The sequence below is a fragment of the Aptenodytes patagonicus genome, chromosome 4 (assembly GCF_965638725.1).
Source record: "Aptenodytes patagonicus chromosome 4, bAptPat1.pri.cur, whole genome shotgun sequence".
Classification (NCBI taxonomy): Eukaryota; Metazoa; Chordata; class Aves; order Sphenisciformes; family Spheniscidae; genus Aptenodytes; species Aptenodytes patagonicus.
The window spans coordinates 72,354,599-72,425,439 of record NC_134952.1 but is presented as its reverse complement, the minus strand read 5'-3'; the positions used below and the strand labels follow the sequence as shown (position 1 = coordinate 72,425,439).

Sequence of the window (70,841 nt, the reverse complement as noted above, 5' to 3'; positions counted from 1 at the left end):
CAAAATGGCAACTTTCCCTTTGATTATAAATTCCAAATAAAATTAATATTGTTCCATTTCCTTTGAATGTTTTACAAAAAGCAATTGCCATTTTTCAGTTGTGTCTGCTGGCTTCCTCCCTACACATTATTTTCACTCCAGGCCTTTCCAGGCATGTTTCATAAAAGCATTAACTGATAGTCATCCGACACGGAGCTGCTCTTTCCATTGCTCTTTCAGTTTAACAGAACCCTACGGACCGCAGTGAGGACGATTTTGAGCCATCACACTGTTTCATATACCCCCAGCCTCTTTTTTCTGTGCGAGGGAACCCCGTTATGGGAAGATGAGGCATAAAACCCTTCAGTTCCCCTTTCATGCGAGGCACGTCCTTCCAGCCCGCAGCCGGTATCTGGGGCTCCGTTGTGCCCTTACCAAGATTAAAGAGGAGAGAAGAGGCGAGTTCAGAGCTCACACGGCTCATTGCACTACTGTGGAAAGTCCCCCTGCAGCTCTTTTACGCTAATGAAGGCGGAATAGGAAAATTTTGCTAAGTAGCTAATATGAGAACAGAGACAAATTGTAGTAAAACACAATACGAGCGCTTTGTGTCCCAACATGCACCTCAGAAATAGCCACAAATTTTGCATTAGATCAAGGATTTTGCTTGCATCCTAGTAAATAAAAAATATAATAGAGCCGCCGCACTTCATCGCTAGGTCTGCAAGCGTCATACTGAGGGATTCAGTACCTGTCCCCCGCTCCACCAAGGGGAGAGCAGAACTGCTGAAGAAATCAATTATATCAGACAGGCAAGGGGATGTAATTCCAGCACACAAGTCCCATCCAAGGCCTTGCTGAACGGGTAGGACCACTTGTTAGATTTGCATCCAGGTGGCAGTGTTGGCTATTTCCAAATTTCACAATATTCAGGTGTCAGGAGATCAAAGGGAGCTCGATGAGACCAGCTCACCCCCTCCCTACGTATATTAGCCAGGTCCAAAGTCACAAAAAAAAAAAAAAAAAAAAGAACAACACACTGCAAATACTCTCCGCTCTGCACCCAGGGCTGATGTACGGCACGGCGGGAGGGTGGCAGAAAACAGTCCACGGCCAGGCAAGGAGAGATGCGACACCCAGGTGAGACCTGAGAAGAGGGTCCGAGTAGCCCACTCTCTCACGAGCATCTCTCCCTGTTGCAGGTAGCCCTGCATCCCGGGAGGGCACCGCTGCGGCACCCTCACCTGCCGGGCAAGCCGAGTCGCCCTCACAGAGTGAGGACACCTGGGTTTTACCTTACCTTTGCGTGAGGATATCAGCGTAATGCACAAGGGTGCGTGCGTGTCATCACTTAGGGGGAGGAAAAAAAAAGGCCACACGGTAAAATAAAGGCAGATCTGGCACGGCAGTGTGTTTATATGCTCCATTGCCTGCCAAACCGAAAAGAAGCAATATTCCCAGTGTAGCAAAGCCCAGCTTTCAACGCTCTCTTCCAAGTTAAAATCTTTAAAGAAAGCAAATTCTGTAATTTTGAGGACATCTGTGATGCTAAACCCACACCAGAATGTAAATAAAAAGTAGCAAAAGCCAGGCTTGCCTTGTTATCAGCTCTGCCTAAAGCACTATTTATTAGTGCCATAACTAGCTGGCTGAAGTGTCCTTAGAATTGAGTAAAAACCTGGAGGAAAAGGAGGAGGAAGAATGGCGTTACGCCACACAAGAAATGTTTATTCTTTCCAGATAAGGCAACACAAACACGGAGGCTAATGCAGCCAGCAAAAACTGCCCATCACACGCACTCTTATTTCTTTGTAGTCTATGCATCCTGTCAGCTTAAGTAAAGCGTTAATTAAAACTCTCCACAGCCCAGAAAGAATTTTTTTTTTAAAAGGAAACTCCAGAAACGATGAAAATTGTTCCTTCATTGCAGTCAGTGGACGTTTTCTTATTTACTATTATTTTCAGTCTGTGCCCTGAGAGAAAGAAGATTAAAGCACACTCAATCCTACCACCTGCACTTTACAAAGGCGAGGACAGACGAGGGCGAGACGGCCACCAGCCTTCCGCACCTTGCTTGGAAAGGGCTCTCGGGGACTTCATTTTCCCAAGCAGCACTGAATGTCTCTTGCACCTGTAGGGGGATAAAGAAGAGGAAAAGCTTATTTTGGACGTAATTGAAAATATGGTTTTCAGTCACTTACACACCCTCTCCAAAGAGCTTTTTTTTTTTCCCTTCTAATTTAATCATCCGTTCCGCCAGCTTCTGAAATTCTCTGTATAGACACTGACATCTAGTGAAGGAAAACTGAACTTGTGCAGACACAGGGCTGCACCTGAGAGAGCCGAGATGGGGATTTGGAAATGCTGGAACAGAGATTGCCAAGGGTCACTTGCAAACAAGGCTGAATTACAACCCAGCAGAAACTCATTTATTCACCTAGCAACAAAAATCGAGTGCTTGCAAGGCACTGCAATTCACTTGCCTGGGGAAAAAAAAAAAAAAATTGAAAGCAAGGCTGAGTTCACAGGACATTTCTGATTGCCGAAGGCGCTGCCAAGCGCCAGCTGAGGCCCACCAACACGTGGAAGGAGGCAATGGTAGATCCCATCCTTATCATTATACCTGCGACAGCTACGTCTGCAGCTGCTGCGGTGCCAAAACGCTTGGTGTCAACCCCAGCCTTCGCACCCGGACAATGTAATGAAACCTCTGTCCCCATGACTGCAATTATTGGAGCTAATTTCATGGGGGAAGAAGCCTGGGATAACTTGATCGGCTGTTGTGGAGTGACAAGAACCTGAATGTTTCTCATTGCTGCTGTTAAAAACCCACATCCCTCTCCACCCCGCAGCCACGGGAGTCTTCCCGAGCACCCGCCTTGAACCTTGGCGTGCAAACAGTTTTTAATGAGCCCCACGTCTTTTCCCGCGTTGGAAGAAGTATTTCTCTGACAGCAGAGGTGTATACATTTGGGGCTAAGCAGAGCGGTTCAACTGTGAGCTGGGTAACAGGCAACGGTGCTCGGAGGGACTTGGAGGGGGGAGTTCAAGCACTCAGCATCGCAATTAGCCTGAACATTGAGAACGGCTCTGCCCTACCTCCTACACGAGGATTTCCCCCCGAGCCTGACAAGTTAGTGATGGAAACAAGAAACAGATCCCATCTCTGTCGTAGGTCCCCCTCACGCAGCGGTAAAGGTCCAGGAGAGGAGAGAGCAGGCTCCCAAAGCCGGAGGGAGGGCTGGGGTGCAGACGGCATGCCGACTGCCCACCTGGGAGCCCACTGCCTTCAAACCACAGCCAAGGTGGTGGACACCAAAAGAAAAAAAACAGTTGGCAAATTCACCTGCAGCAGATGCCCATTTGTCACCAGCGCGAGGAGGTGCTCGTACACATCCTATAATCGCTTAGCATTTGGGGGAATGAAAGGGGATAATTTTGCAGCCACGGAAGAAAGACACCAGGAACAGGGGGTTTAGTGCAAGGAGAGAAACTCTAAAAAGAAGAGGGAGATGAGTCAAAAGAGAAAGAAATGAGCTAAGGGACAGGAACAGCAGCATTTCTGAGCACAGGCATGGCTGCTTTTGTGGCAGGGCAAAATAAAGCAGAAGATACTACAGCGATCATGAGGGGAATCAATAAAATGTACCTCGCTATCTCTGATGTCTGTGCAAACAGCCCGGTGAGCACTGCTGGGGGTCACAGGTGCTGGGAGGTGCTGCTGGCACATCTGCCTCCAACTCAAGGAGAAGCCCATCCACTTTCTATGGTAAGCCTGGGATCCCTGCACTAGATGAAGGCAGCCCCAAGCATGCTCAGGAGGAGCTGACCTGTGGGCAGCACTGCGCTTGTCTCAAAGCAACCTGACAGCTGGACAGTAGTTGGAAAATGCATAAAATAGAAACTGCAGCAAACGCTATTTGAAAAACAAATAGCCCCGGGGTCCCAGCACCCCCATCTCGTCACCCAGACCCCCGGGGTCCCAGCACCCCCCCACCCGCAGCTAAGGCAACGTCACCTCTCCCTGCAAGCAGCCTCAGCAGGGCATTGCCACATCATCAGAGCAAAGACATGCAGCACACAGCGCTGATGCTGCAGACACTGAATAAGTGATATTGCAAATAAAAAGCGCCATCACCCTGTCGTGGTTTAGCCTCAGCCGGCAACTGAGCACCACCCAGCCGCTCGCTCACTGCCCCCCCCGCAGTGGGATGGGGGAGAAAATTGGAAGAGTAAAAGTGAGAAAACTCGTGGGTTGAGATAAAAACAGTTTAATAATTGAAATAAAATAATAATAATAATAAAAATAATAATTAAAAAAAGAATATACAAAGCAAGCGATGCACAATGCAATTGCTCACCACCCGCCGACCGATGCCCAGCCAGTCCCTGAGCAGCGGCCCCCCCGGCCAGCTTTCCCCAGTTTCTGTACTGAGCATGACGGCACATGGTATGGAATGTCCCTTGGGCCAGTTGGGGTCAGCTGTCCTGGCTGTGTAAGCACTACTTAGCAACAACTAAAACATCGGTGCGTTATCAACATTATTCTCATCCTAAATCCAAAACACAGCACTGTACCAGCTACTAGGAAGGAAATTAACTCTATCCCAGCTGAAACCAGGACACACCCAAAATCATCATCTCATATTTGATTATTATAAATATATACCTTTTTTTTTGTTAAATTAAAAATAAGCTGCTGCGGAGTTCACCATCTATCTCAGTGGAAGGCACTGAAGGACTTGGACACAGTTTGCTGGAAAAGGCACAGTGCTTATTAACCACAGCATTTTGGAAAAGCCCCTGCTCTGCCATACGCCTACACGGGCAGCTGTGGAATTGGCCCAGCTGTGCTGAGCTCCCCAAGCCAGCACAGGCCCCGACACCACGCAATTAAAGCAACGCAGGGCTCATGCTCACATGCTGAAAGCTACAAAAACCACATACAAAACTCATCCCATGACCTGAAGCCGTCAGACACACGAGCTTGTGGTTTTTCCCTTTAAAACAGCCTCGGGCTATGTTTATTTTTCAGTCAAACCCCACTGTTTTCCAGGCGAGGAAACGTGTGCAGAGCATGCCTGAGTTTTCACAAGCGGGGCCAGCTCTGCCCTTTGCCTAACACCTCACCTGGAGATGCAGCGGCGTTTCATTTATCCCGCTTGTCTCAGAAACTAGAAACGGGGCTGGCCTTCATGTTCACTCTCAGCCATTTACATTAAGATGATAGCATAGGTGCTAAGGTTTCCTTCAAGAGGAGAGAAGCCATTGCAACTTAGAGTGGTACAACCGTGCTGTTTCATGAGCACAATCAAACGGTAATTTCCTACATGTACCAGAAAAGTCGGTATTGCAATTGCAGAAGGTTTGGGCCGACATGAAGTCGGGCGTGCCTACCACCAGCAGCCGGACAGGGTTTTGGTCGGTGATGGTGTATGGGTTTTTCTTCCTGCATATGTCTGCCCTGTACTACACAAAGAATAAGTGCTGCCAGGAGTGCTAAATCCTGACCTCAGGCCGGGGTGCTGCTCTTTGACAGTGCCCTAAAACCCCCAAGCTGGAACGAAAATCAGACCTTTACTTCGCTAGACTTTGGATCTTGAATGGTACCACAGGAGGGATGCTCAGTTTGGTCATGGACGGTGAAACAGCCAGCCTTTCCCCTCCAGGATACGCGTTCAACCCTCACTGGAGTCACTAATGATCAACTACCCCAGCTTCGCTGTGCTTGCAGGTGCATTTTTCGGTCCGCAGATTTGCTCTGTGCCGCCCCACTGCAGGACCAGGTCACTGGGCTGCCTCTGAGTTGCCCTCTGGTCCTCCCTCCCATGAGCTTCAGTGCCCAGGACTTGTTGTCCACCTCAGAGGGAATTTGCTGCTCTCCTGGACCCGGCTCAGTGGAGGGGAAATGGATTTAGCCTTGAACAAGGTCCTATTTTCTCGAGGTGAAAGGGTGAAGGGGTTTTCACAAGGCAGTCTCTGCTCCCATGTGAAGGGCAAGTTGTTCAAAACTGCCCCTCATCTGTCCAACATACAGAAATCCTGAAATCACCCAAAAATTTCCTATTTTTTTTTTTAAATATCACATTCTTGCATCTATTACATGACTCTTTCTCTGCTCTCGTCTTGTCAGCCGCCGAGTGCATCACTACTCCGTATCAAGAAGCCAAGGCTGAAATATCACATAAACACACACCTTCAGCAGGAGCTCAGGAGGGTCCCGGGCAACTCACCAACACTTCCACCAAGTAGTCAAGAGATAATAAAACCAGTATTGTCTCAGACTATTTGCCACCTCGGAGCACCTCTCTGGCTTCAGCCAGCTCCGTAAGTCACGTGCTGCCCGCTCCGTGCCTTATCTCCAGGAGCAGGAGATGGAGGTGGCATCAGCTCTGAAAGCCTGGTCTGAGCTGCGGTGACACACCAAACCCCAGGGTGGTAAAGCACTGAAACAAGCAGGCTGAAGAGAAGTCGGGGGAGATTGACGTACAGCAATGGAGGGATTCAGTATTTCCCCTGAAGCCAGCCGTGCCAGGCAGAGCGATGCTTTCACCCTGCAGGGATCAGCGCCCAGCCGTGCCTTTCTCTGTAAATGGTCTCCTGGACTTAGAGCTACTGAAAGTGTATTACTGAGGGCCCGCATTAATCCCCTAATATCCCTGGGATACAGAGGTAAAATTAGAATGTCTTTCAAAGAAAGAAACTAGAATATAATTAATTGAGAAAGCCCAGCTGCTCTCTGAGGAAAACAACAGCAGTTTCACCCAAACTCCAGCGTGTACCTGCAGAGGGAAGGGTACCCTTCTACGTCTCATAAAGCTGCCCTGGAAGGACAAAATCTACTCATAATTAAATCTGTGTTTGATGCATTACATGTAAGCAATTCACAGAGGAATTTGCTATCGAATACATAGAATGTTTTTGCAGGGTGCAAAATTTATTCTAGGCACAGCCCAGGTGGCATTTGCCATGACTTGTTTGCATTACCTCGGCAGAGCAACCCCTCTGGCACACAGCTGGTGAGAGGAGACAGTCCAGCCGGCTGCTTGGGAAGCTGCCAGCTACCAACCCTTGCTTTCATGGCTGGGGATTAGCAAAGCCTCAGGCTTTGCCAGCTCACCTGCCCGGCCCAGGGGCTGCTCAGCTATGTGCAACGCAGTGCCCAGGGCGGCTGCAGAAAGAGCGTGAAGCCCAAAAGCCCATCAGATGCCCAAAAGGAAGCCTCCGATTTGGTGTGTCCAGCAGCACCAAGAGCTTCCCAGCCAAATTTCGGGCTCCCCCACTCCTGCCAAGGCCGGTCAGAGCTGAGCAAAGCCTCCGTGCTGGGGAGACCCGGGGCGCCTGGCAGGGTGGAGGGCAAAGCACCCCCTGACCCCTGCCGGCCGGGTTATGAACGCCATCGGGGGTACACGCCGGTACGGGGGCACTTGCACAACCAGCAGGGCCGGTGACGCAGGGCAGAGCTGGATGCTAGCCAGGGCTGGATGCCGGCCGGGCGGTGGGAGCTGCCTGCAGCCCTGCCTCCAGGGCAGCCCAACCACCACGCCGCGGCCGAGCACACCCCCAGGGGGAAAGTCCAGCCCCGGGCTTGGCTGCCAGCTCCGCTGCTCCAGCCCCTCTTCAATTATAAATTTACTGTCTGGAAACTGATGACTGGCAAGTTCATTTACCGAGACACCAAGGTACCATGAAACCGGGGTAATAAAGCATGAAAAACAGAAGTTGCATTTATTTCCTAAGATGAACATTAACACCATTTTACCCGAGAAGCGCGGTGCCCAGCCAAGGATCCTCAGCATCTCCACGTCAAAGACAACAGTTCTCCATCAGTACCCATCACTTTGGTTTTCAAGAGGAGCCCAGAGAGCAGCAATGTAGCTTAGTACATAAATATCCCGTGTGTGATTTGCAGAGCAGCTTCCAAAATACAATTACTCAGATAGGAGAACTCCGGGACTCTGATTTATAACTGTTTAGATCAGGCAGGGTATAAGTATTGCGCTCCTACCACTGGAAAAACAGCTGAGCCTGCTCAAATGGGACTGGAAACAGGACACTGGATGATCTCAAGGGCTTCGACAGTCAGGTGGTGAGATGGTCGGCTCCCCAGGTGGTCCCTATTGCACTTCACCTCTCAGTCTCAAGCCTGCTAATAAGCAACACAATCCGCACAAGCAACACAATCCGCACAAGCAACACAATCCGCACAAGCAACACACATGCTGACATACCCAGTGCCCGGGTTTGTTGCAGGCCACGCCACAGTCAGTAGGCAGAGATGCTCACCTTTAAAGCCAGGCAGATATTCTCCACCCCAGACCACAGCTGTCTTCACCGCCCCTTAGCAATGCCAGGGTGAGGTTCTATAACAAAATAATTCAAAACTGTACAAAACCAGAGTTAAAGCTGTCTGGCATGTGCCTTCTCACTCTTCCCCTCTCCTCCCAGTTCAAGCTCATCGTCCCGGCAAGCTGAAATTTCAGCCCCTGCTTGGAGGTTGTTTTCTTGGTGCAGGAATCAAATACATCATTTTGCAATCTGCTGAAAGGGGGAGGAAGAGTGGATCTCAGCCAGACCTCCCTGAGACAGGGAACACGAGGAGAGGGTAGGAAGAAAGGCCTCTACACAGCCTGTCCCCAAAACTGTGCTTCCTCCGACACAATGGAAGACACTAAACCAATCTGAGGTCACACTCCTCCCAAAAGAGATTTATCTGCACCTTGAAGAGGAAGGAAAGAAGGAAGGAAAAATTATGCTCACACCAAGAATACTCCCCTTACCTTGGCCTAAGATACGCTTACCCCCAAAGCAGTGACTGGGAAGGAGGCTGCATCTTCTGCCCCTTGGAGCACGTGGCAAAGAGCAGCGTTTGCAGACCACTTCCGAATGGGGAGCAAGGATGGCCCCGGCACCAGCTGCAATGAATGGTGCTAATGGGCAGCCCCAGCCCCACTCCTCCTGCCTCTAAATGCCTGTGGGCTGGGAAGCGCATCACTGCCGGGAGCTCCACAGGGTCAGCACCTCCGCCGATTCGGGCTCTGGAAAAGCATCAATCAAAGTCAATGCTGTGCGAATCCCAGGCTTTTCACGGTTCTCACTCTACCTGCCTCCCATTTGCCTCATGCTGCCGGTAGAGGCAGGTGAACCACTCCTGCATCACTACATCACCAATAATTGACACATACCACTGGGCAAGGGCTGCAGTACCTGCCAGCGGGTCAGGGGGACACGGCAGCCCTGCCAGGCCTTGCAGAGCCTGACCTTTCTAGAGTCTTCTGAAAATCAAGTCACCATCTGATAGCTGTTCAGAAGCTACCACCAAAACACTGATGGTCACACTGACAACCTAAATGGACAATGTGCCCATTTGTGTCTCTCAGAAGACAGACTAAGGCTTAAATGGAAATATTTTCCCCCGTCTGCTAAATGGAAATGAATTATCCTCCCCTTCCTCAGCCACAGGCGAGCATGGCAGCACAAGTGGCTGCAGTGGCTCTAAGGAGAGCTATCCACACACCAATTCCCTTCAGCGTCGCTAGCATTATAAAAGGAAGTTAAAATGGCTTTGCCCCAAGAAGCTAGGTAGCAGGTCTTTGGAGCATAAATAATTATTCCAAAAATTATTGTCAGAAAGTAGATTCAGAGAGTTACTGAGCAAGTCAAGCCAAAGGCTGGCTGCCACGTGCCATTTTGATTCAACAGGCAGACACCTCTTAGGCAGACACCTACTTCTAAATATGCAGTACTCTATTTAATCATCCGCACTGCAGTGTATATTCGTATCTGAGATGAAGTGACATGCGTGTTTATTTAACGAGATGTCAGAAGTGTCACTATCATTCCCTCTCTCCTCCTTAGCTGCATGGAAGACTTTACCATCTGCTGCCCAGACTTACTGCTACTCATTTCTCAGGGAGACAGATATTGGGTTGAAGTGGCAAAGCTCCACTTTCCGAGATGCTTTAGTCACTGAAACGCTTGAGAAATCAGAGCTGAGTGCTTTGGAAAGCTATCTCAGCTATCTATGGCGACACTGCCTGTTTTAAACATCCATCCTCTGCCCTGCTGCCACATCAGTGAACCTGTTTCGGGGCAGCCTCCCTCAAACCTACCGAGATCCCCCCGTCTGCCACTGAGTCCTGGCTCCCAGCTTCTTCCCAGGTGCCCAAAACTGAGATAAGGCACGGGGGGGAGAGCGGGCGAGCACTTCCAGCCCCACTGCTTGGAGAGGGAGGATGCCCCACGGCAGGGCGATGGTGGGGAGGTAAAGGGCTCCTGGGGATGTGGCAGGGCAAAGGGGCATCCCGGGGGAGCAAGGCATCCCACGGGAAAGCAGCCAGCAGCCACCACCCCAGGCGATGGCTTTGCTCGTGGGAGAAATAAGAAAGTGCTGGGATGTGTGTGCACCACGAAGTTAGAAACCACCGCACTCACAGCCATCCGTGCTGCGCAGAGGCAAACTGCCACACTTTTTTTCCTGTTAATCCACTGTGATATTTCAGTGGTTACTGTCCAACCCCCCCAGGATCATAGTTTCCTTTCAGATCACGCTTTTTCAACCTGAAAATGCTGGCAGTGTTAGGACAGCAGTATCAAACGCAGCACAAGCGCTTTCCTGACATAGGGATGACTTGTTGGGAGGAGCTGCCTGACCAAGGAGGTGGAAGGATCATTATCCTCAGCTCATTATTAATCCCAAGGAAGTGGAGTTTGTGGAAATCATTGGTTTTACTACATGCTGGAAAAACGTTAGTCATACGCATATTTTTTAACAAGTAACATAGTTCCACTGGGCCTGGGACTTCCACAGCATTGGAAAAGGATTAACAGCCTGTCCACTAACCAGGATGTTTGAAACATCAGCATCTCCCAGGGTAACAACAGGTCAGAAAGTTAAGAAAAAAGCATTTCTCGCAGTCTATGCAGACTCTGGCCTGGACCCCTTCTCTCTCCTTGCTCACTGTTCCCGGCTAGTGGAAACATCAGCCAGATGTGCATGGGACAGCTGAGATCGCTTTCCAAAGAAACTTCTCTCTTTTCTCTAAGTCACATGTACCTAAAATTAATTACATCTTTTATGTATTTTCAGAAGGATTTTATTTTCCATGGCAGGCTATTAGGACTTTTGAATCACCCCGAGAGATGCCAAGCAAACACTGATTCATATTTTGGAGCTAAATCACCATTCTTCCCAAATCCTGGGGACAAAGTGGTAGGTGTGGAAAACAGCTTCATGCATCATCAGTAACTTTTGTTTCTTTCAAAAACACCTTCATTATTGTCACGCTGGCTTGGTCACACATGGCTAAGGAAAGCCAACACCCAAAACAGCAGAGAAAAGCATACTCAGTACAGCGGGGAGCAGGAAACCTTCTCTCCTTCCTCCTCCTCGCAGATCACATGAGGAGGTTGTTTGGCCTAAACCCAGCTACTCGATTCATCAGAGTAATAAACTGAATAATAAACGTATCATACCTCCCAGTCATTAGTTACTTAACAACCGCCGAGTGCTCTGGGCAGTGAGCAGCTCCGTGGAACCTGCTGGAGCAGGAGGTGGGGAGCAGCGGCAGGGAGGACGAGCAGCCAGCTCTGGGGGCAAAGGGTTTTCCCATGGGGCAGGAGAAGCAGAATGAAGAGCCATCAGGCTAAGATGCACCTGAATGTCAGCGACCACCTGACAGGAGCTGAGGACACGGAGCTCAGAGACGGGCCCAGCTGCTTCGTCGCCCGAGAAGGACCACAAAGTCAGCCAGCAGCTTCCCTGTCACCGACTCTGTAACCTGTCAGCGGTGTTGTGGCAGATAACGCAACAAAACCTGGGTTACCTATCCCTAAGGCCACTGCTGTTAAGTATTTTCTTTGCCAAATCCCGCCAGAAACGGCGGGGCCATTAGGCTAGCTCATGGATTACTTAGATCACCAACCGCTCTTTCCTTCCAGAAGTGTCTGGTCTTCTGCAAAGGGCAAAAAAAAAATGCTGGTTACAGATCATCGCACACAACAGGCATGGAAATAAACTCTTAGTCACGAGTTTGCCCATCTGATAAGGGTGCCCAGGCTTGAGAACAGACGCCCAGTCAGGCGCGGAGTCTGGTTAGCAAGGAACCAGGGCTCTCAGTTTTGCATGGCAATCAGGCCTCTGTCTCTACCACGCAGACTTAAAGGGGAGAGGATATGAATCAGAGCTGAGAGATCTGCAAGGAGTGGTCAGTGTGTCTGAAAGCAGAGAAAGCCGAGCTCCGGCCCTTCGCTCCACGGCTCTCCGGCTGCCTCTCCCCTGTGCTCCCAGGGCTGGCAGACCTCTGTCGAGGGCCGGCAGCACGACTCCTTCACTTTACAGAAGACAAAACTGAAGAAGTTAGTGGGGTACTACCTACCTACCTTAAAACATTGTTTAACGATCTTTCTTGTTCTTTAGTTATCTTCATTTAAAACCATTTAATCACTAGAGTATCAAACATTTTGCTTAGGGAGGGGCAGACGAGCCTACCCACGGCCAGGTGTAAGTTTAAGCACCTAGCTCTAGGACCCACCTTTGAAACTGCAGCAGCTCTATACATGTTCCAATTTACTCTCTTTTTTAACAGAAAAGCAGTGTAGAGAGAAAAACACTGTCGGGGGGGGGGGGTTGTGAGACTACCACCATCTATGCTTTGATAATCAAAAAGGAAATGAGGTACAAAGACAGATAGGTAGATAAAATTACGGATGAGAATAATAGATTAGCACAAGCCTTCAGGGATGAAATCAGGGTGGCTCATAACTGAAATCAGTCAGAGCCAAGAGGGTTCAAAGCACCAAAATGGTACACGGCATCAAAAACAGCTCTAGAAATGAGAGGGAGACACAGAAAAGTCTGAAGCGGGGAAGCAAAGCAAGTAGAGGATGGGCAGAAAGAAAGCTAACGGATACCTCCGTCACCCCAGACAGCTCTAGAAATTCTCCCAAGCCATCTCTGAACCCCTAACAAGTACCTTCCAAAATCCAGGCAAGAAGAGTGGTCCCAGGTGACAGAAGAAAGACAAACGATGCACCTGCCTTCAAAGGGGAGGAAAGAGTTACTGCGGGGACCCTTGCGCCGTGAAAATCCGAGCCACCCCAGCGGCGGCAGCGATGCCGTAGGGAAGGACCTGGAAAATACAAAGCTCTGTGACTGGAATGGAGAGTAACACAGCATGGCTGCAGAAGAGACAAGGGCAAATTCGTGGTGGGCTGAGCGCCGGGAGGGCTGCACGCAGGATGCAGCGGGGAAGTGCAGCACCTCGCTTCTGGGCTGGGGCAGTCAAGGAGAGGGTCGAGGAAAGAGCAATAAGAAAAAGAGATTCAGAAGACATGACCTGAAGGAAGGAAGGTTGTTTTTTCTAGGGGAAAGAAAAGAAAGACCAAGAGGCCCATGACGAACGGTCTTTAAGGGGATTAAAAGGCTGCTAGAACAAGGGCAGCGATCAACCGCTCTTCACGTCTCCCAGAGCCAAGACAAGATGCAATCCCCTTCCTGCGCTGGGGAAAGCAGGGCAGGCTGTCACGCTTAGGAAAGATAAGCACCTACGCTGTCCTAGAAAGTCAGGGCTCCCATCACATCAGAGCACCAACCCACTGGAAAAGAGGAGTCCCACCTTTCTGGTGACACCTGGCATTCGCTTCCAGCCCCAGAAGGACAGTTTAGTCCCCAGAGATGCGAAAACTCCCTTCCCCGTGTGCCCCGAGGCGTGCCTGCCTGCGTGCCCCACAACAGCAGCAGCCGCAGCTTTCTGGGAGCTCTGAGGGGTTGTGAAATCTCCTTCACCGGCAGCTTAGAAAGAGGTCGCGCACCACCCACGGAGGCAGCCTGCAAGTAAGCCATCCTGACGGCGCGAAGAAAAAGAGCGAAGTTAAGATCCTCTCCAAAACCTGACTTCTGCTCGGCGGGGGAGCCCGGCCCGCGTTTCTCCCGAGCAGAGACGACTCCTCTCTCTCGCCTCTCGCCTCTGGAGGCTGCCTGTAACCGCCCCGAGCCGAGCAGGCAGCGAGCTGGAAAAAACCGCCCCGGCAGCGGTACTGAAACACCAAAAGGCAGGGATCGGCTGTTGTGCCCTGCTCCCAGTCCTCCCAGGGAGGGAGAGTCTGAGGAAAACAGGGGGGAGCAGGGGGGGCCTTAGGCAGACCCGGGTCCGACGCCACGCCGCCCGCCTGGCCTAGCTCCCGCAGCAGCATCTCTCTCAGAAGGCGCCGCCCTCCCACGAGCGACCCCTGCGTTTTGTCAAACACGTGAAAATGTGCAACGTTTCGGGAAAAGTCACGTTTTCACACGGAAGGCGCACGCCCAGCCTGTGCTGACCAGCCGCGGGCGCTGCCTGAATTTAGGCTGAGGAAGCCGGGCTCCCCTCGGCCCCTCCCGCCCCGCGCAAGGCCCCTGGCGCAGGAGGGCACCCGGCTGAGGGATCCCCAGCTCCCCGCTTTGGGGGCGAGGCCCCCGTTCTAGGGGGTCACTCCACCACCACCGCAGGCTCCCACGCGGGACAGCCACGCCGGGGGAACGTCCTTCCCTTCCCGTGGTTCGCCGCCGCGGAGAGAGGGCTGCGTGGGGCTTCGCGCTGAGGGCGAGGCAGCCCAGCGCCGCTCCCGCGTGACGCAACACCGCGCGCCCACGCTCTCGCCTTATACGGCAGCGTACGGGAGCCCTGGGCGGCCAGCCCCGCGCCGCCCCACGCGTGGGGGAGCCCCGCTCCCCGGCCCCCCCCCACGGCTGACAGCCGAGCCGCGGCTGAACCACCCCGAGCGACCCCGGCGGGGCGGGGGAGGGGAGGGAGGGAGGGAGGTCACGTGGCCACCAACCCCCACGCCGTGACGTCCGTGGGAACAGAACGCTCCCCTCGCTGACGTCACCAGCGGAAAACCTCCGCCGGGCGAGACCACTCCGCGGCGGCGGCGGGGGGGGAGGGATGCGCGGCCGCGGGGCGCGGCCACCCCCCCCGGGGCAGCGCCCCCCGCCCGCGGCAGCGGGAGGCGCGGAGCGGCCGCGGAAGACGCCGCCCCGCCGGTCCCCGCGGGGGAGGCTCGGTGCGGGCGGCAGCGCCCGCGGCGTGTCCGTGTCGCGTCCCCCCCCCCGGGTGCGGGTGGTAGGTGCCGGATGTACCGGCCGCGCGGGCCGCCGCCGCCGCCTCTATAAGCGCCGCCGCGGGGCGGAGGCGGGAGCTGCCGCTCGGCTCGTCTCGACTCGTCCCGTACCGTTCTGTTCCGCTCCGCCCCGCTCACCCCGCCGGGAGCATGTACCAGAGCCCCGCACGCTGCCTCTGCTCGGTGCTGCCCGCCTTCTGCTGCGCGTCCCCCCCCGCCGCCTCCCTCCTGCCGCCGCGGCCCCGCGCCCCCCCGCCGCCCCTCGGCCCCGCCGCCCCGCGGGCGGTGGCAGCAGCAGCAGCAGCGGCGGGCGGCCCGCCCGCCCCGGGGGCGCCGCCCCGCACAGGTGGGTACCGGGGGGGAGGGGGGTGCGGGTCCGCCCCGGGCCGCCGGGAAGCGGCTGCAGGAACGGGGCGGAGGTGCCGGGCGGGGTCCCGGAGCGCTCGCTCCGGTTAACCAGGCCGCTGCGGCCGGGCTGCTGCTGTCGGGACGGAAGCACCTGGGTTCTCATCCCCAGGTCACCCCGTAGCAGCGTGTGTACCTGCCCCTTCGCAAGCCGCGTTTCCGTGCCGCGCGGTACCCCAAAAATTGAACTGACCCTTTAACTTTACAAGGCGGTAGCCGCGGCTTTTGCTCGCTGAGCGTGAGCAAGCGGCATCCACCAACAAAACAACGGGCGCTGCCAGACAACCCGCCCGTGCTGCCGAAGGGTTTCCGCGAGGGCTGGGTGACAGGGCTCGCTCTGCGCCCAGATGCAGGCTGGCTGCTCGGAGTAAACCCGAATACTCGTGGGGCAACTCTTCCGCTGCGCGAATGGGTCAGTATCTTTATCCTGCGGCCAGAAGCGTACTGTCGGCTAGCTGAACCGTTCTCTTCCAGCGTTGCGCTTCGCGTAGGATGTACTTGACTCACGGTGGGTTTTTTCCACTAGAGGCAGCGTGTGGGAAAAGCCCAGGTTACCCTCGGGCAGGCAAAGGCGGTGATGCTAAGCCATCAGGTTCCTACTTGCCCGTACCGTTAGGTATCAGTGATTACGCCCGGTTCTTCGTTCCCAAAATGAGACTGGGAAAGGGTTCAAGGTCCCACGTGTCTTTGGGTGCACGCTCTGCCTGGAGTCCATGGGAGGACGACACCTTGGCATGCACCACGCTCCCTTCCCCCTGCCCGATGACCTGGGGCGAGGCCCAGAGCAGAGCGGTGACGTGCCCGCCGGGCTTCTGCAGTTCAGATAGAGCCTTAAGCTGCGTCTGTTGACAAGCAGCTTGCCTCTGACCGTGGCTAAAAATGCATGCCTGGAGGAGAGGCTCCCGGTGAAAGCTGGGGCAGCGGCCACCTTTGCTCCAGGCTGCTGCTGGTGGGAGAGGTGATATGTCTGACACCCTTTATGCAATTTATGAGGCTCTATTACTTACCTGGCGTGCAGGAAATCCACTTTTCCCTACTGTCCTCAGCTGGGGTTGGGGTGAAGTGTGTTCGTTCCATGTTGGCGCTGTTGCAGGAGGGGTCTACAAGCCAGGCTGGGGCAGGGTGCTTCCGTTCCTCCTGTTGAAGCCAGGCCAGGATGCCAAATGGCAGGATTGAAGCTTCACGGAGCTACAGGGAAGAGGAGCATTGTGTGCCTGCGAGCTGGCAGTCGAGCTCATGATTAGAGCACTCATGAGAAAAAGGGTTTCCAGAGCTTGTGCCAAGTACTGATGCTGTGTATTACTCAGAGCGGGATCTGAGGTTCCTTCCTCTTTCTGGTGTTGCCTGTTGATTAGGGAGCACCTCCCTTGCTGTGATGAGCCCTCCGAATCCCCGTATGAGGGTCCCAACTCCCCTGTGCATGAGACTGGCCTAGGTGCCAAAATCGGGGCTCGAACTCCGAGCAGCAGCAGCAACTGCCACTTTGAATGCGGGTAGCCCAGGGCTGCAATCACATTGCTGGCCCAAACAAGGCTATACATGTAGTATGATACCCTGCAGCATAGGATTTGTCACATGGGGATAGCATCTGCCAAGTTTCTCCTAGAATTGGGGTTGCAGGGAGGGCACCTCCACCTGCTGCTGGCCGCCTCAGCTGCGGAGGCTCATGCAACTGCAGACCAGGCTGCAGGTGTGGTGGAGCTGGTCACCTGGCAGTGGAATCCCTGCAGTGAACAAGGTGGGGGCTCTCAGCCAAAAGCAGTGCTGGGAGGTAGGAGATGAAAGGAAGGGAAACCAGAATGCTGTTCACCTTAACCAAAAGGTAAGGGCCCTGGCTCTGATACCCCCCTGCAGCCCCCTGGTCTGCCTGCATGCTGCAGCCCTCATCTTTGAAGCAGAGTCCTTAAAATAAAGTCTGTGACTGCTCATTGCCCGAGATACTAGAAGTTCATCTGTTCTGTGCTATTGCTGGGTGACACAAGAAACCTTGAACTTTGCACTCTGTTCTTCTGAAGTTTAATGAACAGTTTAAATTCTTCCCCTGCCCTTACTGTGCTGAGGCACCACCCTTGCTGAGAGGAAGGCTTTTTTTTTTTTTATTTTAAGCAACTTGAATAGTAATTGCTGAGCTGGCGTTCCCTATTGCAGCATCGCACCAAGAGAATTGCTTCCATGTTCATCACCCACTGCTAAAGTGCAAGCTCAGGAGTCCGCTTGTTCCTCTCCATACAGCAGCACCATGGTGTCACACTGCCAGCAGCAGACGTTATCCTGGCAAGTTACAGGTCACTTAACTTGGACTGTAAGGGTCTTGGAACAGTGACCTTGTACTTGTCTCACTGCCACAGACTTATTAAGTGTTGCAAAAATAACAAATGGATTTTGTGTCTGGAGTTTCAACGTTCAGGTTGCTGGTCTGGCCCCTGTTCTGCAGAGCAAGTCGGTCTGTGCTGTGATGGTTTCAGCACTTTGGGGTTCTGTGCAGTTCATCAGTCATCTTAAGCTGGAGTCTTCCCACAGAGTCCCCCTTCAGCCAAGGACTCCCAAGCCGCCTACAACAGGCCTGAAAGCGTCTGATTTACAGCCCAGGCCCTCTTTCACCCAACCTTCCTTGGGCTCTCAAAAGAAGACACAAGCTTTTTCCTTCCCGAGACATTACTGGCTTTAAAAGCTGTCAGGTCTGTGCTGCAGCTGGGCCATAGCACATCCTGTGCAGGTTAGGCTATGCCAGACTCCCCATGAAGAGCTGGATACCCCATGACCCCAGGGACGATGACATTTAGACAATACTCTGGCTTTGTTTGCAGCTTGGCAGGTGCGTGACTGAACTTAGACTTCATCCTGCTGTAGCAGATGTAAGCTGCTCAGAGCTTTAGGGTAGACCTTTGGCTCCAGATGCATTGCACCTAGCTTGTCCCTTTCAACATCCTGCCTCTGATTCAGGTCAAACAATGAGCGGCCTGGGCTCTTGCTAATGCCTTCTTGGAGCAGAATAACTCCCCATTATTCCTTTAGAGAGCCCTGCGTGAGCCGTGTTCATCCATGGCATGGCAGGGGCTGTGCAGAAGGCACTGCCTCCATGTGGGCTTCCCACTGCCTGCCTAGTGCTGTGCCAGGAGGGAAGGGCAGGGGTGTGCATTTGGGGGCAGAGCTGTGCGGGGCATAGGGCTTGTGGCTGTACTCAGCTGCCGATGGCATCCCTGAGGTAGCAGAAAGCACCGTGTACTTCTCTCCGCTTGCAGCACTTAACTATGGGTTGTACCTACCCCAAAAATAGGCGAGGAGCCCTCTGTGGAGCTTTCATTAAAAGCATTATTGATTTCTTTGAGTTTCTGCATGGCTGCCTGGCAGCTCTGGTAGTGTGTAAGCTGGACCCTTCTGTAACCAGTACAAAGCATGTTTTCGTTCCTGCTCCCCATCCCCTCGCAGCCGTGTCAGGCTCCTGCTTAGGGATTTCATGTTTGGGCCTGCTTCCCTCACTATTAAATGGCATTTCTTCTACTTCAGCAGTACTTGGCTTCTTGACAAGAGTTGTAAACCAGGAAAGACTGCAGAAACTGAAACACTTTAAACACAGTTCCCCTAGAAAGACATTGATGCTTGTGAGCCCAAGCTCACATCTCAGTTTGAGGAACTCCTGGTACTTTAACTAAAAGGATGGAGATGGAGGTGGGGAGGGATGTGCTACATCCAGTTTAAATTCCCAATTTACGACTTTCTTAGAACTGTTCAGATGCACTAATTCCACTGGCTTACACATACAAAACATACGTTAAAGGAAGTATTTTTTTAGTGTCTTTAAAAGTACCCATTTTCCTAAAGACAAGGACATGAGGTTTCTGCTGCAGGGTCTTTCTCTTCTCTTTTACTCCTTCTAAGTATGTTTATTGAACTGTTAGGACTTCCATCTTCCTGCCTTCCCCTCTAGCCAGGACTGTCACTATCATATGTCTGTCACCGGCTTTTACGATTGGTAATGCTGTAGTTCAGGCTAGCAAAGACTGAACATGCAAGTGTGTTGGGTAGCACCCCAAATCTGCCGCAAGATGTGAGCGCGAGATGACAAGTCTCTTTCTGTTTTTAAGTAACTCAAGAGTACAAATGAACTTACGTAAAAACTGTTGTGGGCCAACAGCAATGCAACACAAGTTCTTTTGCTCAAGATTACCTTTGCAAAATGCATTCGGAGTAAGTAAGTTGAGACAACAATGAAACTCTGTCAGCGTTGCCTCTTGTGCAAGTTGCCGTGGTGCAAGTGCTGCTCTTCCTGCCCGTGTTTGTAGGGAAACCAAGCGTCCAGGCATACTGCTTGGGCAGAGTGCTGAGCATGGAAAAGCGCAAACCCAGCTTCCTTTCAAGTACTCCCCACACACCATGGCAAGGGTGGCACTTCCAAACAAAACCCTCCTCCTGAGGAAGTGTTGGAAGAGATCTTGGGGCATGCACGGCCGTGCCAAGGACTTGCTGCGGAGATGTGTAGGAATATCATGAACTCTCTGCAAACGCCTCCACAGCTACCCTGGAGCCCGGCCCTTAACGCTCATGGTCTCCTGTGTGTTTGCAGTCAGCAAGCCTCAGGGCATTTACAGCTGCACGGTGGTACTGGTTGTGCTCTTAGGAAGTGGGAGGAAGTGGTATTTTATAGCACAATAGTCATGAGGGCCCCTGTCTGAAAGGGATGGCTCTGCTGCTTGACCGCTGCTAAGGGAAGAGGGCTGCAGCCACCTCCTGCCTGTAAGCCAAAGGGCAAAACAGTGGGACACACACACCCCCTGCGGCAGCTGTGACCCTGTGTGGGATGGGGGGACCTCCCTGCAGGAGACGGTGGGGTGGGGGTGGGGGGCTAACTGCTGACAGGCATTAACAGGGAGAGCTGGGGGACAGCTGCTTATTTGCAGGACGTGTGCTTAAGATGGCCAAAGGAGCAGGAGGTCGTTGGGGCCTGGGGAGGACTGCAGGACCGCAGGGTGTGCTGGAAGCTGCTGAGCTGGGGCACAGCGCAAAGGAGCAAGGAGCCGAAGGGAGAAAGGAAGGTGAGGGGAATGAGCATAGGGGCGTGAAGGGGGGCCGGAGAGACGCCCTTCTCCACTCTACATCCTGGGGTCTAAGCCAGCAGAAGCATCTGGCTGCTCCACGCTCATAAAAACGTTGCTGCTTTTGGGGCAAATGAAGCTGTGATCACAGATTCCTATTAAATATTAACCTGAGGGAATGAGTCACTGTGCGTGCTGCTCCGCAGGCAGGAGGCCCACAGTCCGGAGGCATCCCAAATAGGCACAGGGTACCCGGCCGTGCAGAGTGCCATCTCCGTTAGAGACAAATACTGCACATGAAATAAGGAGCAGGCAGTATTTGTCTACCTGCTGGGCTCTCTCCTCTGTGAGGAGGGAAAAAGTACACTCTATTCTGTTTCCTAGAACATGTGCAGAAGTTAATCTTCGCCCTGCTGTTCTAGATGAAAGAGTCCATCCTTCCCTTAGAAGACACCTGCACGATGTCTTAAACCAGACTGTTTGCATGCTGCAGAGGTTAGCAGCCCCTGATAATAAGCAAAACACGATGAGACCGTGGACAGAACTAACCCTATCTCTGCATCCTTCTTATTTTATCTCAGATTCAGGAACAGGCTCCTGCACAAACCACAAATTGCTGGCACTGTACAAGGTTACCTGTAAGGCACCTAAGTGGTGAGAAGAGTTATGGTGGACATCTCTAATGCCATTTTTTCCTTTCCAGTGTGTTCCATGGGAAACAGCACCAGCCGGCTCTACAGCGCGCTCGCCAAGACGCTGAGCAGCAGTGCCGTGTCCCAGCACCAGGACTGCCTGGAGCAGCCGGACTCGGCACAGCTGGATCCTATAGACCCCAAGGATTTGCTGGAGGAATGTCAGATCGTTCTGCAGAAACGGCCGCCCCGATTTCAGAGGGACTTTGTGGACCTGAAGAAAAACACTGCTAGTAACCACCGCCCCATTCGGGTCATGCAGTGGAACATCCTTGCCCAAGGTAGGAGCTGCCCCTAAGCTCAAGGTGTGACCTTGAGATCAAATGCAGCAGTGAAAATGTTTAAATGCAGATGTGGCTACGTAGTTAGGCATGCCTGGGACTGGCAGAGCAAAGGGAGAGAGGTGAATTATGTGAGGCACAACTGACTGAGGGCCGGGGGCAGATTTTCAGCACCTGAAATAGTGGCTTGCCTTCCGTCCTGTAGGAAAGGAAAGAAGGTCTCTCCTTGCAACCGTGATGCCAAAGGTAGCTCTGAATGCCTGTCTTAACTGAACACAGTATATTCAAAAAGCTGTGACCCATCGCTTTTAGATAGTTGTTAACCCCCAGAAAAGACTCATCCTTCCCTAAGTTTTATTCTTTGTAAAGCTTCTCTACAGTTTTCTAATTAGTTTATCGGTGAACTATTCAGGGATTCAGATCTGTTATGGGAATTCTTAGTTCTTCAAAATAACTGATTTTTTTCTCAGACCCCTAAAATCAAGGCTGTAAATTGGCTTATGGAACAGCCTCATCTTAAAATCTTTTGGGGTGGGAAGTCTCCCACACAGGGACTGCCTTAACATTCTGCAGTTAAGTCACTCCTATCCCCCTGCATTTTTTCTTAGGGTTAAGCTGTGGCAGCCACATGTGGAAGCACCTGCCACAGCGTAGTGACTTTTGGGAAGAGGGGGAAGAAGTCTTTCATCTAACTTGTATCTGTAAAGGGAACTTAATTCTTTTGGAGAGACTTCAGTGTTTTAAGAAGGGGTTCTCACACCCATTGGCAAGCCTGGCACCCTTAAAGTCAGCAGCTACTCCTGAAAAACCCATCACCTGCACGTAGACTGACGTACACACATTTTAGAGGGAAAGCAAAGTGTTGTGAAAGCCTCGTGCCGCTTCCCGTTACAACCTCTTGCACTGTGACAGACCTGCCTGCTCTCGTGCGGGGCTGCAAGCAGCCGCTGGCTGCTGCAAGGTGGCAGCTGGCTCCTGAGAGCAGAGCCTTGCCTCTGCAAAACCTGGAGGAAGGCAGCCTGTTTTAGCTATTGTAACTTCTTTTTTTTTTTTCTTTTCCTCCCCCTCCCTGCTAATTTCAGCTCTTGGAGAAGGCAAAGACAACTTTGTTCGGTGCCCCATGGAAGCTCTGAAATGGGAAGAGAGGAAGTGCCTCATCCTGGAGGAAATCCTTGCGTACAAGCCTGACATCTTGTGCCTGCAAGAAGTCGACCACTACTTTGACACCTTTGAGCCACTCCTCAGCCGACTCGGCTACCAGTGTACTTTCTTCCCGAAGCCGTGGTCTCCATGCCTAGATGTGGAGCAGAACAACGGGCCGGATGGCTGCGCCTTGTTTTTCCTCAAAGACCGCTTTGAGCTCATCAACAGTGCTAACATCCGGCTCACCGCCATGAAGCTGAAGACCAACCAAGTGGCCATAGCTCAGACGCTGAAGTGCAATGAAACTGGAAGACTGTTCTGCGTTGCCGTCACTCACCTGAAAGCCCGTACTGGCTGGGAGAGGTTTCGGTCCGCGCAAGGCTACGATCTTCTCCAGAACCTGAAGAGTATTACTCAAGGTGCGAAGATCCCTCTGATCATCTGCGGAGACTTCAATGCTGAGCCAACTGAGGAGGTCTACAGAGAATTTTCCAGCTCCAGCCTCAACTTAAACAGTGCATACAAGCTGCTGAGCCCCGACGGGCAGTCTGAGCCCCCGTACACCACCTGGAAGATCCGGCCCTCGGGAGAGTGCCGGCACACACTGGATTATATCTGGTATTCCCAGCATGCCTTGAAAGTGAACTCAGCCCTGGGCTTGCTGACTGAAGAGCAAATTGGGCCCAACAGGCTGCCATCATTCAATTACCCTTCTGATCACCTGTCTCTGGTGTGTGACTTTAGTTTTAATCAAGACCCTGACAGACTGCTGTAATGTGTTGGAATGCCACCTGGTATTGTAGTGTCTTAACTCACCACTATTTTATTTTAGAGAAAACTTTTGAAGCTGGAAGCTATTGAAGGATGAGGAAATACTGTCGACTAAACATTATTTCGGGCACTTGTTTGGAGTTACACTTGCCGTTCAGCGCTTTTTAATTTGGAGCCTCCAAGGGAGGAAAAAAGGAGTCAGTGTTCTTGTCATGGTGTTCTTGCCATGTGAGGCTTCGAAAACCAGAAGGCAGATGAGCTTTATCCTTCACTAACCCCCGTGTTTAAGGATTTAATCCTCTAATGAATGTGGAGACCTTAGTATTTAAATCAAAACACTTGCATTTGTAAAACAACTTGCCCTGACAGCATGCTAATTTTATTTATTTCATGTTAAGCTTGTGCAAGTACCAAAGGGAACGAGGCTCGACTACTCAGTGAGATTCTCTTAAATCGTTTTCTGTTGCAATACGAAGAAAACTTAATGCAGTTTAGACATGAACAAATCTAAGCTCATTCTAGTGTTGTCGTCTCATTTTTACACGACTTGAGATGACGATTTCATTAAAAGTGAATGGATAATAGCACAGTGTGAGGAAGGCCCCCTCCAGTAAGAGTAGGTGAGGAAATAGAGGCTAACTACTCTGTCATCTAGTAATATCCTCACTTTTCCAGATGAATGTGCATGTGTCCGTTAGACGCGTACGGCCTGTAGGTATGTATACACAGTGACTGTTGCCTTTGTCTCTTCTGTGCTTCCTCCAGAGGACACACCTACCCAGGGAGCATCTCCTCCTCTGCTTCAAGTATTCCTTTTCTAAATGGTTTAAATTTGTAGTCTTGTAAATCTTGCTGTTTCGGTAAAGGGCCAATCTTCATGTTGAAAGACTTTCTTTTATTTATCTTCAGAATCTAAAGCTACACTGGAACCTGTTAGAAGATAAAATTTATTTATTGAGAGAAGTTGGTGATTCTGCATCTGACTTGAAATCATACAGCAACAGTGTTCAGGAGCCTCTTTCCGTGGCGCAGGGGAACTCTGGCTAAGCACCTAGGCTACAACACAGCTGTGTTATTATAGTAACTCTTGTTCACGGCGTGGTGCTCATTGGTATGACAGAGGTACTGCATATATGGATTGTAAACATGCCACTGTGCTGGAAAATGAGGTAGGAAGAGGGAAGAGAGACAACAGCTGGAGTTGGGCTGACATTTAGATAGTTGGGAAAGATGAGGCAGAGCAAATAAAGCAGTACTTCCATGTAAAGTAAGGCCCGTAGTAACTCTTAAATGTTCCAGGTGTTTATTAATAAAAGTCTTTGGGAAAAAAAGTAATGTCTCTGCTGCCATCTTTTTCCTTTCCCTGTCATAAGATCATCTGTCTCAACTAGTGACTGTTCAAGCTTCAAGTTAGTGGTGATGCTACCCATTCCAGACCTCTTTCCCCTGACCCCACAGTCCTAATCTTACAAGTTGGCATGGCTGCTTTGCTTTCATGGCAGGTGCTCTTTCTCAAGAGCCCAAATTCCACAGCAAGTCTGTAGGGAAGGGAGTTACCTTTAGTGATGTTAAGCTGCTCTCTCCCCTGGCTAAAGATGAAGCCTAGACTCTATGTTGCTGCAAATATTACTCTTTCTGACGGTTGGGTGGAGCTACAAACCTGGCCAGTACTGCGAAGCAGGGTGCAAGTATTCCTCCCTGAGGGCTGCTAAGCATGCCTAGCAGAGCTGGCTCCTCACAACAGGCAGTTGTATTTGTCACTTTCTTTTAAAATGGCATTTGAAGAGCAAGAAATGCCACAGGTATATGCTTTACATAGCTCATAAATTATTGTACTTGTGTTGCCGGTAAGTGAAATACAGAGTCTGGCAACTGGAAGTCCCAAATTCCCACACCGTTTCCCTTTCAAGCAAACGAATGAAGTGCTGTGTTGCACAGCCGTAACATGCTCTGCACATGTTCCTGACCCTTGCAGGATGAGGGCGATGATCTGCTTCCAAGCAGAGGAGCTGAGGCCCCTGAAACCAGCCTGGGATACAGGACTCCTCTAGCAAGTGTGGATTTGAAATTCCCCAGACAGAAAGGATTTTGCAACCAAGGAGCCTGACTTCCTCGATGGACACTCTTACCAGGCAGATGTGACATATCAACTACTACCAGCCAGGGCCTCCTTCAGCTGAAATTTCAGAAAGAGCAAGTCTTTCTTGTGTCCCTGGAGGCCAGAAGGGGCGACTCCTTTAGGGGAGATTCTGGGCCAGAGATGAGACGCTCTTAATGCCCCACAGAAAGGCAGACCTTTGAGCATCCTTGCCATAAACATTTCATACCGGCTAGACTGAGACAGCTTCCTTTTCATGGTGCTGGCTGCCCTCAATTGCTCTCGGGGGGGGGGGGGGCAAGATGCAGCGCTGCTTCTTTAGGGTTGTCTTCTCTTAGGATCTTCCCTCAAATAGTCTTTGCAAAGAGGAGAAATAATAAAATTGCCCATTAATGGAGGTATCTAGTCATCCGTAGCCAAACACTTCTAAAAGCAACACCACAATGCAGACCTATAAGATGGTACCTTTAACAAGTCAGCTCCTTGCTCATCTACCACAAAAAGTTACACCAGAAGCTAGAGTTTCCATTCAGACCCTTTTGCCAGTTTCTAGAAGAACCTACACTTGTGGTAGAAAGCCGTGACTTGAGAGCAAGGATAATACTGTACTCAGAGCTGCATTTAAAAAAAAAAACAAACCCCAAACCAAACCAAAAAAACCAACCACAAAACCCACCACCAACAAAAAGCCCTTAAATTCTATTTTACTTTTCCATAAGCAGCTCTGTTTTCCTAAGGACAGCCGAGGGTGTCCATCAATGTGGTGCTGTTTTACCACTGCCAGGGCACAGAGCCATAGCACCGGTTATGGTAGGCTTTCTTTACCAGCAGGAGCTAAACTATCGCAGCTACAAAACTCCCACCATCGCTCTCACAGGGTGATGATATTTGGTATCTGGACAATTCTTATGCCATTTTTACTCAGACCCTTGCTTTCAATGCTAATTCTCCTACAAAAGAAACCAAACTGCAGGGAAACAGCATGATTTGTATGATATTGCCATCACTGCAGAGCTCTTCTGAAGTGGAAAGGGCTGGGATTCTTAGTTCACCCTGGACACGTGACAGTAGATGTTCACTGTTTCATGTCCTTAAAGGGCAATTTTGAAGGCAAGGGGAGGGTGGAATAACTGTGAAAGGCTGGGGACTCCCCCCATCACAAGGCAATTCTTAATGTTATCATAGGAAATCACACATTCCTGCTATAGCACAACGGTGAACCCTTTCTGCTGTATTTTAATAAAAGGTAGACAAGACACAGAAATTAACTGGTAACTTCCCAGTCAGCTTCAACCTTTTATTCCAGTACTTGCTATAAAATATATTTTGCAGACAGACTCTTCTGGAAAACTTAAAGTGAAATATTGCTCTTGCTTTGTTTTATTCAGCAAGAGGCAGGCCTGCAGCACCGAAATGCTTCTGCCTGCTATAAATATCAGTACAGTAAATATTTTTCATAGTAAGAAGCAGGAAGGTTTTTAATTTTTTTTTCCTATGTAACAGTATGACTCTTACAGTAAAAATGTCTTCAAAGCTCTTCTTGTGGCTGTCTGCCTTGTAAGCACACCAAGGCTAAAAAAGGTCTCAACAGATCCCTTGCTCTAATCTTGAATAAAAGCTGCATTAGCTTCAGCAGTAACAGTTTTCCCTTACCCTCAAGCTAGCTTGAAGGAAGAAATGACCCACTTATTTAATTTGCTGAAAGACAGAAGCTGTTACAAGCTTACTAAAACACTATCTCTCTTGGAGAACAATTAGATCAGAAGTAGATAGTGTCACTTGGATCTTCCTCACTTAATAAGCTTAATACCTGCTATTTGAACTGTCTCTATGAGGCAGAAATTGAATTTAGCTTGTTCTGGCTGTGACAATCTTCACGCGTAACTGAGATCCCTGCTGCACATGTCACGGTGAGTTAGAACTGAGGCTTCAGGCACCTCTCCATTTTCTCATCAACTCCTGACTGCCTCTGGCTCACTGATCCTTGATCCGCTCAGATGTAATTCTCCGAAGTCCTAAAGTTGATGAAATCAATTCGCAGAGGATCCCAAGAGCTCAGTCTTCCCTGCAGCACGCTTTACCCGGATCACGTGAGTTGTGTCAAAGCACACAACACTTCATTTCAATGAGAAGCAAGACAGACTTTGTCCAAGAGAGAGTAACAAAAACAGTGGGCTCCGCGATGGGATTCCCCTTTCAACTTTTCTTGCCACAACCCAGAAAAGTTGATACTCAGATCTTTATTCTGAGTTGCAACTCACAGTTAGATTTTTTTTTTCCTGTGGAATACACAGCATTACCCTGTCCCTCCTATAACGTACAACAGTAGTTATTTGAAAAATAAAAATGTTTGTATTTACCTATGTAAAGTCAGTGATACAATGGCTGTGTACGTCTCAATGCCTTCTGTATAAAGCGTGCTCACTTCACACTAGTTTCATTCCACTCACACATCTAGTTACTACTTGCCAAGGATGAGTTAAGCCTGGACTCTTCTACATGAGCCACCAGCTTCAGATACAAAAGCTAGTCCCGCTTTCACAGGGACAAAATCACAGGTTTTTCAATGGGATTGCAAAAGTCTAGGAGTATAGTACTAACTTCTTCAATGTTTTAGCATCCCTTTGTCCATTTCAGATGTTACAAACCTGACCAAAGCTTCCTCATCCTGAGGTCATGTCCTCCAACACCACCAGTAAAAACATTTCTTGCCCAAATAGTAATTAATTATGTCGGCATAAAGCAGCATGTTGAAGAGCAAGCTTGCAGACCTAGAGAACGACCTGAGCCTTTCAGCTACACGTGGGAATCTTGCCCCTCTGATATTTGGCTGTAGGAATCCCCAGAGAGAGGCTGCCTCTTGTAAGAAGCATGGTTTTTTACCTAGATTGCACAACACTTCTGAAGAACAACTGGATCTCAGAACAACTCAGAGGAACCATGCACACACAAAGCAATGCTGAAGAGCTGTGCTTAAGCAGATAAGCTGAAATCACTGCCTGACTGTGGCAAAAAGCCTGTCCGTACTTACAGCTAGCAGCTAAATTAGAAAAAAAAAAAAGTGAGAAGTACAAAGGCATACAAGCAAAGGTTAACAAAAAGGGGCTTCACTGTTTGAAGCCGGGTTAAGTACCCTTTCCATTTCGGTTACCGCACATCCTCATACAGATTGAGATTCTCACAGCACGTAACGAACTTCTGATAAATGTCCTCTGGCAGCCGGTACCGTGTGTGCCGCTCGCCGGGTGGCCAGGGGAGAGAGCCAAAGGACCATCACCAGTTCTGTGGCAAGATGCACCGACAGCAACAGCAGCGTCTCAGAGCACGGCTGCGAGCTGCCTATCTCACCAGCAGCAGATGTGCGCCTTCATTCATTTTTGCCATTACATGATGAAGTCTTGGCTCTAACTTAAGAGAAGGAGGTAATCAGCTGGAGGTCCTTATCTCCAGGAAGATAGTTTGTCCCCATTTGACTTCCAGTATATCTAAATTAAGTGTTGGAAAGGTCTTAACTACAAATACTCCAGAGATCCATTTCACGCTCCGAGATACAGCATCTCTCTTTCATACACGATCAAATAACAGCCATTTAGAAAAGGATTTCTTACAGAAAAGACTTACAAATGTGGGTTTAAAAATGCTATTATTTTTCTCCCTTCTTGTCTTCTAGCTCAAATTTGTTCTACCTGCCTCTCTTCACACTGCTCCATTTCCCTTTACCCAGAACATTAGTGCCTCTCAGACTACCAAATTAGTCAACCATTGCCCAGCTTCCCCCCATTTCCCTTTCTGTCCTACCTCTTTCTTGGCAACATAAATCCTCTTCCTTCTCCTACATCTTCTCCTCCAGAAGGATTGCTGCCTTCTATACCACACTTTTTCACCTGCTTCAGCTTGTTCATTCATTTGTTCTTAAACTCTGCTTCCCTGCTTAGAGTAGGAAAAAGAATACCTTTTCCAGAAGACTTTCAAAGTTCCCCAAATGCTTGCCTGGCTGTATGGGGCTACTCCCACATTTCTTACCAGTCGAAGGGAAGAATGGGGCTTACTGCTAGGACTCTAGAGGTAACTCATTTCGCAGTATTAATAGTTGAAGGGAAAAAATAAACTTCAATATGAGTATTTAATACTGGTCTCCTTTATCGTTACTTAAGACCTCAGTTCCAGATTTCTGTTAAAATTGCTCCTCCAGGCCTGAAGTACTTAGATGGTCATTTAGACTTAAATTATTTCAAGATTACCCAAGTTCCTGCTCTGAAGACTTTCCAGGGCATCTCACTAGGAACTGGGGTGCCACTGGGCTACCCACAAGCTGATGCGCTGCTTCTCTAGTAACTGTTGTAGTGCCAGTGTGGTCCCCATGAAAATAGGGTAAGCTGCCCTGCATCTATTTTAAGCCAAACTCTTGCACATGGACTGCAACTATGGAGTATTTGTGTACTGTGTGTTCTCACCCGAGCTTTACCCTGTAGTAATGTATCATGATACCCATAACTTCAGTGCAATTATAAATGGAAAACCTATTTAGACACTTACTTCATTCAGAAAAAAAAAACATCTACCTAAAGTCATGTATTTGTGCTGAAGCCAAAATATTAACAGTTGGAAATGTCAATGGCAACAACATCAAAAGGACCAGCAGTATAACTTAGTATTTCTCTTTTTTCACAGTTTCTACCTACCGGTACTTTCAGCTTGCTTCTATGAGGTCGTCAGAGAGAGTAATACACTGGAGTAGCCAAGTCTGCTCATTTCTACCTTTCCTTTGCAGTGCAACCTTAGGAAATTAAGGTGCAGCTGAATGAAAAGTTAGGTAGTTCACAGAGCTCTAGAAGTTATTGATTCTCAGAGTCATTTAAGCAAACCCTGTCTTCTTTGCATTAAAACAACTGGGAGTGCGCACAAAGTTATCACCTGTCAGCTGGAGGGCAGTAACTTCTTAAGCTACCCAAGTTATTCCACAAGCACTCATGATTAGTCACAATGCAAGAACACTGCGTATGCTCACAGTCCTGAAAAAGCGTAAGAGAACCAGACCCCTGTCAGAAGTTACCTCACCAACTACCGCAAGCTTCACAGATATTTCAATGAAAAATATTTCAGTGTACTGTGTGAGAGAGTTGGTCAGCCGTTCGGAGTACCGGAGTAGTGAGGAGTTCCAAACTTCCACACTGTATCCACTATCTTAGGCTGAATGCCTGGAAGATTTCAAATAAGCAGAAAAGAAGGTTAATAGGTTGAAAGGAAAAAGTAAAAAATAAAAAGCAGACCAAACACCATTAAATTTTGTTTCTATATTTCAGTAAAACCTACTTGAATACACTTTGAAACAAGAGTACAACAAAATAGAATATACTTCAAATGTTGAATATACAAACTATTATAGTTCATTCTGAACACTGGTACTTCCCTCTTAACTTCAACTAAAAAAAAATTACAGGTTTAGAACTACCTGACAAAAGCTCATGCTGGGCGTGACCTTTCAAGTGACAGAGTAGAGCTGAAACTGAAATGTATGCACGGATGTCAAGGCTAAGTGAGAGACACAGGCATGTTACAGCAGAAGGCAGAAAGCCTGCTGCTATTTTGTCCACAATTAAGAAATTTAGACAGACTTTTAACTACCATACAAAATATGTTACATGTAATTCTATAACAATACTGTGCTAGGTACAAGATTTTTAAAAAATTTGTTTTAATAAAAAAGCTTTACACAAACAAGCCATTAGCTTATTTCAAGAAAGATAACTGAAAATCAGTCTAAGGCTTTCATTTTGAATCTGCTTAAGCTGTATGATACAAAAATCCCTCTAGGTCTCTGTCTTCTTTTAGAAGCTCTTTAATCTTCTCCTTTATTTCACATTCTACAATACCTAGTAGCAGAGTTTTTCACATAGCACCAGTTGAGTACTGTGGGCACACAGTAGTAATTGCTGGTATGCATATAAAATGCATCAAATTTGCCATTTGTAACAATGAGACTTTCCTCTCCCCCTGAAAACTAAAAACCAAGGCAAACCTCTCGCACAACTCTCTTTTAGTGTTCCAGGTCTTAGTGTAACTTGGTAACGGGTAACGTAGTGAACTGTTTGGTCCCTTTTCAGTCCCTTTCCTTCTCCATAGGTTCAGCTGTTTCCCAACTGGAAGAGGCAGTTTTTGTCAGCATATCAATGTGGTTCAATTCCCACTGAAACACGGGAAAATAATTTTTTTTTCCAGTACGTCTTCGACATATGCATGTTTATTAACATTTCAAAACTCTCCTTTCTGACTTGGTGATCGCATCCACTTCCCTCCCCCAATTATGTCAGTATATTCAAAACCATAACAGTCTAGAAGTCCATGCTGGAAGCAACCCATTCTTCATTTCTCACACGTTATGATTCCTTCTGTTTTCATTGTTACAGGAAGGGCAATAGCTGAGGGCGTGCTAACTACTACTACATGGGTCACAGTCTTGCTTCCATCTGCCGGCTTCTCTTCTTTTACCAGCTGCAGTGTTTTCACTTCACGTTCCTGTTTTAAAGCCGCTGTGTCTGATTTAGCTTCTGGACTTTTTATAACTGCACTAATCACCCTGGGAGGAGTCTGGCCAGACGCCTGCTGAGCAGGCACCGATAGTCTCATTACTGGTGTCCCATGAGCTATAGACACTGGGGTTAGTGCTCTAACAGCCAACGGGGTTCCCACAATGTTAATACTTCCTGACCCAGACAGGCCCGTTTTTGTTTGTAACTGACACTGTGTAAGTTGCGTGGCAGGGATCGTAATGATTTTGGCAGGCTGCATTGTGATTTTGTCTCCGTTTTCAGCAGAGGTTGGCATCACAGTAGGGATTGTCTGGATTACTACCTTTGGAGTTGTTGCTGTTGTTGGACTTGTGTTGGTTATTAATGGTGACCCTGTGTTTACTGACTGCACTGCCACGGTTGAGATTTTCTGTCCCAGAGAGGTCATTACAACAGGCACTTGCATTGCCACACGTACGGTCCTGCAAAATAAAGAAAGATGTGTGAAAAGAAACACAGGGCACCATTAGAGATGACAACAGGGCCAGACAAATCTAGGATTCACAGATTTTAATTGGGTCTTTTAAAAAAAACAAAACCAAAAAAACCACACCAAACCTTTTGCACATCTAGCAATAGGACGTTGAAAATTTAGCAGCATTCACATCTCTTTTCCCCTCCCTCTCTCTACATAATTTTAAAATATGCGCGAGGGCAAGCATATTGACAGTTGGCTCTAATCTCATAAACTAGACCTTCATAGTACTCTATCACGTTACACTGTTGCTTGCAAATCAGGAACAATTTCCAACATTTAAAACATAAAACAAAAAAACTGAAAGACAGCTTCCTAACCAAAAAATTGCTTGTCATTAGCAAATGACAAGCCCGAGCCACATTAATACTAACCTGGGAGCTGTTGTTGCTGGGACAGTAGTAGTGGTAGTTGAGGGACGAGATGACGACGTATCATGTGCTGGTGAGGCAATATTCACAACTCTGGTGACTGCTTTTTCTGTTCTGGTACAGCTTAACTGAGAGGAATTTTTTCCTCCGCGTGCAGAGGTTGCTGCTTTTAAAAGGTTTTCTGCAGATAAAGACACTCTTTCCAATGACTTTTCATCTGTAGGCATTGACAAATCTTCATTGCAGGACTCGCTTTTGTCATCATCTATGACAACTATATTTTTTGGCATCTCCTTAAACTGATATACAAGCCTCTGTCCCTCAACTTTTGCAAGGATTCCTCTTTGATAGTAATATCTGCAAGAAAAGTACAATTAAGTAGTAACCAACATAGTGACAGATTTTAAAGAAAACCTCATTCTACACTAACAAGAAAACCTGAAGTAACCACAATAAAAAAAACCTACAATGTGAGAAGGTATGGAAAGAAGCTGGCAGAGCATACTGGTAAAGTATCTGAAGGATGTAGCTGAAAAAAAATCTGACCTTTTAAATACGTACTTCAGGAATTAAATTGCAAATTAACTGGTAACATAAAAAGCAATAGGAACTGCAAGACTCTGATGCTTTTTAAACAGTTAAGTCAGCAAGAGGGCAAAGCTTTTAAGATTTCAGAACTGCTGTATTTCTAGAGGTAAATCTGATCTAAGAATCAGATTTAAAATTATAGAAGGTAACTTAAGGATATAAGAGGTTTTACCTCAGAGCTCTTCCCATAGTCTCATAATTCATATCAGGCTTGTTTTTGTGTTTTCCCCATAGTTTGGAGACAGCTTTCGAGTCCACAAGTTTAAAGATTCCCTTCTCTCGCTGAGTCCATTTAATATATCGAGGACAAGTATTTTTGTCCTGGAGAAGGTCCAGAAGAAACTCCCATAAGTATGTTGTATTTCCTATAATCAGAAAACATTTAAATATTAGAAACCCACTTTTAAGATAACAGAAAGTTCTCCATATATAGGTAACTCTGAATGACGTGCATTACAAGCAAATGTTACACAGAGGATGGTATGTAACCTGCACATATTTGTTCTGTTAAGTCTAGTAAAGCTTCCATAAATATTTACATTTTGAAATGAGCTAATCCAAGTGATCTGCTACATAGCATAGGAGCCTGTTCAATCCAGCACCCATTCTCAGTTCTTGAAAAGAAGTGTGGGAGGGCATTCCAAGTCACTACAACCTACAGCTGTTCAGCAGAGGAAGGACGAGAGCTCAGAATTTTCTTCTCATATTTGCTTAAACAGGGGATGGAAATGCCAGTGCGCTTTATGACACTGAAGGACAGGAGAACATAAATAAGTAATTTATAAAAGGCATACAACCTTCAGTAACAAACCACCTCAACTGTGTTAAGTTTGTAACACAACCTCCTGCCCAGGATCCGGGGCTCTCACACTGAACTGGTGACAGCCCCACGTTCTGACCCTTCCCAAATATACATTGCAGTGACCAACATCCTTCTAGGTGGAAAGCCAGTCTTGCTACAAGTATTCATATGGCATAAATCCCATGTACCTTTCTGTAATTAGGGAGATATAGAATGAAGTCAGCCTACAGAAGAAGAATTTAATGCACTTCTCAGGTATTCAAGAGGTGCACCACTTCCACTGGAGGAGCCCCAAGACGGGGTTTATGACAGTGACTATCAGGATGGCATAAAACATAACATGGGGGTTGTCTGCACCCTAACTATACCATTTGCATCTAGGAAAAGGGGAAGAGAAGCAGAAGAAAAGAAAACAGATCACATTCCAATTTGTAGAGCTGGAAAAGATGCCTCAAGTTATCTGAGAAGGGAGAATTAAGACAGAGCTACAAGAATAATAACCTCAGAACATTAATCCCAATTCTTCACTTGATCACGTTTCCAGGGGGTGATATGGGCCAAATAAAAATATATTAAAATTTTTTTTTTTGTGAAAAAAGGTCATTAATTCCTGAGACTTAGTGGCCCAGTGTAGCACTTGTTATGCCATGCTTAAGACAATTAAAATATATTAAGGCAGGTTAAAGACCACTGTTGCAGACTCCAAGAAGTTAGCTATCTTTGAAAAACCTCAAAGGGGGGCGGGGGGGGGGGGAATCATAGTTTCCGTCTTCTGGAAGGCCACCTCATAGACAGAGAATAAATGTATTTTGCCACATGCTCCAATAAACAGCAAGTACCTACTCAAGAGCTACCAAAATCCAGCTTCCACTGGATTTCAGAGACATCTGAATAGGACCTATATGAGGAAAGAGTCAACAAGAGAACTAGGAATCCTGAAATCATCCTAGATTTTAGGGAATTAGCCCCCTTTTTTTTTTTCCTTAGCTCCTCAGAAATAGAATTTCCGGGTCCACCACCAAATGCTGTAGGTCTGCAACAGGTTCTTTGCAAAAATGTAAGTAGGCTCCAGTATTAGGAAGTAAATAGGAACTTCAAGAGAAATCATTCCTGAAAGTGCCTAATTTTTCTGCAGGAACAGTGCTGCTGACTCAGCAGTTTTTTTCTTTTTCCTCATACTCTATATTGACCTAAATAACAATTTTTTTCCACAGGAGGACTATGCAATACCTGTACTACTCAGAAGCCATCTACTATTGCCAGTAAGACCCAGTGATACTTCAGGTGGGCTACTGCATCAGCTGTAGCTTCTATGCATTTAACACAAAAAGCTTATTTCAGAAATGTTTAATACAATTTTGAACCATTTTTAAACCCCTTCTCCTTAGAACCAGACTTTCCTAATACTAAGAATCCAAGCTTACAGATTCCTGAGGAAGAGAAAGACATGGCTGTAAAACGTATTATCTGAACAGGTATACATTCATGCCACTCTTAAGCATCCATAAGCCCAGCCTGGTAGACAAACATGTACTGCACCTTGCTAAGCCAGACAGAAGCCTTATTTAATAGCACACAGCTCTCATCTCCACGCCTGAAAGGTCTCATGCTAATTAGTATCATAAGCGGCCACTGAGCTAGACATTATTACTACCTATCTTAACTTCAATACAGAGTAGATTTTGCACAATGAAATAAATTTTTGTGGCTAGCCGATTCTTACAGCTGCCAGCTACTTAAGAATGTTAGCTGTCGTCTCAAAATGGAAGGATTAATGGCCAGAAAGTATGTGAATGATACAAGGCACTGTGTGTATCAACGAACTGTCGCATTGGTACCAGCATCTATGTGGAGAGGCTCAAAGCCAGTTTTGCTCCCTCCAACTGCCTACACTTCAAAAAAAGTATATATGCAAATGAAAAACAAAATATGGAAAGAGAAACCATGCCTAAACTGCCAATCCACTATGTGAGGACAAAAAAATACTACTATCTCACTTTAAGAAAAAATATTAAGAAGTCTCCAGTTCCTCCTGTATAATAAACTGAAGGGCACAATTAAATCAGATTTACAGCTGCTTCACTTTGCACCAGAAAGTATCAGGAATGCACAAAGGAAGGAGTACCTACATGGACAAGCAGCGATCCCCTTTCCAAATGTGCACAACCAGCTCTCCTCCTTCTCCATGACTTAACTCTGCTGACAGTACTGAGCTCTAGGAATAATTCCTGGTTTTCCAAAAACACACTGCATGTAAAATAGCCTATATTTGCAAGTAATTTTTTTAAAATAAATAACAAAAAAGAAATCCAGTAACAAAATATTTTGCAGGACATCAAGTTAGCCTACATTAAGAAAAATAAAATGTCTTTTATGCCAGTTGTAGTGTAAAATATGGAATGAGATACCTTGTGAGAACAAGAGACATAAGTAGATCGTTATGAGGGTTCACAGAAACAAAAGAAATTAAAAAACAAACACACACCAAAGCAGTACCATCTCCCACTTCATAAAACAAACAGCTATAGAGTAAAATCACCAGTACAGACAAAGACTAGAAGAGACAGAAATACAGGCCTCCTTTCTCAAAGTTATTTGTGCAGCAAACTAGGAACTGGGACACTTTACAAGTACTATTCAGATAATGGAAAGCTGTAATAGTGAAATCAGAATTAGAAAGAAAGCTAAGAAGGCTTTAAGAATACTAAAAAAACCCCAAAAATTAAACAAGATGTACTTTTAAGTACAGCAGATGCAAGATCTGTGATCTTCATTGAGGTACACTGCTACACCCAAATGCGAAGACAGCAACAGCGGCCACTGCAGGGAAGTTTAATTACTGTTTGCGCTGGTTTTCATGAGCTAACATCTGCACAACATCAGTCCCATTCTTCCTTGCCCTACTGACAAATGTGACGACTCAGGAGCTGTACCCAGATAAGGAATTATGTCAACAGCGGAGATCTTGCTTTCAAACAAATCCCAAAATAATAGTGGAGCTGACCCTTGCACACTCTTTCAGCTAGCATGCTGCCACTGAAAGTCACTTAACTTTGTTTCTCCTAGCCATAGCAACGTCTCCAAACAACTTTCAGTGCAGTAAGCGGGGAAGAGATCCACATTTTTCACCTGTAACCAGGGGAAGAGCTGATACATTGTACACCAACTCAAAGGTAACCTGTGAGCAAATGCCCGAGGCTGTCTCCCTGCTGGGTGAACAGCAGGGGCTTGGGGTCCCAAGAAAAGGGCCCGCTATTTATCAGGAGAAACATTAGGAAAGTATGACTCTCCTGCACAAAAGCCCTCACTCAACCAGTAAAGAAATACACCATCATTTCTTTTTCCCCTTAAGTCAAACTGAATCTATTAGTCAAGCAACATATTCCCACTGAAGTTTGTGAATCAACTAAGAAAACGTATTTTCAACCATCACCATTACAAACGCCCATAAGCTGCTTCTACTTGAGAACAAGCCTTTCAGCAGCAGCTTAACAAATTATGTGTCTAGCACTAAGTTAACACACAACACAACAGACAGAACAAGTCAATAAACACAAAGCAAAGCAAATGAAAAATCAGAAGGCCTATTAACTGCAGAGTGTGTTACAGGGCACTTCTAGAGCAGTTCCACACATCCTTGTGCTAGATATTGTACAAACAAATTTGAGGAGATCGAATAAAATTAAAACTCTAATGAAGTCAGTACAAACTCATCCACCAAACTTTTAAAGATCTGTGTATCTCCTGTGACAGACACAATAGATATACACGGCATAATTTTAAAGACTCAATAAATGGAAAAATATACCTTTGCCTTCTCTAGATTTCTTCTTTATACCTAGATCTGGAGACCCATCAGATATAGCCGATTGTTGGGTCTTCGGTTTACGGCCAGCTGCACATAAAACGTGGGGAGAAAAAAAAGTATTAATCATATGCAGAATAAAAGTATTTTATAGTTTGTCTTTGCTGAAAGAAGCAGTTCATGCATTTTTTCCCCCTGCCATTTCCTTGCTACAGGTATGGATAAACTTAAATTCTTCGATTACTACTACTGCACATCCAGTTTAATTCATCATTTGGTTGCTTATTTCATAGGCAGATTTAACTCTGGTTAAATGGCAGGTGAGGTAAGCACCAAATGTATAAAGTAAAACTTCAATTTATTTGCATTCTTTTAGTCCAGTGTCTGTTTTACTCTGAAATGTATTATTTCATCTTCTGCTTTGCTTTTGGTATTCTAGTATGAGCGTTGATCAAAGCATCAGTTTTCCTAAGAAATTTTACTACTGAAATCGTAAACGTTCATTTCCACCTTGCACCTCTCCGTTAAAAGCTATAGATAAAAGCTTCCACTCAGCATGCGAGTGGTGCCGCACGGGACTCACATATGGCAGAGCACTCCTCCTCCTCCCCTCTGCCTGCCCCTGCGAGGAGGCTCAGGAGGGGACTCCTCAGCAGGCAGCAGGCTTAGAGCTGCCTAGGTTCCTGTGCCAGGGAAATCGTCTCCCAGCAAGACCTGTGGCTTCTTCATCCTTTCACGCTTCAGTGACCTTTTTACTCAAGGTAAACAGGCCCAAGCAGGGAAGAGGATCATACCCCACGGCAGCAGGCTGTCAACAGTCCATGCTTCTGCCTTCAGTTAAAGGCAAGCAGCAACGATTAACTCTCCTACCTCGGGCACAAGAGCATTAATTTTGGCTGATGAACAATGTTCTTCATTAAACACTGAATTTCAAAAGGCATTAATTATGAAGACCAAAGTTATGGCTCTGTAACTATGGCTGAATGACCTTACACACTTAAGAACAGAGATTTGGACTCAGTAATAGGAAAAAAATATTTACAAAATAACCTTCATAAATTTCAGAACTTCCTGAGAACGGCCCTGTAACGCAATCTGCCCAGTAATGACCATGCAAACAGACAGTGGAATATAAAAGAAATAGTTTAAATCCAGGGTACTACCACAGCTACGGAAAAGCTTTAATCCTAATTTTCTTGCTTATGTAATTTACAGTAGAGTTACAGTTATCTGTTACGTGTGTTTTTATTAAATCTAAAAGTCACAGATCTTAGATTTATACCACTTTATCACTACATTGCATTTTTTTCCTCTAAATTACAAGTAAAATATTCCATCTTAGCATGTCTGGAAGCTCTAATAAAACAACATTCCTATAGTTATGTGAATTGTATCGATGCCTGTAAGAAAAATGCTAGACCAGAGAGAAACCTCACCAGGTGCCAACCTGTCATTTGGTAGCTGAATGCTACTGAACTCAAAACACTGTTCTGAGTATTTTCTCCTCCAAGACATGCCAATCAGACAAATAAGATACTTCTCTCACAAGGAAGATCTTGTACTGATTTTGTAAACTGATCTACAGTTTTGTAAGTTAGTATTTACCCTGCCGTTTCATTGGAAGAACCCCAAGTCTACCTGCTCTCCGAATATATCCATATTTCAGACACCAACCATTACCCACACAAGTCCTCTTTGAATCCTTCTCTACCCTTCCTCCACTTCGTAAACTGTGCTTAAAAAAAACACAACAAAGACATCATTTCCCTTTATGGCTTGGCAAAGCCCATTCTCTTGCTACTTTTTTTTCTTTTTTCTTGCTGCAGACTCATTTTCTAAGAACTCACATTTCAGACTCCAATCAGTCTGATTATATGAGCAGAGAAATCAGATCATCTAACCTACCTCCACCAGTATCAACTGCACCATCTGCAGCAGTGCACATCAGAAATAAATTTTGAGGTTGCTCCTACGAAGAGACATACCGAAGAGACATACATACCTTTTTTCTTTTTCATTGGTTCATGGATATCAGGGGAAGTTGGAACAGGAGATGCATCCATTGGTTCAGATTCCTCCGTTGATACCTCCACCACAGTTTCTGTGATCACGTCAGGTCTCATGGCCGCATGGATAAATTCTGGGGTTGACACACAAGGAGGGACAAAAACTTCCACTATGAGGGTGAAGGAAAGAAAAAAAAAAGGGTAGCTGATGAAGTTTTTACCTGATTATTTTAGTGTCTCTTACATGAAATTATTTTAAACAAGGCATATGCAATAGTATAGCAAGATTCTGCTCCAGCAACCTGTCACCTAGAAAATCAATCCGATTCCCAAAAACATGCACGCTTGCCAGTATTGTTAGGCGTAAGACAAGTATCACACCAATAATTCTTTAGAACTAAACTCAACTTTAAATGAAACAAATTAGAGCTTAATCTTTGATCCTTATTCCGATCTCCATTTCCTATTTTGTAGCTTTTGGGTTTCAGTTTGACCATTATTTCATCCAACATACATTAAGTAACTTCAGAAGGAACATCAAGTTAAAGTAATCACCAACATTAATTTTTGGTTTTTTAAACTAGTAACACTTTGCAACACAGCGTATTCAGATATGCTTTCTAAAATAGAAAACCAGATAAAAATACTTTTCCTTTAAAATAACTCTTTATTTTAGCAATTTAAAATGTCAAATTACAGAACCACAGAACGGTTGAGGTTAGAAGTCCTCTGGAGGACTTTGGAGGGCACCTGGTCCGACCCCCTGCTCAAGCAGGGCCACCTAGAACCGTGTCCAGACAGCTTTTGAATACCTCCAAGGAAGGAGACTCCACAGCCTCTCTGGGCAACCTGTGCCAGGGCTCGGTCACCCGCACAGTGAAAAATGTTCAGATGGAAAAGTTCATTTTAAATGTGTAGCTACTCAAGGATCTCTACCCAACAACCTCTCTCGGATAAATGATTTAATCTGTAAGTATGCTTGTTACAGGGTGGAGAAATCATGTAAAAACTCAAACAAATCAGTAGTTTTGAAATAAGCAAGCAAATGTTTTAAACAGCATACAGTTATCCACAGAAACAGCTTTCCCAATTTGCTTGTTTTACTAATTAGTGGAAGGAGAAACAGCTCACGGAGCAGAAACTGTGGCTGACGTACCAGGACTCCTGGCATCTCTCAGGCAGGTAGGAGACTCCATATGAAGCAAGGCCTCTGCAGCTTCAATTGTCTTATCTGTGCAGTGCACATTACTTCCATGAACTGATGCTTCCACTGTACAAGGATTAAAAAAAATTAATGAGAACAGATTACTTATAAAAGTCCACGTGTATCGCTGTACAATTGCACTACTCAATCTTAAACATGAAAATCCCAAAATTGTCAGGTGTCTTCACATTTTTTACACCTTCCTGTCAAGAGAAATGTTTAGGGAAGACATGAGACAGGCAGAACCAACACTGTCACTTCTTAGATTAGATTTCTGGTTCACAACCAAGCTCCTCATTTCTACGAGTTCAAGAGCTTACAGAAGCAGACTTCTGGGGTTTGTCTTCTGCCTTCAAGTTAATCAGAACAAACCAGGTTGTAATGAGGATGGTTACAAACTAACACAGCAGAGCAGGGAAGTAGTACCATCTCCAACTATTATCCCATTACAATCTAAAGATCACCTCTCTTCAGATTTTCAGTCTATTTGGATAAATAAATATATATATATTAAAAAAATGCAAGATTAGTTTGCAAAACAGATATACCCAGTTTCGTCTTCTGACATTAAAAATATCTGTGAGTTGAGTTTAGCAGGCTTAGTTGTTAAAAAACAAAACACAAAGCATAACAAACAGTATGCAGGGTTGTATTTTTAAGCGATAACTAAGGAAAGAAGGTAAAAATATCTCTTTCTTTCAAGTTCTGAAAGTTTATGAAAACTAAGTAATTAACAAAAAATAATTTAAAGTAACTTCAAGAAAGCACATTTAAGTTTGTTACAGCGCAGATCACAGCAACTTGAACACAGCAGCATCACTTAAAAAAACCCCAACTTATCAATTAAAACTACAATCCTATTCACGACCGGCTCTATATTCCTCACCCTTGCAAAGGTTTTTAAGAGCGGCGACTGCAGAACCACCTGTTGCACATCATCCGCACTCTCGCTAAGGTACGCCGTCTCTCTCCAGTTGCTCTTTCCATTTATGGCCATCTGCTCAAAGCTGAGCCGCTCCAGCGAGGCAGCCGGCAGCCCAGGAAATCTATCTTTAGCGTACGCAGGGTCACCTATCTCCAGCGTCAGAGAACTAAAGAGGATTCGGTAATAATTCTCTACGAGAACTTCAAGGCACCTATCCTGTTACTGAAAACGTCTAAGAAACAACTTGAGGTTCATTTAGTGAAAAGCAGGGAAAATACTGCTAGCATTGCTTCTGACTTAAGAAAACACTACATACACACACACTCATGCGGGCACACATGGGGGAAAAAAACTTTCCAGCACATTGCAGTTTATTTAAACGCAAGGATTAAAAACTTGAAAAACCTACTAGCCAGCAGACTAAACATATAAACCAGAAGCTGAAAGCGAATGAGATCTGGAAGACGCACAAATGCAAAACTCTGGGCGACTGAAACGTCTCGCTGAACCAGCCCGGCTGCCCACCCGCTGGCTGGCTGCTGGGATTCCCACCACAGCCCTCTCCTGGGATGCTATTTAGGGGGCTTTATCTTTTGGAATAGTAGATGCCTGATAAAGCTGGCATTCCACCACCGCGTCACCCCAGGCTGGGAACAATAAAAGCCTACCTCAGAGCACAGGAAAATCACGCTAAAGGAAAGGGTCCCTATTGCTCGCTCTGTCCCTTGGTTAATCAGTGGCAATCAGCAAGAGTTTTGCACCGCGAGCCCGTTTCCCCAGCTGCAGGTCCTGGGTGCTCCCCACGCCCAGGCAGCTGCTGTTTCGTTCCCAAGCAGCAGTTTTGGGGGTGGCCCAAGTCAGAGGCTGAACACCTGCACTGAAACCGAGTGGCCCTGCAGGAAACCCTCTACCTAAATATTTTTCTTTGTAAAGAGAACCTTCAGTTGCAGAGGAATTGATGACTAAGTTTCCCTTCATCTACCAGATAAAACTTTCCACTGATCATCAGAATACAGGAACAATATTCAGCTGGTCATTATAAATGTATCAATTCTATACCAATACTGAAATTAGAAAGTCCAAATCAGCATCTAATATATTATTATTCTAAAGCCTGAAAAAAGATTTAAAGCGGGTCAGCAAAGCTTTTCCACCAACCCCTCTCCCTCCCCTGCAGCAGAGAGCTGTACAATTTTCATTTCTGTTTCTGCTGGTTACCATTTTTGGGACAACTGGTTAACTTGCTATCAGGTTCAGTATACAAAGGACTTCTATAAAGAAACTCAAACAACAGTTGCCAAATGTCAGTTTAAGAGAGCACTGAATTAGCTTATTTAAGTCATCTCCTCCTAAATGCTTAAAAGCATACAAAATTTTCCTACTTTTGTATCCAAAGTATTTCCTATAGGGAACAGTTTAGATGCTGCACCACAAGTAAGAGGTACTTAGCAGAGAGCAGGAACAAGGCAAAAAGATAGCTGAAAGCCATCGTTGTACTTCTCCAGTATTACGGCATTCTACTGAGGAGCTAGAGTGGAGGGAAAGGAGACGCAACCCCCCCAGCATTAGGGACTAAAACTTCAGTATCATTAACAGCAGAGCGAAGGAGCCACCCAACCTCTGCCCTAAGAAACCCTTCCATTTCCAGTAAAAATAGCACTATCTACTCCTCAAAAGCCTCTGACATTTGAAAATACACACTTCACAAATTTTTCTGCAACGTGAGTTACTTAGGACTCCACTAAAATTGCCACCTAAAAAACATCAAGCAAAAAATAGTAACACTTCTGGCTTTGGCTGGAACAACACACATGCTGTCTGTCTATCATGACAGTTAACAAACTAACCTAACGCTGCCAAAAAGACTTCTATTAAAACACTTGCTAAAATGAGTGCTATTACGAAGTTTGAAGTCTTCTCAGCTAGCTACATTCTCCTTCAGCCAGACCATGGCTTTAGCCTCAGAAGCGTTTGTCTACCCAGTGAGCATTAGGAGTTTTCAGCTGTGTTCAGGTAATGTTATTGCGCCAACACATTCGGAAGAGAGAAGTGCAAATTTGTATCTCAACACAAATTTTACATAAAATGTCTTTCTGCCACGCTAGGAAATGTCTAATAGAAGACAGCAAGTCAGAGTGCTCGGTCAGGAGACGTGATACTAATGAAAAACACAGCTAGAAAACATATCCCAAAAAATGAAGTGGGGGAACAGGTTCTCTCAGAGAGGGAATGGACAAGGAAAAACCAGGCGGCTGTTCTTGCAGATGCCTAGATCAAGTGTCATCAACTAAACTATGCTTCTATCACAACACTTGGTAGCACTTCTCACAATAAAGACGGGGGGGAGGGGGAGGGGGAGGGGAAGCAAACTGAAGAAGTAGGATTCTGCAATAAAAAAAAAAAAACAACTTCACTCGAAAGCCATCACCACAGAAAATCACTGGCAGTTATTTACTGTGCAGTACCTTTCAGGCTCGTATAGCTTGTGCCATACAAACATACAGCATCACAGCAACCTTAATCTTCTCTCAGTACATCCAAGGTTGTGATGTACAAGCGCAGTATCACAGCAGGCAGAAAAACTTCTAACCAAAGAATGATGTGTATGACCCATTTCTTTAAAAGTGCCCGATTCACAAATTTTCTATTATATTTATACTATCAACTATGGTACCACTGTGCACCTACATAAGACTCCCAAAGCTAAAATAGACTGTGTATTGCTTGAGTAAACAACTTAAGATGTAGCTTTGTTACCTTATATACTCATCTCAGGAAGAATATCACTTGCCCAAATGAAACGAAGTAGTTTAAGCGGATGGAAGCAAATTTTCCAGACTTTGGTAACTGAGTAATGTGAGAACTGCGGTTTACCGATCTAGAACACGTCAGAGTTAACACCACCACTTCTCTCTCATTCTTTTAAACCAAATCTCATCTTACTGTTTTTATGAAGAAATCTAATGCTTTGGCACTTTATTTTCAAATAGTTCATTAAAAAAGTTTCTGGTCTGTTTTCAGAAAAGAACAATCCTCTTAGAAAATAATTTCAATTTTTTAAATGTAAACAGTTAACTAGGCTAGCTGATATCTATCTTCACTGTTGACCTAATGTCTTCTAGCTCCACTTTCTAAACAAATAGCATGTACAGTAGATTACTCAAGGCTCTCAACAGCTGTTACAAAATACCAAAATTGGTAATTAAGTCTGACAGGGCTGTACTTTAGCTTTACAGAAGAGAATACTGGCAACATATCCATTTTGTAACAATGCCCCCAGTTTTAACATAAAACAAGAGTAACAAAATGAATTAAAGCAAGCGATGAGAGGAAAAAAATGGACTGGAATTTTCAAAATGGTACTTTTTGAAACTGCAATATAGCTCCCCCCTCTTTATCTAAAGAGCTATCAATGTCTGCATTTACAAGGTCAACACTTAACTGTAGCACCTGATTTACAATAGCTTATCCTTTAATACCATCAGGCAACCAGAGCAATACTTTAATGACGAATTCACAATTCCAAGCATGGAACTCTGTCAAGAGTGACTACACATATGCTAACAGACCTCATTAAAGTTTATTGGCGCTCACATGCTTGTTTTATCTCAGCATTTAAAAGACCACAGTAAACAGCAGAGGAAGGTAGTAACAGTGCTTAACCCACATTTTAATTAAAAACAGTCGAATTGCCCGTACAGGTAATACCTGGAAATCTTTCTGTATGCAACACTTGACTGGAAAAGAAAGCATTTTCAGTTTACTGCTTGTTTTATGGCAGACATTTGTTCAGAAACTGAAGAACAAGTCCTTGTTCTTTTAGTATTTCCCTAAGCCTGGCTCTGTTCATTCGAAAGACTTTCAGCTGCATACAATTTAAGGATGATAGATACCCACTGCATACCGGCTATCAGACGAGAGCAATCATCCCAAAACACTTGCTTCCCTCTGAGCTGTATCTTATCAGCCCAATATTGAGAGAAATATTAGCTACAAAGCCAAAACATATCTTTGTGAAGTCATTTAGGAGTTGCTCTTACAACCTGCAATTAAGATAACCTTAAGCAGTAACAATTTTGGTCCAGCTTTCTTCCCACAGTTATCACTGAAGTTTTGTCAACGCTGAGACCAGCAGCCACAGGCAAAGGCAAGGCGTAATTAATATAATCCCTCAGGTTAAAGGGTTCCTCTCTTAAATCCACATGATACCATCTACATACATAAATAAGTAAACAGATATGGTATCCTGATAGTATGATGATGGGAAAACTAGACGTGCGTAGGTATCTGTATCCCTCACTGCAATGCAAATATCAAAAAAAAAAAGAATGAAGTTGGCTGGGCTAAGGACACCAGAAAGAGCAATACAAAGGTCATTTGTTATTTATCTAAGGGTTGGCTCACAAGCAATCTAGTCACAGTGACTTAAGAAGCTGTTGACACAACAATCAACTACTTAAATGTTCTCTATTCATCGACAATCAGAAATAAAAAACAACTAACTGAAATCTCCTGCAGTAGCGAGCCCTGCAGATATCGGAGACGTGTTCTGCTGGCAAAGCAAAGCTGTCTTCTCCGTCGTACGCAGGAGAGTGTCAAAGTGCTTATGACATGTTCCACTTCTGTTCTGCAGCAGAACAGCTCTTTTGGGGGGGGGGGGGGGGGGGTGGTGGTGTGTTTGTGTGTGTGTTTGGGGTTTGTTTCCCCCCCCTCCAAAAAACCCCGGGTGTTTCTCCACATTAAATTAAATAAGCCGTTACGAAGATCAGGCAACTTGCCCCCCTTTTAGAAAAGGGTATCTTAATACATTGGCAAATGACAGAGCATTTATCTTCAGCAGACCTTCATGCTCGTACAAACCTACCGCCATGTCAACCCAAAACCAGTATTAAGGTATGCTCTCAATTAGCTCCTGTCCAGGCACGAACCGCACAATTCACTACCTATAACCTGCACTGCCGCGTACGATTTCCAAGGACTACTTTCTAAAGTGGAGCCCCATGTTGTAAAGACAACAATAAAATCACTGCTGGTACGACTTCCGCGGAGAAGTGTTTGACATATTTGTGTTTGTGAGCAGCGTAGCCTCGCTCATGTTTTCTCCAGGGCTGTACCGCACTTAAAGGCAAATCCCGGGATCACCAGAGCGTCCCGCTGTTGCAACTGGCAGATTTAACAAAACCAAAAGAGGCCAAATCGCGCCTGGTTCCGGACACGGCTCCGACAAGGTGTCGGAGCTCAGGTAAACAGCCCTTGTCCCGGCAGCGGCCGGGGCTGGGCAGGGGGCTTCAGGACCCGATCGTGCGGAGGAGCGGCCAGGAGGTGCGCGGCACCTGCACGGGCCGGCGGCAGCGAACGGCATTCCCGCGCCTTGCCTCCCCCCCACCGCTCCGGCCGCGGGGCTGCCTGGAGAGCCCCGCTCCGGCACACCTTTCCCGCCTCCGCCGGCAGCGCGGGGTCGGGGCGGGATGGCGCTCCCGCCGCCCCGCCGGGGACGGAAGCCCTGTCCCCCCCTGCCCCCGTCCGCCGGAAGGGGCGGCCACGTGCGGCCCGGCGGCGGCGGCGCCCCTACTTCCGTGTTTACACTCCGCTTCCCTCCAATTCCGTGCGCGCCCCGTCAGCGCCGCGGGGAGCCGCCACTCCGGCGCCCGCCGCGCGCCCATTGGCAGCCGCCGCGCCCCGCCCCGTCCCGCCGCTCTCCGGCCGCCAACGGCGGCGGCCCCCATTGGCACGCGGCGGCCGCCACTCCCCTCGCGCTCGGGGGGCCCCGGGGGAACGCGCCGCTTCCGCTACGCAGCGCGCGTGGGGGAGGGGGCGCCGCCCCCCGCGCCGCTTCCCCCCCCCCCCCCCCCCCCCCCGCCGCACACGTGGGCCGCGGCCCCCGCCCGCGGGCGCCTCCTCCCGCCCCGCCGCCAGCGCAGAGTTTAAAAGGGCAGGGGGGGGCTAAGGGGGGCGGGGGGGACACACGGGTGCGCAGCGCCCGGGGAGGCCGGGCCGCGGCCCTGCGTGCGGTACGCGGCGGCGACGCTCGGCCTGCCCGCTCAGATAGCGTGGCGGCGGCGGGAGGAGGGCCGGGCCGGGGGAGGCGGGAGGACAACAATCTCGCACACTTCCTGGTTCTCGCCCCGGCCGCGCAAACCCCGCAAAACTCCTCCGCCCGCCCCGCCGCAACTTCCGCCGCGGTGGCGGCGGTAGCGGGGCCGCCCGCGCCAGGGGCAGGTGCCGCGGAGCGCCGCCGCCGGCCGCACGCCGGGCCGGCCGCTACCAAGGTGATCACTTCCTGATTGCCCTCCATTGCTTCCCCGCCCGCCGCCGGAGCGCGGCGTGCGCCGCGGCTTCCCCCCCCCACACACACACCTCCCCGCTCCGGCGCTCCCGCCGGCCCGGCGCCCCCGCCGGCGCGGCGCAGCTTACCGGCCCGGATGAGGAGGTCGAGCTGGTTTGTGGGCCCCTCATGCAGGGACGTCGCCATGTTTACGCTGCCGGAGCGGCTCCACATTGACCGGCGGGCGGGCGCGCGCCGGGCACGCGCGGGGGCCGGCGGCGGGGCGCGCTCCCGCGGGGCGGCGCGCAGGGCGGCGGGCAGGCGGGCGGCGCGGGCACCGCCACGGCGCGGCGGCGGGAGCGCTTCCTGCGAGGCGGCGCGGCGTACGCGATCCTTCCGCCGCCGGCCCCAGACAGGAAGTGCCGCGCCGGCACTCGCCGCCGCCGCAGCGCGGGGCCGCCCGCGGGCGGGGGAAGCCGCTGGGGCCCCGCCGGCCGCCCGCGCCCCGGGGCGCAGGTAGGTGGGGGCGCGGCAGGGCGCGGGCGGCACCTCCCCGCCTCCCCGCCCCGGCTCGAGAGGCGACCGGAGCCGGAGGCGGCAAGGACGCGCGAAAATCCGAGCGCAGCCCGTCCCGGCGCAGCCCCGAGCGGGGACCGCCGCCCCGCCGCCTTCCCCGCCGCCCCCGGCCGCTCGCAGCTACGTGCCCCGGTGACGCTCCCTGACCGCTGCACCCGGGGCCCCCCACGTACCGATAACGCCCCTTTTCAGGGCAGCGTCGCTCTCGGGATAAACCTGATGGTCCTCGCCGAGGCAACCATTAACACACGAACAAGTTTTCTCCTTGGCAAATTCCTGGGCTACCCACGCTGGTAATATTTCGCCAGAAAACTTCAGTCTTCCCTGAACGCAATTCACCTCGTCTCCTTGACAGTAGCAGAGCTGACTCCAAGGGAACACCTCAGATGCCTTTCCCAGTTAGCCAGGGGCCCCATCCTTCATCAAATCCAGCCCCTGAGCAGATTTGTGGGAAAAAGAGTTGCATTGCTTTCTTAATTAAAAAAACCCCCACCACCACCACCACTTCTTAGGGTTGTGAACCCCCCGCTTTAGCACCATAGCCTTCCCTGCCAGGCCCCTGGCACGCTGCAGCTGGATGGAAGGAACAGCCAGAGAAACGTGTTCTCCAAGCTTCCCCGCTGAGTCCCTGTGCTGCTTAACTCTCGGGGTAAAACTTCAGAGCTGCACACGAAGAGCAGCTATGCCAAGAAAAGCAAAGTATGTCCTACCTGGAGCTATGCATGGAGATCACGCATAGGAACTCCTTCGTTAATGCCACACACACCTGACTAGGCCTGTATGGTGAAGCCATTATTAGAAGGGTCAAGCAATCACTTATTGCCCAAAGAGACTTCCCTGTACACAACAGCTTCACAGCTCTATTAGAAAAAGGTGAAGGGCACCAGCTGCATCAATCTGACAATAAGGAATCTCTCTTCCCCTCTCAAGTTTTAGTAGTTCTAGGATCTAGATCACAAGCAAGAATTCAGAAACGTATTTCCCCAGCACAGAAATCACAAAACAGTATCCAGCATAAACCACCTCCAACTGGTATCCTCAGTGTCTCAAACTTTTGACAGATCATACTCCTACTGCAACTCTCAAGGCTTTTTAGGAATAAAATTTAATGACCATATTTATATACACAAATAAAGATACAGGCATTTTGTAGATTTCACTCATCTATTCCTGGCTGTAAGGAATTAAATCTGTCCATCATCTCCTCAGATAATGAACAAGACCTGCAAGCGAGGTCGTTCATTCTCACATTCAAGCCATGATACCTAAGGGTAGCTCCGCGCTAAAGTTTTGCCAGCCAAGCTCTTCCCAGCCAGATGCATGGACAAAAAAGGCACTCTCTAGCCAACTGTGACAGCAAAAAGCTCTCGCGCAGATACAGCTTTGCCAACGGCAGTGCTCCTGTCAGCTTGTGTTATTCAGAGAGGTGGAACAGCAGTGTTAACAAGAATTCCTTCTGTCAGCGTATTTCCACTAGGGGACTCTGCTGTATTCTCCAGCAGAAATTCTTCTAGTGGAGACAAGCCCAAGGACAAGTAAAGGCATTTTAAGAAGGCACACACTTAAATGTGCAATAAAACTTCATAGCCCTTCATTAAAATATCCTCAAATTGAAGTGGAAACCTCACGCGGTGTAGTTTAGCAACACCATAGATTCAGCTTGCAATACTGAATACTCACGTCACTTTGTCCCATGTACCTACTGTTGTTAAAAATCATAATTTACCCACGCTCCTCTTCAAGCAGTTAGGTCCGCAGCAATAAAATACAGTTTAAAATAGTTTGTCAGTTTAGATCCAGATCAAAAGGTGCATTGAGACATTAAATACCTTTGAAGATCCAGACCTGTGTCAATAGGAGCTCAGGTTCACATACTTTGGAAAAGATGCATTCGTAGTTTGTTGCCTTACTGTTCACTACATAATTCAGTGAGGACTGTTTACTGATTGCAACTTCCAGTCACAAACTGAAGTGTTTGACTCATATCCAAGTTGTTACCTCTACCCCCTATGGGTAGAATGAAGTTTTGCCTAAGATATGTAGACTCCTTGAATAAGTGCATTCAAGTAATCTGCGTGTGTAATTTTTGACAAACACCATGTGTCCGAAACGAATAAAAAAAGAATATAAAACATCAAGTTCTTGGTTTAATACCAGTTTTCTACGTGGCATTTATTTACTACTGCGAGCACAGACTTAGCACAGTGTTTGCCAGTTCACATGAAACAGACTCCAACAGCTGCATGCAGTATTCCGATTCCTCGCTCTCTCTGATCATACATAGGGAGAATACCCCTGGGTGCCCAAGGGATTCCAGTCAGTTGAAAAAAGGCCAAGCCTATGCACTTTCACGATTATAATGTAAGCAACTACAATACATCTGTGAAGCGATCGTCTTGACCTGTGCCCAACTTATTTATACAAGTATAGTATTAAAGCGTAACACTGTCTTTAAGGAGGAATGCGATTTTCCCCAGAAGTGCTGCAGTTCTGTCTGTTTAAACTATATGATTTTCAGTATTTTATGCTGAACACTAATTGATTTGTAATGCTAATAAAATTTTACTATTTCAGGGAAAAAAGACAGTCAATAGGGAAAAGAGTAAACATGCACTTAACTTTTTAATCTCTTTTAAAGCCTCCTTTCTAGGCAGAAGGCTAACAAAGAGGGATGCAAAATCTACCCAAAGAGTGGTGGGTGGCCCAATGAGGCAAGAAGTATTTACTGTAATGTAACAGGACCACATGAAATTGCAGATTAACTTATGTTTCTCTGGCATGAAAAAAGTAGAAAAAAATACATAGAAACAGATCCCCAAACATTCTTTGTCAGACAGAAATATATTTATTAGCCTACTTTTTTTTTTTTTTTTTAACTGTTAGAGGGTATGGAGACTAAGCTTTATTGGAATTTTTTAAACCACAAGCTCAGCTGTCAAGATAGCCAGGTAGACCTACGTGCTCATCACATGCTACATCTACCAACTGCCAGGGGGGGGAAAAAAAGGCAACATGTTTGTTCTAATATGCAGGAAAGCTACCATTCAAAACTATGTTCATGACACACAGGAACGTAGTAAGTGTAAGTCTTAAGTAATTTCAGGACAACAACAAGTAATCACCTTTTTAGCTGACAGCACCTCCATCCCTATGCACTTCAGAGTCTTTGGTAAATAAGGAACTTGGACAACAGGAACACCGAAGTGAATTGTATTGCCCTACTTGTATAAACACAGGAGTAAAATATCTATCAACTCATGCTTTCTCGTTAAGGGATATGGACAACTTTGTTCACATTAAAGGAAAGAAGCTTCACCACTTCTTTGCAAGATACACCAGTTAAACTTCATCGTGATTATTTTGAAAAAGTGAAAGACAACTCAAGAGAAGAAGCTGGATGTGATTAATTGCATGCAAGACAGTGGATGTAGAAATTCAAAGTATGAAAAACTGGAAGGTTTCAGCAGATTTGCAGAAGTGGATGGGAGTGGGATCACCAGTTATCTTAAGCATTTCCTTGAACAGTCCTCAAAACTAATACAGCATTCAGTGGCTATAGAGGAATTGTCAGTCTCCTCTCCCATAGTCTCCTATGCAAAGGTGCGTTTCCCACAATTCTGACAAATACGTTGAAAACATTCTCCGGTAATAGACTGTAGTTTCTCTCGGAAAACTATTTCACAAGCTTTGTAACTTGAAACACTAAAAGTACAACCTTCCAATGGCACCTTTTTCCTTCACTGACAGCAAATGATGAACCAGAAAGAAAAAAACCCATGTATTTAATTACTTTTAGCCACAGAGGATTCCAGTTGTATTCTAGTATGACAAAGCTACCCTGGGAAAAGGCAATTACCATAAAGCAGTTACTTATTATTACAGAGCTGATTTGTTTGACTTCAGTTAAGTAAGTAGTCTGAGGGTAGTATTTGCAGTCTGCATGAGAAATTGCAAATGATAACAGAGGAACAATACTGAAATGCCAACCAAGCTAAAAAGCTTCAAGTAACTTCAGAAGTCCAGGCATGTCCTGTCCCGAGTGCCAAAACCGCCTACAAATTTTAAAGTTACAGAAAGGTCAGTTTTGCCCAGGATCCTGAAGAAATTCACATCTAATAATTACAGAAGTAGTTGCTGTCCTCAACAGCAGGCTATCAAACTGTCGATAATTATTAGTGCATTGCAAGGGTAATGATACAAAGAAACATTTTTAACAGTTAGATTCCAGAAACATGCAAAAAGATGCAGCAGTCTCCTTTATCAGCAAATCAGCATAATCATTACCATCCACTGTGGATTCCACGGTAGAAAACTGCAAAAGTAATAGCAAAATAACCACAAAGTGTCCCTGGAGCAGCCAGGGAGATGCTGAGGAAAGGGCTCAGTGACCATGCCAAGCTTATCTTCTTGACTACACCGTATTAAGTCCCATAATACCAAAGCCACAAGTCTGTCACAGTCTGCACCTTTAAGTGGACTCAGGATCCTGGTGTTACTATTCATATGGCAATTAGTGATTCCACACAGAAAAGCAAATGTATTCTCAGGATTTGATACTACCTTTGACAAACAGAAAAGGAGTTACTCAAAATAGCAAGTGTCTACATTCCAGCATTATTACTTATGAATGCAGAATAAGAAAAACTTGGCTGTCTCAAAAAAAAAAAAAAAAAGATATATGCACTTCCCTGCCTTATAATGAAATTCTTTAATTTCAGGGCAGTCTAGCAGATAATTATAAATCAGGTATTTGCATAGCACATTACATGATTTTACAAAATTGACAGTATTTGAGATCGGTAATAGGCTGGCATATGAACTATGCCACTGTTGAGCAATTTCCCTGTTCGTGACCTGGCATTTACAATTCCTTAAGACTTCTCTGATAACAACAAATGTCTATTCTATAAGCCCACTGAATCTTTATAAGGACTAAATGTCCTGCTCAAACACATATGGCTTTACTGTGATCCTAGAATTTGTTGTCAACTACAATCTCCCTTTTGATATGCAGATCAACCTTTAAAAATTATTACTTTCAAGTTTGTCACTGTATTTTTGATCAATAAAGACCACTAACTCTGGTGCGCTCATACCACGATGGTTTTGGCATGCTATATTGCATTCTAATTTCAAGATACAAACCACAAAATTTTTCAGCTTACATTACTAAAAAGCTGTGGCTGAGCCTTCATAATAGCATCCTACAATTTCTCATTCCCAGTTGCAACTGGAGTTGGCAGTTTAGAGGGGAGTGCCTCTGTATATCCGAAGTCCAACCCATAATGCCCCACACTAGCAAGCCTCACATCAGCCTCAGAAAATAAAAATTATGCCCGAAATGCGTAGTTAAATCAGGCTTTATTACAAAATACTTAGTCTTGCAGTGTTCTTCCAGTATGAATGGAGCACTGAACGCAGCAAGGCAGAAACCTGAAATCTAGGAAGAACTGGACACCACAACCAGGCTGTTACTGTTACGTAAAAATATCATCCATAGAGCAGCTGCACAGCTCTTTTCATTAATTTCTCAGAAAAGGAAACACCGGCAAAGATGACATAAAATTTAAGTTGCAGTTGAATTTTGTTTCTGAATTAAGAATGTTGCTGAGAACAGATGTATATGCCCTTGGCATAACTGCTCCAAGTGCTATACAATAGCACATGCAATGGGAGGGGGATCACTTTGTTACACTATCATCAATATTTAACTAGCAAAAATGCAATGGATTTCTTGGCAGAGTGAGAACTCACACCGATGTAGCAGCAGTATGGTGTCAAAAATAAAATTAGCTCACATTCAAAAGATAAATTCTTAACCCATAAATGTGTTAGAGACATCTAATTCTCGCAGTAGAGCAAGTACTGCATGCAAAGTTTTATCTTGCTTTTATCTAGCTAATGGGCTTCATCTTAGCTCTTTGATGAAGGCGGTACTAACTTAAGCTGAGAGTTTAATCAAGTTGTTAGAATATCCAAACTCTTGTTTGCAGTCAGCACAGTCTTCTAAACCAAACTGCTCTCCACTTTTAAAATTCTCATCAAGCTGTCAGTGTAAGGAAATGAAGTTCAATCAATAGGATATGTCATCACTACCAAAACGTACACCAGATCTTCGTGTTAACTCATTTTTTGTAAGAGGCAGTTTAATCAAATAATGTCTGGAAGATATGATAACATGATAACATGTTTATGATAACTGAATGTTAACACTGTTTGATGATGATAACACTGTTTTGTTTATGCCTTACATACACATGCCATAATCAAAGGTAAGATTCTAACCAGATCTAATACTGAGTTCTTAGTATATGGTATTTAACAACTGATGAAAACTTATCTGAGATAAACAAGAGAATTCACAGGCTCAAATTCACATAAAAGAAGTCAGAAGGAAGCAGTTTTAATCATAATGAGAGAAGACATATAGAGGCAGAAAGAAGAACAGGTAATAACTAAAGACTTTACATAGATATACAAAGCTGGTTCCCACGGTGGTAACACTGTAAGTAGTAACCTGAAATTTCCTCTGTAAAAGAAGATTTGCCTTAAAGTATATCTTTTATTCATGCATTTGTTTAAATTATGGGAGGAGTTAAGCCTAAACTCACTATTTATTCAACCTCCTCCCTCCTTAAGGATGACTATCAATTTACATGATAGTTTCAACTGAACTTCCTGGTGGGAAAAAAAAATTAAGATATTATAGACAAACATACCATCATCGTTGTCTTTGTAGCTCAATATTTTTCCATCAGATCGTAATCCTGGAGGGGCTCATTTTCAGATCCCCATTTTTTCATGCAGATCTTCTACCCCCCTGTGGCAATAACATTTTTAGAATTAAAACAGACTTTCAACTTGCACCACAGGGAGGATTTCTGATGGAACATCAAATTAAAAAATGTGGTGACAGTTCACAAGTCGAATGATATCTCAACTTCTCGAAAGCAGTAGTTTTGTTTCCTCTTTGAACTTGTGAGAAAAAAAATCCCAAACCTGTACTCGCAGCTTTGATGATTAATAAAAAAAATAAGGGGAAAAATACTATTGATACAATAAGTTAGATTCACTGAATCAATTAAATCAGGGTCTATACTGGCAATATGATTTTGGTATACCTCTCATAGGGATCAAGCTTTACTGTACTTACAGCAACATTTGATTAATAGCTGCCTACTGTTCAACAAGATTTGTAAACAACACTGGTTTTGCAAATTCATCATAAGCGAGGTAACGCAGAAGAAAAGTAGTACCCGTGCAGGCATAAGATCAGTACGAAGGGAGTTCAGAAAGTACTAACCCATTTTAACGACAATGTTCCAGATAACTTGGCATTTTTAAAACAGCATTATCCTACTTAAATACTCATCCAATGCCTTATTTGACTGGAAGACTAGGCATTATCCATATGTAAGATCTGCAGATCATGACTGTGGTACAATATAATAATACAAGGATGTATTGTTTATGATAAGAACACTTTCACTGTCGTCATAAACAAAATTTTAAGACTGTAGCTCAGTCCCCAATAGTCTAAAGATACAGCTCCTAAGAACAGTATCATACACATAGGAAAAGAAATTTAAACACTGTATCAATCTAAAGCTTATACTTTCCCTTTCAAACATTACAAAAGGCACTCACTATTTCCACTGAGAATGTCATAAGGTCACCTGAAAAGATCAAAATTCCTACTTTTTTTTTTCCTAGAAAACTCCTTTGTCAAGATTTTTTTCTATTCCAAGCAAACAGGCATTTTTTTTCTGGAATAGGACAAAAAAAAGGTAACTTGAACCATTAAGTCTTTCTTGTTTGTTAAAAGACTCTTGGGTTTTACTTTTATAGTTAATGGATTAATTTTGTAGTTAAAGGATTAATTATAATTAATGATCCTTGATTAATGAATCAAGATAGATTAGTGGGAAACTGGCGTCTGACAGGCAAAAAATCCCATACTTCACTAGAATTAACTAAAAATTCATCTGTATTTATAGATATGGCTATTTATAATGATTATATGGCTTATTTTATTTGAATTGTGGTTTCATAAATGCAAGAAGTTTTTTTAATACAAAACAACATTACAGGTCCTGATTCTGCCCTTGGATCAGCACTGACAGTCCTTACAGTCCACACAGCCTCAAATCCAATCGCAGAATAGCAAACCACAAATAGAACCATTCAATGCACAGCACAAATCATCTCTTTAGTGTCCTAAGTAAATTTTACAACATCAGCTGCCCCACTACATTTATCACAAAGGGTACCGATCCCTATCTCTGAAGGCTAGAATAATGCTACATTTTACTAAATTACACAGCTTCAGATTAACTCCAGAGTAGCTGGAGGCTCCTGGAATATGCATGTTGTAACACTGTAAAGCATGTAAATCAGTAGGCATTGGAATTGCCAGTGGACTGTCACAAGAAGGAAAAAAAAAAAAAAATCAGGTCCACGGCCAACAGTAGAGATACTGACAACTGGGCGTGTATTATGTTATGTGGATATGTATCATTTCAAATACTGCCAAGACTTCTTTAAGATGGGTCGTTAGTATTTACCATGCCAACTGTAGAGTCTAGAACCACAAAAGGTATTAAGTCTACTCTTCTTGGTGTAACAACTATACGTTTATCAAATAATGTGAAATTTTTTGTAGCCATTAATTCTGGCATTTATGAAGTAGAATCAATTGAGACTAATTTAGCAACAATAGATTTTTCTTTTAAGATGCCCAGAAATCAAACTGTTGCACCTATCTAGATTAGGATCATTAGCATAATAAAGGTATGTACTTCAGAAAATTAGCGTCTTAAAATGCTCTTTAAATAAACATTATTATACCTTGTTTACTTGTTTCTGCCTTAGCCTCTCTCATTAACGTTTACTATGGCACCTTTTACAACCTCTCCAACATCAAATTGCCTCCTACCCACAGCCCAGTGTCTCTTCTCTTCCCTTCCCCTACAAAAATAAAAATTAAAAAACGCACTCAGATTCACTCTCCTGCAACTCATTGCTAATAATGGCGCATTACCAAAATGAATGTTTCTTCGGGCTTTTATACTTTCTCTCCACCCATTTTACCTCTCTGTATGAGAGAGGTAAATTCATTGCTCATGAATTCAGAAAGACTCTTGGCTGTACCAAAACGTGTCGGTCAAAACACATGCCCCACAAGACTGTCTCCCTCAGAACAGTCTAAACCAAGCACTTTGTTCATCAACACTAGATGAACAAATTCTGTGCAAGAACCTTTACTCGCTGTCATGCATAATTACACCATGAAAATTGCACTGTATTAATGGTGTATATACTATACAAATAATAATGAAAAGTTGGAGTATGGGAATGGGTGTGCAAGGGGAGATTACCTCTCTCCCCAAAGACCTTTTGGAATCCCAAATGATAATATTCATTAATAGTTTTTTAAATCTTCATTAGATTTTAATTTCTCCTCTACACTACTGTAAATTGCTTTTTAGCGCACATTATCTTTAATTTTTATATCAAAACTATTAAAACAAAATTTTAAATATTTGAACATTTTATTATTATACTAAATTTTTAAGGACATATTAACGTCAAAGTTGTTGTGATATTAAAAAAAAAAACCACCACCAAACTATCTGCAGTCAAGACACATCCCTTAACATCTCCAGCCACAAACTCACCAAATTATCATATCAACTACCCTATAATTTTTAAGACTGTACTTTCAAATATCAAGACTTGGAAGCAGCCACATGTCTCTTTCTTTGAACAGTAGCTTAAAAAAAAAAAAAAAAAGATTCCTACAGAAGAGCTACAAGTTTTTAATTGTCATTTCCACCAATTTATTGTGGCCAGAAAATGATACTTAAAAACACAGAGTTCATTTGCAGTAGCTCTTTATCCTAAAAGAACTGTTCTGTTAGCCATTACTCTACCAAAATCTTACAAGAAATAGCATATTTAATGTTTAAAAAAACAACACTTCTGAATGCAAAAGCCTTCAAAGTATAAGCTCTCAAAGGTTTTCAAATACAAGTTTAATTTATAAAACTCAGCTTCTTGGGAAGAACACCCTCACTTCTCACTTACCTTAACCTTAAAAGTTTTATTAACCATAGTCAAAAATAAAAAAAATACTTATTTCATATCCTTTCTTTACATGAATTTGTTGAACTTGCAATTAGCATATTTAATTCAAAACACATTTGAGTAAACTGGAATTGCAAGTATTCTCCCAAAACCTGAACCATTAGTTCATGCACATCTTAAGAAGTTGATGCATGTGATTTTTGATGCAGTGCTACAAGAGATTAATACCCAGATTCAGAAAGATGTATGAGCAATTGCATCCACTATTTAGGGAGAAATTTGAACTGAAACCTACCTAATCTGATGGGAATGTACATATATTTACTGGGCTGCAAAGTTAAGCAACTGAGAGAAGAGTCTCTCAGCTCTGTTTTGCTTGCCTGACATCATGAATTCAAACTCCAACTCTAAATTAGGCAGCCCAAGGATAGGAACATACACTATTCATGTTTTAGTCAAGCGGTCTCACCAGTTCAGTATGGAGTGCCCAAAAGGACCTGCCTTCCCTTTGGTTGCAGTTCTATCTATTCTACCTCAGCCCATCAGGCCCTTGGCTGAGCCATGTCAGCATGCTAATCTAGCAGAAATACAGAATCCAACAAAATCCAACAAAAATACGGAACAGTTGAGGGTTTCCCTGCTGTTTTTTCTTGCAAAATTAGCATATTGAAATGGCTAAAAAAGGTTCAACAAGTATGAGAAGTAGCACAAGAAAGCAAGTGGAAGGGACAACAGGAACTGCAGCGCAGCAGCAGCCTGGTAGTCAGATGTAATTAGGCTCCCGTAGGAGAGCCTAATTTTACTTCTTCAGACAGTTTAAATAGACTTTGGTCCCCCTCAGAAAGTTCAAAGCTCCTGATTGTGTTCTTTGGAGAGAGGTGTACAGAAAGATACACGCTTATCGCTAAACAGGTCACACGCTTTAACACCAAAGCTCTACTCCTTTCTTCATTTGTTACTTGTTATTTTACCATATAGCCAAGTTAATTTCAATTAGGCTTTTTGCCCATAAAAATACAGTCCAACTCCATTCCTGCCAGCCACGCACTCCTGCCACTAAACCAGCAATAAAACCACTCTTGGACCAAAAAGGCAGGATAGCAAGGGACAGAGGATAGAGCTCACGGAAGGGGGAAGAGCTGGAAGATAGGGTAAATAGAGCCGCGCAGTCCATGTTGCTAGCTGCCCTGCAGTTATTTGGCTCAGAAACATCGTGGAACTAAATTCTAACCAGCTTCCTGGCTCAGCTGATTTTTAAAAACTCCAAGTTTAGTTGTCTAGTTAACCCCCTGCATAAATAGGTAACAAAGACATAAATGAAGATCTGCCTAATTATGAGGGTACACAGTGTTACAATGCAATGTAACCTGAACGTAAGGTGACAATTTTACCTGCCAAGCCACAATCCTGTCACCACTGAAGCTAAGTAAAACTAAGTTTAGAGTGAAGAGATGTGAACCCAGGTCAGGATCTCCATCCTATGGGTAAATACAAAGTCACATTCCTCGGGGACTTCTAAAAGTAAGAAAATCTCATGGAAAAAAAAAAATTATAATAAGTCTACCTGTTTCCACAGTTTCAGTTTCAATTTCTTGTTCCTCTGCTACATCTTGCATCAGGTAAGTCTCGTCATCGTAAACCAGGACCTGAGCAGCGTAACCCTGTTCTAGTCTGGCACTAGGAACTGGCTCCACAATCACTGCTGGAAATTCAGAGACTGGCTCATTTTCCTATAGAAAGAAAAAAAAAAACAAAACAAAAACAAAAAACCATACTCTAAATACTGCACTGTTGAACACTACATCAATATTTTCCTCTTATGCTCTTACATATTTTATGGAATAATGATAATAATTTTAAAGATTTTTAAAGGAAATTTTCTTCTAAAGCAAGACATTAAAAAAAATAAAAGATAGCTTATCATCCACCAAAGGGACCTTCCTGAATCTCAAAGATATTTTCCTGGCTTTAAGCACTTAAAATTTAAAGCATCACACACCTTTAAGACACTGAAAAAGAGCAAGCTTTCTAATTAAGACATTCAGCTATGGGAAGTGTTTCTTCTCCCTCTGCTCCACAAAACGTAATCAAGGCTTTGCTTGTGTATTGCAACATACCTACATCTGACCTGTATCTTATGAACACTCATGTTTTGGATTAAGTACGTAAGCTATCACAAAAGAACTGGCTACTTCAAAGCCCATATGCCTATCTCTACTTATTTAAGGATCAAAATGTCTGTAACAGCACATTTAATCTGTTAAAGTGTTGCTGAAGTGGAACCCTGCCAGATTCAATTTACTACGAGCTACAGGATAGTAGAATGTATTTATTATTTGTTGATAAGAATGCAAAGTACGAGCAAATATGTCACACTGGCTAACTTTGAAAAAGGTCCTTGTATTGTTCTGCTCATCTCGTTCTACACCTCAAGACACATCTTAGATCTTTAAAAAGATGCTTAGTATAGAACTTAATTTTGTAAACCCAGTCTACAGTTGTACTGCAGACTTCAAAACTTACTGCTCCCACTTCTCTGTGATAATAAAATCTTCTAATAAAAGATATTTGAAAAATGGGCTGCTTTCTTTCTCCTCACACAACAATCTCTAATCCATTTCACTTGCTTTCACAGCAAGTTTACAGTGAATTTTTCTTTCAAATTAAGATAAAAGGTGTAAAGTTGGTTAGTAAATAAATGCCATTTATTTTTTCTAACCTCTTGATTTTTTATTCCATTGCTGTCGAACTCCAGGCCAGGGCCTCCAGTGTCAATCACTGCTGATGTCATGGTGCATCCCCTGAAGACGCTTGAGAGCTGTTATCTATCCTGAAGACAGTAATGCTGATAGCCTGAGGTTATCAAAGGCTTAAATTCACAATCCACTCCTGTTAAACAGCTAGGCAGAGGTGGCTGAAACACAAAATAATTTTAACTAAGTTATTTGCATAGTTTATATTCAAAAGTCTTCCAACATTTATGAAAGCTATTGCATGCTACGTCTCTACATCAAGAGGGCATCAGTGAACACAACAGATGTCACAGAATGTGCTGACCTTGGTAAAGTTAACACTGAATACTGCCATACAACACAAGTTTTACGCTAACTTTTAATACTAAGGTAATAAAATTTCAGTTTGGTTCTTTGCAATTTGTTAAATTTCACACAATTCTAAAAACAAATATCCTTAGATATTTTCCACTGGCCAAAATCATGAATTTCTCACTGAGGTCATATATCAACTAGTTTTTTTGAGACTTACATACGTTTGAGTTAGTGCAGCTTTTCTAAAGTTACTGTTTTCCTATTAAATTAGGAGATTTTTTTTCTTTACATTTTCTTCTTTGTTCTACTAGTTTCATAGTCATTTCATAAAGCTATAGTTTCATAAAGTTTCATAACTAGTTTCATAAAGCTTTCAAACATACTGCCTTTTTAAAGCAATGCATATATAATATACATCTCTCAAATACATACCTAATTTCTAATCCACAGTTTTCTTTGAAATAAAAAGTATTGCAGCAGTTCCTCTTTTTTCCTTTAGAAGACATTCTTATGAGTCCAAAAAAAACGTAGTTCCACATCATAATGCTTTAATTTGGGTATACCATGGACTCATTGAATTTATAAAGATATATAACCTCCCTCTTTATGAATTTCTTTAAAACTAGATTAACAGCAGTGCTTTGTTTCTAAACAACTGCTATTTATTTATTCTGAATAAATATTATTACTCATATCCTGTCTTTGGAGGAGACAAATAATCTGTGTTCGTAAACCTTGGGCTGTGAGGAGCAGTTTACTACTTCAAGATGCAAACCAAGAAGTTTGGCTTCTTAGTTGTACAACAGAAAGCACATATTCCATGTGAGACATAAGAACCCAATCTGATATCAATTACCCTTGCAAGTAACTCCACTGAGATCAATGCTTTATAACAGAAGCCAGAATTTAGCCCAACATTTTTAATAAAATCCATCCATTTAGAAAGCTAGCACAATTACCGAGGTCTGCAAGAAAACAGGATCTTCCAACACATACTGAAGAAAAAAAACCTTACAATTAATACTCCAGTGGGTAAACTCAATAAGCCTGCTTTTCAATAGCAGGCAGCCAGCTTAAACTAAATTAATCTTGCACATACAGGGAAAAGCTAGCTCAGATTCATGCAGAGTAACTGGGCTTCCTATGAGCATGGAAATCTCCATAGGCACAATAGCTCAGGTACACTAGTAAAAATTACAATTGTGATCTCCCCAACCGAATGCCAACTAAGCAAGAAAGTCAACCAAAAAAAAAACTATGCAAAAATTGTTTAAAAACTTTCATTTATCAAGGTATTAAGGATCCTTCAGCACGCCATAAAAATGTGCTCAGAAAGGGATCGTTTATCTTGCCATACCAACTTAGCACAAAAAGTCAGTAGCCACAGAGTGGATGGCAGATTATTACAAAACCACAGCAAACAAACAAACAGCTACAAAAAAAAACCCACCCCAAACAAAAAAAAAAACCCAAACCTGACACAACAGAATAAGATATTCGTATTTTTCACCCTTACATATAAAAAGGAGAATAAATTCTGATAGCAGCTTTCTAGGCAATTAATCCTCATGAAATGAAACTGAAGAACAGGAGATCATCTTAAATCACTGTCATAGTAGCAGCAGAGTAAGCACAAGAAATATTCCAAAAGAAAGGAAAAAAATATGCAATTTAGAAAAAAAAATTAAGGCTTTTTTGCTTACATAGGCAGTCAACTTGACATGAGAAAGCATGATTCATACCTAAAAATATTTCATTTGTAACAGCACAAAAAAACCAACACAGTAATACTTTATTTTCCACTGTTTCATTTGTAAAGCTAGCACCACTTTTTGATTATCAATATTTTCCTTGATGAAAAAGAAAGCAAAGACCTCCTCTGCTCCTCAAACAAGATTCAAGCTGGAAAGTCTTTAGCAAGCATCCCTGGAGCCATATACACCTGTCACCCTCCAGGCTTTTAGCACAAAAAGCCTACTCCTTACCTGCCTATCAATTACCACATTATTTCAAAAGTCTTTAAATTCAGAAATATGTAAAGTAGAAAAACAGTTGTTTATGAATACACTAAAATAATCAATCAGGAGGAAAAATTAAAAAAATCACTTTTACTGTAAAAAGACTTTTGCCTCTTCTACAGTTTTCCATCCACACTAGAAATACTGCCAAGCAATCATAACCCAAAAGAGAAGTCCAAAGAATGGAAATTGTATTTTAACTTGGAAGCACAGCCTCCAACCAGTTTCAAACATCAGCATTATTCCTGCAATTCAGACTTGTTCCTATGTAAGAACATATAGCGCTTCACGTAGTACCTTTGCATAGCTTAAGCATGTCACAAAGCTAATTTGGTTCTCATGCAGTATATTAATGCAAATAAACAAGCATATACTAGACCACATGTACTGTATATTCATATTTTATGTACTATAATCCCACACAGGTGGCCAAACAGCTGCCAAATTGTAGCAACTGAAAACACTTAATACTGTGTACTAGATCAGGTTATGTCAAAAACCTGCTAGTTCTGTCTCCTAGGTTACAAGAAGTTTAGATGACTTTTGCACCGATTTATCCCTACATGAATTACCAATTACCTATAGAAGTGAAGACAGGGCAATGCAGGAACATAAATGATAATCCTTATTTTCCAGTTCCAGCAGAAATTCATAGTGACTAAGAACCTTGCAGGGGAAAATATACAGAAGAATGAGTGAGATGCTAAATCTTAGCATTCATTAAAAGGACAGTACCTTTAGACTGATGAACAGTCCAGGCAAGGAATAAATGGAAGACCCAGAGTCTTTATATAACAGGATTTGAACTTCCTAGTAAGAGTATTGCTGTTCAGCAACCTTTTCAAAAACCTGACAGGGTGGGGAAAAAGGCAAGCCCACTGGCCAGCAAGTGGGAAGTTAAGAGAGTTTCAGATCAGTCTGGTTCAGAAGTTCTAAGTTAAAACAAACGTGCACAAACACACCCCACACACCTAAGTGTATGTTAGATTCCTGCAGACACACCCCTTTTTGAATGAACCAGCTAAGCATTCGCTCTCCTCCCTTTCCCTAAGCAGTATGTCCTTGTGGAAGCCTTTTTGCTTCTCCCTCGACTTTCAGTAGAATACTGAATCTGTTCCCCATCCTCTCCCTAGCAAGTCACAACTAATGTGACTTCTGTAAAAGGAAAAGACTGCCTAGCCACTTTCAGAAACCAGTTCCAAAATTTACATTTCCCAAGACTAACTGAGACAAAAAGGCCAAAAGACAATTAGACTCAGATTCTTGAAGTAAGAGATGATTCAGGTTTGTAAGAAACCAGGTTATCCCTGGTGATACAATTAGCCAGCATAGAAGCTGGTTCAAAGTATGACCATTTTTGAATTACAAAACAACATGCAGAAAGATTAAAAAAAAAAAAACACCACACACTACAAATTTAATTCCTCTCTGGACAGGTGCTTACAACAAAGCAAAATATGGAATGACATCGGGGGGGAAATCTAATTCTTCCAAGAAAGATGACCAAATCATTTTGTTATGGATCTGACATCCTGTTCTTCCTGGTCATGGAAAATGCAGAAAGAAACTAGTTCTGAAACATTTGGACTATCCCTTACAGCAGGGAAAACAGCTTTACTGCATCATCCGTTATTTTTATACATATCTCACGGGAAAACAAAAATAAGTCTAGGTGCTCCCACCCTCAAAAAAAACAAAACCAAAAATCCCAATCTTGAAGCCACATTCTTTGCCTCAACAGCAAGAAGTTTCTAGCTGTTTACTGCTACAAAAGACACAATGAAGACTCAAGTTTTTGATAGTTTTCACTGGTCAAGAAGATGGATTACAGCATGTACATCTTCAGAGGCTACAGGGCACTTGTCATAAAGGCTGCAAAACACCAAACAGTTTATTCACATATTTAATAGTACATTTATATGGCCTACATTATGTATCCGAGTGTCTGCCTACAAGACATCCAAACAGTCCTCATGTTTTCAGCAGCTACCAGAGAAGCTTAAAGACACTTCAAATCAAACTGTGATGAACACGTAGTAGTCCCACAAAAAAACAGAATCGTAAGTCGATCCCCTTGTGTATAACCACCTGTCAAGTTAATAGAGAAGCAAACATGCAGCTCAACAGAATTAAAAATAATAATTGAAAAAACAGTGTGGAAAGGACGGCAGAGTATCACCTCTACTAGGCCAGACTCAAAGTGAAGTTATTTAGGACTGGCTTCAAAACAAAACTCTAAATTTAAATCTGCCAATAGTTTTAGTACACTTTTATTTAAATTATAAAACAAACAAACCAATGAATCAATGCTTGAAAAAAAGATGCGCACACTCGTACCCACACATGAAAACAAGACAAACATGCAGAAGACTGGGCAGCAGTGACCAGAGGCAGCTGCTCCCACAGCACTCAGAAGAAATATAAGAGTACTCGGAACAATGTCTCCCTTTTATTCAGCTGGCATCCCAAATCCTGAGGAGAGATTTATGCGGATACCTACACAGATGCAACCGCAAGAGCAGGACTGCAGCCAGCAGTAGCATCACACACAACTTTTTTCAAAAAGGCCTTCCTTTGGTTTAATCAAAAAAAAGTTAAGGAAGTCGGCCTGAAAATGAAATTAGTTATACGTACAGAAATACACCGGCCAAGATCACTGCAGAATCCCGTTAACTGAAACAAGGCTTCCAAGGGTACAAAGGTGGTCTTTCATAGGCAGCACCTCAAATATACCAGTAAATGTCACTATCACTCCAATACATATAAACCATAGCGCACACTGTAAAAATCTACGTTGACTGAAAGTTCTTTTTTAAGACATTTTCCCAGATAATTTTTACAAACTTTTTTGTTTTTTGAAACCCAGAACAAGTCTAAAAACTGAAAAATTGAGTTACTGCAAAAGCTGACAGCGAAAAAAAATAAACTTGTAAAAGCTAAAGAATCGGGGGGGGGTATGCTCAAAGAGAGGATACAAAGTAAATCTTTGCATCCACAAGGTCAGGGGAACAAAACAGACAATCCATGCAACTTATAGTACCTTATAAATTACACCAACCACTAAAAGTTATAGAAAAGGAAATCAAAATGAGGAATCATCAAAGCAAGTAGTCCTGGCCATGTCATACTTCAAAGTTTCCATGCAACAAGGCAATAATGTTATTGCTGAATGAACAGAAATTATTACATTGGACCAAATTAATGATGTACCAAATCCAGTGAGAAACTAGAGGAACTCCTTCCATGCATATTTAATTTGATAATCTGACCATCCAAAGTTTGCTCTGAAACCTCAACAGCTAAAGCTGAGGAGCCCCAAAACATATAAGCTTATAATCACTTAAAAACTATTAACGTTCTGCAAAAAGCTTTCTGGCTTCAGCAGGTTTCTTCTGGACCTTCCCGTATTTCATCCTATTAGCAGGCTCTCTTCCCACTGCTCTCTATTTAAAGATCCCCTGAAACCTTCTCTTCCCTCTGACAGAAGTCTCATAAACATACCCCTGCTTTGTACCAGCACTTCCTTTCCAGTGTCAATTGTTGGTCCTTAACATGCATTTCCACTCCCCCACAAGCCAGAGTAGGGAGCAATTATTCATCATTTTACATAATAAAAGAGCGGAGAAGGATGAAATTAAATGGTGAGGATGCGGGTTAAAAAAAAACAAAAAACCACACAACAAAAAACCAACACACACACAAAAGGAAGTAGCGCACACAAACTATGTAATTCATTTTCATAGGATATTCTAGAGGACAAAAGAGTAAGTTACAAGATTTAAGTTAGACAGCTTTATGGAGGTAAAGCCCCTGAATGGCTTACAGAACTATTAAACACAAAGATGCACAGGCAGTCTAGTTTAGAGGCAACAAAGTTTAGCGACCTTCTGAACCAGATATTATTGCAACCTGAGAGATGGAAAGAGTATGTCACTGAAGGTACCATATAAAATCACTGTCCTGTTCCCAGAACCTTTCCTAAAGCAACTGATCCTGTCCACTATCAGAGACGGGGTGAGGGGAGAGGGAGGAAGACGATCTTGGATCAGACCCATTACATGCAGTTTTGTAGACTTATATTTAATTTATTTAAGATTCTTGAAATAAAGTTAAGTTTTGTGATAACAGCCACTGACCCAGATCTCTCCTGCAGTACTCAATATAATAGATGGCTTCAAGATATCCCCTCTCAAACAATGATATGGGGTTTTCAACATACCCTAATAACAGACATTTCTATAGAGCAATCCAAAGCTCACATTCTCCAAGCTTTCCCCAAATCACCAACGTTCACACTTTTGCCTCATTTCAAAGTTATAGCACGAAAGATGCAAACATGCTATTTCTACATTTTTTTAGGCCACAGAAATATCCGAATTGCTTTGGATTTTTATTGTTAGAGCGTTGTTTTTATGGGTCTCGAGAATTCTCTAACGCTTACACTCCTATATCCCTGGGCTCAACTCCATTTCATGCTATTTGTCTTTATTAATTAGGAGGGTCTCGAAGTTTGACGCATACATGCACTAATCAGAAAGTGCCAAAAAGCTTTATGATTAAATTGCAACAAAGGTGAATAATTATCAGCACACGGAAGACAGACAACTTCAAAGCACGACAAGAGATGAACTCAGCAGACGGAGAACACTCCTCATAAACTGATTGCTTTTAAACTGACAGTTGGCAAGGTTTAGTCGTCTTTGCTGAAGAAGTTAAACGGTTAAAAAGAAGTCACAAGGAACATGACAGTGACTAGCCATAAGGGAGGGACCATGCAGAACGAAGAACTGAATTATTTAAGTGGGGAAAGAGAGACATGAGAGAATACATCCAAAAAGGTAACAGATAAACAGGAACGCCAGAGCAAACCCAGTACAACATTTTACAGGCACGGTAAGGTATCGTTAAAAATACGCCAGACTTCAGCTATTTAGCCAGGGTGCAACCAGAGCAGGGCGCACAGCGATTTTAGGGGAGGGTGCGCAGATGAAGCCGGGGCGGGAGGCTGCAGGCCCGGCGGGGCTATCCCACCGCCAGCACGGGAGGAGCGAGCACGCATGACAGCGAGTGACCAGCACGCCCGGGCTGCCATGTTCTCCCGACGCCCTGTGTAAACAAGGCGCTGCCCCCGCGGCGCTGCCCCGGCCGCCTCCCCGCTCCGGCCCGGCCCGGGAGGGGCTGCGGGGCCCGGCCCGGCAGGCCGCGGCCGCCCCGGGGCCGTATTTACACTGACAGCTGCCGGGAACGGCCCGCCGCCCCTAACGCCCCCTCCGCCGGCGGGGCGGCAGGCCGGGCGCGGACCCCCGCGGGGCCGGGGGGAGCCGGGGGGCAGCCGGCGGCGGAGGGGGGGCGGAGGGAGGGGCGGCCCCGGCCCAACGGTCGCTCCGCGGCACCCAGCCCCGCGCCTCACGCGAAACCGAAAGTGCAGCTGGGGAATGGGGGGGTGGGAGGGGGCCGCCGCAGCAACCCCCGGCCCCGCCACCCCGGGGCCGCCCGACACACCTCAGCGGCCGCCCCCGGGACGGGCCGGTCCCGCGGCCCCCTCGCAGGGCGGCCGGCCGCCCGCCCGCTCCCTCCCTCCTTCTCTCTCTCCCTCTCCCCCTCCCTCCCAGGGCCGCCTGTCAGCGCCCGTCCCGCCCGCCGCGGCGGCAGGAGCCGGCGCCGCGCCCTTACCGTGCCCGTACGCCCGGAGGCCGCGTCCGTCGCCCGCCTGGGCCGGGAGCAGGAGGCGGTGGGCGCCGCCCGGGCAGAGCCAGAGCCAGAGCCAGAGCCAGAACCAGGGCCAGGGCCGCCCCGCGACGGGAGGGGCGGGCGCAGCGGCGCAACCTGCCCCGGCCCCCCCCCCCGCACCGCGCCGCCCCGCCGTCTCTGCACATGCTCGCGCCGCCCGGCGCGCGGGGGCGCTGCGGGCATGCGCGGCCGCCCCGCGCCTGCGCAGGGACGCGCCGGAGCCGTTGCCCTGGCCCGGGCGCGAGGCTCCCCGCAGGCAGCGGCTGTCAGCGCGGCGGCGGGGAGGAGGCCGCGAGCCTTCCCGGCGGCTTCCTTCCCTCCTTCTCTCGAGGGGTAGTTCGGGTCTTCGTGTTCAGAGCTGAAGCGAGCCAACGTACAAGACGCAGAGAGCGAGGCTGAGGGGAAAACCCGTGGCAGACGGGGTCTCGGGGACCCTCAGCCGCAGCCCTGCGTCAGAAAGGGGTGAACAGCTACCTGCTTTCCAAAGTCCCTCCCGGCGTTTGCATACAGCCCCAGAGGCGTAACTGTTTTCCACAATTGATTATGGTACGTAAGAAAATGAGCTGTCCATGCGTCTGAGCAGCTGTGGAGCCTCGGGCGTACAGAACTGATTTCAGCCAGTGACTTGTAGGGGCAATGCTGAAATGTCAGTTTCAAGTTTTCTTTAATCACAGCGCGCTCTTTTAGAGCGCATAGTTTTTGAAATTAGCCAAATTCATAATGCAGCATTTGTTATTCCCATGTCAAGATGAGATACATCGTTGTCAGAGTCTGCTCACAAACCACGTACATACTGAGACTGTCTTGATCTAGCCTAGTCTGAGAGGTGTAGGACAGAATTGGTCTCCTTTACAAATACTGGGCTTTATAATATAT

General features: G+C 45.4%; 2 protein-coding genes and 2 long non-coding RNA genes across 12 annotated transcripts; 1 reads left to right on the top strand and 3 right to left on the bottom strand.

The window, feature by feature from the left end:
- Positions 1-7,678: 7,678 nt before the first annotated feature.
- On the bottom strand, positions 7,679-8,755 carry LOC143159802 (uncharacterized). The gene is made up of 2 exons (XR_012995226.1): positions 8,266-8,755; positions 7,679-8,125 (listed from the first exon to the last, which is right to left on the bottom strand). It is a non-coding gene; the product is annotated as an uncharacterized LOC143159802 (long non-coding RNA).
- A 2,297-nt stretch (positions 8,756-11,052) lies between these two features.
- On the bottom strand, positions 11,053-14,106 carry LOC143159801 (uncharacterized). Its single transcript, XR_012995225.1, has 2 exons — positions 12,954-14,106; positions 11,053-11,933 (listed from the first exon to the last, which is right to left on the bottom strand). It is a non-coding gene; the product is annotated as an uncharacterized LOC143159801 (long non-coding RNA).
- A 1,032-nt stretch (positions 14,107-15,138) lies between these two features.
- On the top strand, positions 15,139-24,754 carry NOCT (nocturnin). 3 transcript variants are annotated; one of them, XM_076337214.1, is made up of 3 exons: positions 15,139-15,421; positions 21,217-21,486; positions 22,569-24,754. In XM_076337214.1, exons 1-3 carry the CDS (start codon positions 15,226-15,228, stop codon positions 23,402-23,404), a joined length of 1,302 nt encoding a protein of 433 aa, XP_076193329.1. In that variant the 5' UTR covers positions 15,139-15,225; the 3' UTR covers positions 23,405-24,754. The 3 variants fall into 3 exon arrangements, with proteins under 3 accessions (XP_076193329.1, XP_076193328.1, XP_076193327.1); XM_076337213.1 differs by lacking the exon at positions 15,139-15,421 and adding an exon at positions 15,874-15,892; XM_076337212.1 differs by lacking the exon at positions 15,139-15,421 and adding an exon at positions 20,374-20,513.
- A 6,018-nt stretch (positions 24,755-30,772) lies between these two features.
- On the bottom strand, positions 30,773-69,997 carry ELF2 (E74 like ETS transcription factor 2). Of its 7 annotated transcripts, none has more exons than XM_076337204.1 (9): positions 69,909-69,997; positions 61,890-62,084; positions 60,735-60,900; positions 41,271-41,384; positions 40,111-40,284; positions 38,112-38,198; positions 33,674-33,866; positions 32,917-33,270; positions 30,773-32,489 (listed from the first exon to the last, which is right to left on the bottom strand). In XM_076337204.1, exons 2-9 carry the CDS (start codon positions 61,959-61,961, stop codon positions 31,862-31,864), a joined length of 1,788 nt encoding a protein of 595 aa, XP_076193319.1. In that variant the 5' UTR covers positions 61,962-62,084; positions 69,909-69,997; the 3' UTR covers positions 30,773-31,861. The 7 variants fall into 7 exon arrangements, with proteins under 7 accessions (XP_076193319.1, XP_076193320.1, XP_076193325.1 ...); XM_076337205.1 differs by having other exon boundaries at positions 40,111-40,248; XM_076337210.1 differs by lacking the exons at positions 60,735-60,900; positions 61,890-62,084; positions 69,909-69,997 and adding an exon at positions 55,804-55,894.
- Between the last annotated feature and the right edge of the window lie 844 nt (positions 69,998-70,841).

Bases quoted from the DNA above. Each gene is read 5' to 3' on its own strand.
- ELF2 (XM_076337204.1), bottom strand. From the start codon at position 61,961: ATGACATCAGCAGTGATTGACACTGGAGGCCCTGGCCTGGAGTTCGAC. The intron at 60,901-61,889 runs GTTAGAAAAAAT...TTCTTTCTATAG, and splicing joins ATGGAATAAAAAATCAAGAG to GAAAATGAGCCAGTCTCTGA. The intron at 38,199-40,110 runs GTATGTATGTCT...TTTTATGTGCAG, and splicing joins ACCAATGAAAAAGAAAAAAG to CTGGCCGTAAACCGAAGACC.
- NOCT (XM_076337214.1), top strand. From the start codon at position 15,226: ATGTACCAGAGCCCCGCACGCTGCCTCTGCTCGGTGCTGCCCGCCTTC. The intron at 15,422-21,216 runs GTGGGTACCGGG...TTTCCTTTCCAG, and splicing joins GGGGGCGCCGCCCCGCACAG to TGTGTTCCATGGGAAACAGC. The intron at 21,487-22,568 runs GTAGGAGCTGCC...TGCTAATTTCAG, and splicing joins GTGGAACATCCTTGCCCAAG to CTCTTGGAGAAGGCAAAGAC.